The following is a 72089-nucleotide window of genomic DNA, read 5'->3' on the forward strand; positions in this document are numbered from 1 at the left end:
CCCGGCCCACTTGGCAGCATCTATATGAGAGCAGGTTTGTAAGTACGTGTTATATGCTATAGCTCTCTCTCCAGCTCCTTGTCTTCTCCTTTCTCTGCAGAGCAGTCTGCGTTCCAAAATGGAAGGACAATGTCAGAGAGATGAAGGGCCTTCAGAGCAATTGGGTTGATCCTGTAATGGAGGAAGGATAAAGGAAGGGTAGAATGAAATGGGAAGCAATGCTATTTAGCCCACAAAAAGGGCAGACCAGAGCTGGAAGCAGAATACAGTCTGCTGAGCGTCTCTTTGGCCTGGACGTACCGACATTGTACCTGAACCTGCTTCTGCTGGTGTGAACTTCATCAGGATGATCAGGCTAACCTGAGAAACAGCAGCTGAGTGCAGCTTAGCAAAAATACTACAATAACTCAGTAGCTGTCTGCCCATGCAGGGTCCTGCTAGTAGATGGTGCTTGCTCCTTATATACCTATAAACTATCTCAGAGCCTAATTAGTCCATTTGCTAGCAATTCAGTGCATATGGGTTTGTAAAACAATGGCCTCCTATAACATGTGTTTACTTCTAAACTAAGCGAGCCTTTCCCCCAAAATATTCTTGTACGGATAACACAATTCTTCAAATGCCTTATCAGCTAGATCCTAAGTGAGAAATGCAATCTTCTTCTGGTATTTTCTACAGTGTTTCATCCAGAACTGTGAGGAAAAGCAATGATGGAGGATGAGAGGTCAACTGAAGAGCCCTTTTGGGCAATGGGGAGCTATTTGCTATTGGCTGACATGATGCTCTCTGCCTATTCTGCAGCAAGACCTGGTGGGGTTTGCAGTTCCCCAGCCCTGCTCATACTGGATTCAGTCTCAGCTGGCCTCCCCTCCTGGTCTGCAGTGTAACTCCCCCCATCACAGCCTTGGTGCAATGACTCTGGAGAAAGAAAACCATGTGAGGCACTGAATGACTGGCATGGATGAGATACGACTGCCAATTCCAAGCAAGCAATTTCAATTCACTTTTCCCAAAGGAAAGATGCTGCCAAAATCAATCTGTTTCCTCAAAAGGCTTCGATCTTCACACAACTCCGTTTTCCAATGAGAAAAAGCATTCATTTCCAGCAAATCCCTAGCACAGCTCTGCCTGGGCATTTACAGTCTCCTCTATGCTCCCACTGGAAGGGCTAATATACACCTCCTGTGTCCCTTCCAAGGATTGAATACTCTCAAATTTCTCTGAGGTGCTGCTTCTTGATTAATGTTATGGGTAGCACGAGGTAAGGGTTGATTTACATGCCAAGCTCAATAGCAGATTTAATAAAAAAGTCTGTGCTTTCTAGCTGGAGCACCCGGGGTGCGATTTTATTGGCCTGTTAGGTTGCTGTCTGCCTTTTACACACACCTTTTATACACATGTAAAATGGATTATATGTATGACTATATATACATACAAATATATGCATACACACACATTTCTCTATGTATGCATACACATATGACTCTAATACACACATTTTACTTAGGAAAAATACTTGGCATAATTATGGCTTCCTGTTTCTTTACAACTACGTGGGCAGCAAGTGTTGAAGCATGCAGTGGCCTTGCTTAAACCCACACACATAAGTAAAAATTTCAAAGCAGTAAGCTCAGGCCTGCTTCTTGATTTGGTTTGTTTTCTTAACTTCCAAAGCATGCCAGCTGGCTGAACGAAGAACAAATTGAACTGAAGCTACAGGGTGGCTTGAAAACCAAAGAGCCAAATGAAAAGGCAGGTAAGTTCAGTTCATGTGCTATCTGCAACCTGCTCAGCTCCTTGCTCTCCCACTTCTTTCTCATCACCTCCCACTCAGGGTGCAGCACTAACTGCTAACCCCCCCGCGGCATTTGCTGGAGCTGTCACAGTCTCACTGCTGCCTGGGCTGTGGCTAGGCAAGGAGGGAGGTGGAAGGGGAGCCTGGAATGACTCCTCATCCCAGTTCAGGTGCTTGGAGGGAGATGCCTATTACAAGAAACCGAGGCACCTGGGCCTGTGCTGAAATCTGCACAGGAACTTGGACCTAACCAGGCACAATCACCAGCACATGAAGCTAGATGTACATCTTGCAACTGTTGGTCCTGGCAGACAGTGCAATGGAATAGGAACTTCATAGTCCCCAGGCCTCCACCCATTGCAGCGGGAGGCTTCTCCCCTTTCACTGCTCCTTGTTCTTCTCATGAAATTTCAAGCTATGGGAATTCCTCACTTTTTGGATATATTTTCTTTTTTTTTGCGTATCTAAGATGCTGGGCTCCTTGGGCTGCTGTTTCCTTTGCTCTGCAGTGCTTAGTTCAGGCTCCCTGAACGGATGCTTGCACTCATGAAAGTAAAGAGAAGGGCTGGTCTTCATTTTTGTTCCCAGGACCCAATCCTGTGCCTTTCATTTGCCTCCTGGTTTGTATCTGGCCCTTCCTGGTATGGCAGCACTTGCGAGCAGGTGACATTATAAATAAATTTTAGAAGAACAACCAAGTGCTATGTCCTAATGTCGTTCTCTTTTTTTGCTGCTTGGGGGGAAAAAAAAGAAGTTGTAAATGTTCCCTGGCTTTCAGCGAGCAGGAAATGGACTGTCCCCAGCTGATGGGTTGTGCTGAGTGTGTCAGTTCCTGACTCATTTCAAACTCAATAGGCACCTCATAACATAAGCACTTGGGTAGTTCTTAGAGGGGAAAGAGAGGTGTTGTTCCAGGCCACTGGAAATAAGTAAAGGAGATTTTAAGAGCTTAATAACTGTGTGGTGACTCAGCAAAGAAAGGGGACTGATCAGCTCACCTTGCCCTGCTGGCCTCACAGATTTGCAAGCATCACCTTCTGATGGCAGAGAATGTTCCAGAAGGAGTTGATGGTACATGTCACTCAGATGATAGCTGCACACTGCCCCCTCTGAAGCAGAGTGGTTTGGACTCTGCCAAAGGCAGCTTTGGTGATTTATGTCTGCAGAGCTGTGAAGGACTGGGAGAAACCTTGCCAAAAAGCCCTGGCTGCTTCTACCCGGTTCTGGGCCAACTTCCAGGAGAAGACATCTCTGAGGGGAGCACAGGCTACCACTGCCCTGCAGCACTGGGGAGCACTGGTCAATGAAGGGGTCACGCAACACTTCTTCATTTCTATAGGAATTTTCTTAAATGGCTTCCTTAAGCAGTTCTTTAAAGTGATTTGCTCATGCAAGTTTGGGCAATGCATTAGAAAAGCAGATCCTATCTTCTCTAGAAACTCTTGTGAGCAGAGCAAGTAAGGGTATTTAGAAGTGATGAGGAAATGCAGAGAGACATTGAGCACCTGACTCACCATTTCGCTGAAGATGCAGCCCCGGAGAGAAACAGGGTGAGAGCAAACTGCTCTTGTACATCCGAGTAGCTTGTGCTATCCACCTAAGCAAATCCCATACCCTCAGAAGTGAGTCTTCCCTAACCGCAATCTGTCAGCACCTGCCTAGAAATTCCTTCTTTCTACATCAAAACTCTCCCTATTAAAAAAAAAACCCAACACCAAAAGCCACAACCTTCCCCCTCACAATCTTCCATGCACTCGGATATTTTGCTGCACAATCTACTGAGGAGTTTCAGCGCAGAGCACTGCTCCTAACGCTGCGGTGGAGCGTGGCAGCACCTATCTTACCCACGGAGACCAGGCGCATCTCTCTGTTCGGGAAACAGCACACCTTCCAGCTCTAATGGTTTGTTTTGCTGCTTGTCATGTTGTATTAGCATGGGTTTTCTCTCAGCCTTCTCTGCATTTTACTCTGCAGGTCCCAAAGGTTGCTCCTCTGTAGAAGGATATTTGCCAAAGTCTGAGCAACTGGAACTGCAGGATGAAAGCTACCAATAATCTAATTTAATTCCTCTGAAGGCAAATGTTCAAAGAGTTAGGATCCACAGGTCCTAAGTAACTAGTAAAACAAAGTGATGAAAAGTCCAAGGGGAGGATACTTGGCCAAGTTCTAGTATTGGTTATACAGTATAAATCCAAAATAAGTCCACAGACTTTGTTCTCCATGTCATTAAATCCACATACCTGAAACTATTTAGGCACTTTTTTTTTTTTAAGCTTTTTTCTGGATGGACAAAATGACTTGCAGTCATTTGGACCTGATTCTGCTTTTACAGAGCTTGGTGTGTATGATGAGCAAAAGCATGCAGTTGTGCTAGAGACAAGCTCTCTGTGTTAAAAAATCCAGAATTAGATCAATTTTTTTTTACAGATATGATGCTTTCAGAGCAGTTTCACAGATATATCTGATTCAGGAGACAGGTAAGATAAAAGATAAGATTTTTCTCAGTTTGGAATAAAGTGACATTAAAAACTATTTCTTCACCTTTGGTTGTGGTGAAATTTTGTGCCAGAGATGGGGAAAAATAAAACCACCTACCAGGGACTAGCATGCCCATCTTGCACAGTACTTGCTTCTTTGGTGCTCTAGGTCCTGCCTTTGCAGACCGAGAAGGACTAGAGGTCATGGATGTACGTTGCACATCTGAACATGGGGTCCTTCCCCAGACCCACAGAAACCCAGAAATCGTCTCTGTTATTTTTTTGCCCCTAGATGTTCTTCCTTATTTCTAACATGGGCAAGACTTGGAATCTGAGATTTTGCCTTCTTCCTCTGATTAACATCTCTCCAGTCCTTCAGTTCACCCACCACTGAGACCCCAAATATTGTGCTGGTAGGAGAACATGGCACCTTTCCCTTGCACCCCTGACTCTCCTACCTTTTTTTCCGATGCTGTCGAGGCAGTGCTCTGCACACTGCACAGCTGCTAAAATGAAAAAAAAAAAAAAAACAAGAAAGAATCAAGCTGCAGAAGTTTAATACAAAACAGGCAGCATGACCAAAAATACCACATTTATAGATTCCTATCTTGAGCCTAGTTCAAATCCATCGCAGAACAGCCCCTGAAGGGAAATGTACATAAAAGACTCATCGAGGTTGACTGCTGCACATATTGCTTTCCGCGTTTTTCAGGCACTGATGTTGCCCCAGCATCGTTGTTGGGCACCCTTATACCTTCACCTTCTAACCACTAAGGCTCCCTGCTGCTAGGGACAGGTCCCAGCAGCACTGCAGGGACTCACCCCCAGTGCTTCCGTAAGGCTGGACGGAAAAATTGGTCTTCTGTTCCTCTTAAGTTCGTCTCTCCCAAACTAGTCTTGTGAGGCTGTTAGAACTGGTCAAAAAAAGAAATCTCTTTTTCGTGAGAACTGCTGACGTTTTACCATTTGTTTCCATTACTAATTGGCTCAGGGGAAGTCAGAATATCGTAACTTCTTGCAGGAAGACTATTTCCACAAGAAATATTTGATTTGGGAATATATTTAATTTCAAAAAGATAAAAAACATCTACTTTTGATGTTGCTCTGCTGTGTTATATTATTAGATCATATTTGAAATAGTGAAGTCAAAACAAATCATTTTACCTTATCAGAACTACAGGTTTCAATATTATGAAAATGAAACAATTGAGCACTATTGAGAGAGACTGAAAAAGTCACCTCAGAGCATTTGGACTTTCCCACTGAAGTTTAACCATGTTCCCACTGAATGTTTGGATTCCAAGAAAATCAGCCTGACAAAAAAAAATTTATCCAGATCTGTTTGCTAGGGAGCAGGCAAGAATAATCCTCCTTCTCTTCTTTCTGCTACCTGCCCTCACACGGGATGGTGGGATTGCTGCTTGGGATGAGGCTGTGCAGACCCCCAGAATAAGCACATGCAGGTGCCGCGGGGCAGAGGTGGAGGTGTGGGACGGGCCCCAGGAGTGATTTCTTCATGTGAAGTGTGCACTTCACATGAAGGTTGGGAAGCCCTCCAAGGGGAAGGAGGCTCTTGAGAGCAACAGAGGAAGAAATAATGCTGGCAGGACTTCAGACTGTTTATCTGCTGATCAATATCTGAGAATGATTTCCCAGCGAAGTCATCAAGCTGAAGAATGGCAAATAAAATAACAAATAGCAGCTAAGTGATAACTTGCCAGAAAATTTAGAGGTGATTGAAAAATTTCTGCCAGAGTATTTATGCAATTAAAAATAGTTTTCATTAAATTGAAGTTTTTGAGGGGAAGTTTGCAGAAATTTTTGTACTATCTGCTGCAGGTAAAAATCATAATGGAAAGATTTTAGATTAAATCAACCTGCTGTCAATTTAACCAATGAGCCTGTCCAAGCTCCCAGATTCTTCTTCATGCTCTCACTATCTTTCATGAGTTAGGTGCTGTGGAGAAACTATAATCCCCGTGAAGCTCCTTTGGCTGACACGTTCTAACAAATAATAGATGGGCCACAAGAGCAATGCAGCATAGGAGATGTAGTCCAGCCTGGGAAACCCAGGATGGGGTGGACTGCTGGAACTACAACTCCTATGAGTCACTATGACACGTAGGCAGATCCAACTCTCTCTCAATTTGAGCAGAACAAATGATTTTGTCATTTCCTGACTGAATCCTTTCCAAACCATCCATTCCATTAGAAAACATGATATTCAGACTTTTCCTGGTCCTTCTTTGGAATAAAAACAAATGTCAGAGTATTGGGAATCTCTCCCTCTTTCTCCTGGTTGAAAGTCTAATTTTCAAGCAGCTCTGTGTGCTGGGCAGAGGAATGTCTGTGTGCAGCATGTGAGCCACACACTTCCAGCCTGATGCCCTGCTCCGTACGCCTGTCTCTGGCAGTCCTTGTCATGGAGCAATGATCCCTTTGTGGGTTTCAAAGAGAGGCAGAAATGGAGTGGAAACGTTGTGCCATTTGCTTCTGTGCTCTGTGAGGATTTTCTGAAGAGTGTCCAGATTGCACATTGCAATCAACTCCCCTTTATTCATTGACGTTAAGGGAAAACAGACATTTGAGATATTCATGTCACGAGCATCGTGTGGCTTTTATGCCTTCCCTTCCAAGGCAGCTAGATTGCTGAAGGCCAGATGGCACTGTGAGATACAGTGCTGTAAATCACGAGCATTTCAGCAGTCCCACAGTGCAGAGAGAACAGAATCAGGCCCTCCCACCCAAGACATAGTATTGCTGGGGACGTAGTGGGGGACTTCCATTTGTTTGCAATTATGTGCTGGCACTGGGAAAGCCCTGAAGTCACCATGGTCTCTGGGCAACAGATAAAGCTTTTGTTTTTGCACAGACAAAAGGCAGAGCAGGCCAAACCAACACAGAGTGTGTGAGCACTGGGAAGCCTAATGAAAGGCAATAAAGAATGTCCAAAGTCAGCAACAAATAATACAGCAGTAGGAAAGAGAAATCTTAAAGTAGCTAAAAGTGAGGAAGGAGGGAGGGGAAGGGGAGGGAGAGGAGGAGCCAGGATGGCTGGGTGCCCAAAACAGTGATACACGGGGTGAGCATAGTTAAGACTCACATGGGAGCAAGCCACGTGGGAACTGTGCGGAGCAAGCTGCACAGCTCAGACCTACTCATCTCCTGCCCACAGAGCATCCTTCTCTAGGCTTTATCTCTTGTAATTGAATGACTGGGAAGCCTTGCTTCTCCTTGACACTTCTCCATTATCTTTTTACATTACTCCACCCCTCCAAGGAACTGAAATACTTTCTGTTAACCAAATCTTGCATATGGTGAAAGAGGTGAATGTGAAATTAGATGATCTGTACTTCTTTACTTGCTTGGCAAGCCGTCTTGCGTCTGGTGTGATGCTTCTCCAACACCCAACGAAGAGATAGAGACTTGCATTCCTTGCAACATGTATGTTCGATTAAGAGCCCAGCAAAGCAGATCTTCGACCTCGAAATCTATCAGGTAGGGACTGTCTTTATCATTCTGTGTTTGTGCGACTCCTGCACAGTGGGGCCTTGTCCCAATTATAATAATAATGGACAGAGAGAAACTCAGACTGGGAGATGGGATGCAAGAGTAGAGAAGTGCAGGTTCTTACAATAGGTACATTCTGGAAATGCTCCTGGAATCTCCCCACTTTCTTGGCAAGACTAGATGTTTGCTCTGGGGATCCCAAGGGGCAGGGTGCGGTACCAGCCCCTCAGTAATAGGGCTGGGGTATATTGCTTAGCAGGCAATAATGCAGGTAAGAGAAACACTGGGACAACCAGGCTGAGGAAAGCACTGAAAGTTACTATGAGGACCTTAATTTTGAATGTGGACACTTAGCATGATGGTAGTCATCCAGCTGCTTTTGTGGCTGTAGATCTGGCACACAGGGTTTGATCCTGTTTATGTTCATAGTATTTACATTTTGAAAGAAAAAAGTATTTCCTCTCTTTTTCCTCCTTCTTTTTCACATATTTTGTGCAGAACTGTTTTACTAGTGCTCTGCCCTGTGGGAAGGCTCTAATTTAGAAAACATGGGCCAGGCTATGGAATGGGGCTTGGCGTTTGCTCATGTAAGTAGTCTTCCCTTTGCCTAGGAATTGTGCAGTGTAGTCTGAAGTATTTTAAGTGTCTATCTGGCAGAGGCAGAGGCAAACAGATAGCGTGTGCTAGATATTAAACTTATATTGGTTTTATGTATTGCCGTGGTACTGTGTATGGAAGGACTTGGCGATTTGCATTTAGTTACACACTCTGAACCACATCCAGAGACTCCTTTCTTCAGATTCACTGGTTTTACAGGCAATGTACAAACATGTTTCACCAGAGCCAAAATCTTCTTCCAGCCACTGCAATAAATCATGTGGCATGCTAGGCAGCTGGAAATGATTGCAGATCTTTGGGGTGGAAGAATCACACACGTTTTAGAGGTTTCAGTCAGCTAAAGCAGCACTTTAAACCTCTGCCCTTCTGTTCTTAGGTTGTGTTCTTCCACCTCAACAACTGACTGTTGTAGACTTCACCCTCTGTTCAAGCCACAGTGGTCTGGCTTGGGTTTGCTGAAAGCCTAAAACACCCTCTTGGTTCTACCAGCTCACAAAGCCAGTGCATCAGGGTTCAGCTCTCTCTTTGCTGGCAGTGGGAAGGAAGTAGTAACAGGTCACCGTTTTTCCTTGGCAGCTACCGTGAGGAACGGCTGGCTGTAGAGGGACGCGCTGGAAGGCATGCGAGCTGAGGACTTGCTGATGTGCCAAAGGGTGGTGCTGTGTCAGGCCAGGGGAGACAGATCAGTCTTCAGGGATGGGAGTGAGCCCAAGAGCATAAGCCAAACAGCTCGGCAGCAGTGTTCAGGCGGCTGGTCTCCAAAAGGGCCCTGGATCCTGCTCTGATACAGTGGCTGCAAAGGACAGGAAGGAAATGTCCTACCACCTCTTTCAGAAACTGGGCACGGACCGCTGGCCCTAGCCAGAGAGCACTGGCAAGGATGAGGAAGCAGGAAGATGCTGATGACTGGCAGAGAGTGACAGACGGCTTTAAATCACCAAGACTTGTCACTTGAGCTGTGGCAACTGGGGTTGAAAGGAAAGATGAGGTCCTCAAAGAGCCAGAGGACAGAATGAAGGACAAATAAGGGTCAGGGGGAAAAAGGGACAAAGGAAGAAACCCAGGGGGTTCCCACAAGAAAAGATCACCAGTGTGAGCACTTCTGCTGGGAGGACCGATGTGAGCAGAACCCCCCTCCCAGAGTTGAAGGGGTGCATGGATCAGGGACAGTGTGTGACAGGGCTGCAGCCTTCTCTCACTGCCATGCCTCCACTCCTCCAGTTGGAGGGCAACCTTCATGACCAAAAATAGAGGCCTTTTACCCCAAATCTGTCTCCTGTGTAACAGCAGGAGCCATCCTCAGCCTCGATCCAAGCAGAGCTGGGATGGCTGATGATGTACTGGTGTTATTAATCACAGACAGGCTGAGGAATGCTCCCTTGGAACCAGGGCTTTCTGCATATGGATTTCTGAGGCCAGAGGGATCGTTAGCTCATCTCGTCTGACCCTATCGGTAACAGAGGCAAGAGAACTTCACCCCGTGTCCCCTGAGAGCCCAGCGAGCTGTACGTGGCTAACACCACAATGGCGTTCAGCCCCACTCTGAAGACATAGGAGGGATTGGGTCTTCCCCTCCTCTCTTGGGGAATGTTCCAAAGGCTAATCAGTTCCACACTTAGAAATCTGTTTTCAGTTTTAATTTCTCTGGCTTCAGCTTCTAGACTTTGTTTTTTTGGTTTTTGTTTTTTCATTTTGCCTTTGCTAGTCTCAAAGCTAGGTATTTGTTTTGTCTGAGGGACTCTCGGGATGACTAGAGAGCAAGTAGCTTTATAAAACATGGAGATGCTCACCAGAAGCTAGGACTGACCCTCGTCATGTAGCACAACAGCAGCTGTTAGGTAGCATCCTCAGTGGTAACATCCTCAGTGGTAACATCCCTAGCTGGTCCCGAGAAGCAGGGGCATTTCCCATGCTGTCTTCTGACCTATACCATGCCAGGGCCTAATAAATCCAGCCCACAATCAGTGTCAGGACGGCTGAGGCCACGAATGCAGCTGATTTCCTTCAGCTTGCTCATATTGGAAAGCTGCCTATGAAGAGAGCCAGATGTGCTAATAAGGCGGGTTCACCTCTAATTCCTAGGCAGTTCACGGATACATTGCCATGATACTTTGCTGAGGAAGTAAGAACCAAAACTTTCACATTTCAGAGAAAAGACCTGATGAAAGGCACAGCAAAGTACTCCACAGAACATAGAGCCTTTCCTTAATATGACTGTGTAATTTTGTAGCTAATTACTCCCAATGCATTTCCCAGTGGCCTGGGAATCTCTCACTGGCCTAGCTGCACTCACAATTACCTGCTCAGCTTTTCATAATCTCTTACTAAATCATTGCTGGATTTGCAAAGGGATCATCAGTCATCTGAGTTTCCTTTTTCCGTTTTTTGCATGTCTTTTGCCTTGCATCAATTTGGCCAAGAAATATTTATTGAATAAGAAGCTTAGTAAGGCTCAAGCACTGTTTCACTGTTATGAGACATTAAATTATACCTAATCTTTGCTTCAGCCAGAGCTGTACATGGGGCTGGGATTCACCTGTGTTGTTGCAGTGGATGAATGGAGGAGGACTGGCATGTTGCAGCAGGGCAGCTGTGGAGGGAGCAGGGTGACCTGAAGAAACACTTTCCCCCTGCCATGGGGACTCAACGAGATGGTGGAAGACACTGACGAAAGCCAGTTTTCAACTCATGATTTTGAAACTCACAGCAAATTCCCTACAGCATCATCTAGGTTAGGATTATACCTGCAGGATCTCAGGCCAGTCCTACAAGCCTCTAAAACTATTTCCCACCTCCAAACTGAAGGTTGACCCTGCTGTGCCGTGGGAAAACCAGCCTCATGGAGGGTGTTGTTTGCATCTGCTCTTTTGACAAATGCATCGCCTGACACCCCTCAGGCTCTTCAGAGAAACCCTCATCCCTTCCTCAGAACAGGTGACGATAGCATCCCTATTGCTGGAGCAAAAACAGCTCACAGTTTTCAGTTCCACCAAAGTCAACCTGCCGCAGTAGACAAGTTGAGGGGGGGAAAAAAGTTTGGGCTTCTCTTTAGGGAGCAAATGGTTAAGTGTGCTGGTTTTGACTGGGATAGAGTTAGTTTTCTTCATAGTAGCTATTATGGGGTTAAGTGTTGGATTTGCGCTGAAAACAGTGTTGATAATACAGAGATGTTTTCGTTATAGCTGAGTAGTGCTTACACAGCGTCAAGGCTTTTTCTGCTCCTCACCCCACCCCACCAGTGAGTAGGCTGGGGGTGCACAAGAAGTTGGGAGGGGACACAGCTGGGACAGCTGACCCCAACTGACCAAAGGGATATTCCACACCATACGACGTCATGCTCAGCATATAAAGCTGGGGGAGGAAGAAGGAAGGGGAAGGACATTCGGAGTGATGGCTCCATTATGCGTGATGGAGCCCTGCTTTCCTGGAGATGGCTGAACACCTGCCTGCCGATGGGAAGTGTTGAATGAATTCCTTGCTTTGCATTGCTTGTGCACGCGGCTTTTGCTTTGCCTATTAAACCATCTTTATCTCAACCCATGATTTTCTTCTTTTTGCCCTTCCAATTCTCTCCCCCTTCCCACTGTGGGGGGAGTGAGCGAGCAGCTGTGTGGTGCTTAGCTGCCGGCTGGGGCTAAACCACAACATTAAGCCTTTCCTTTTGAAGACTGCACATTTCAATCTGCTAGGCTGCCGCTCCCTGCCAAACCCCATGGGCACTTTGCCTCAGGTTCCCTGCAGAGGGGCTGAGCCCATGGGGCTACATGGAAGTATCCTTGAAACTGGACACTTAAACTACATCTGAATGGTTTTTCTGATGTGAAGCTTTTAGCTGTTTGTATGTGAGGAAAAAAAATTGGAAGCAAGTAATAATTTCATTTAGATAGACATTTTTATTAAGAAAATTTTAAGTGCATACACATTTATGGGAGAAATTACAACAATATAAAAGTGTTTATTTTCAAAATATTCTATGAAAGGAGTAATTTCAAAAGCATAATATAACTCCTCCATAAAAGCTGCCTTACAGGAACACAAATACAAAACACTTTTCACATTATTTGGGAAGATATTTCTTTTTACTTAATAAAAATATAAAGTACAGTATTTACCACATTCTGACAACAGTGAGTTCTTAAGGAGCGGAAGATGGGAGGTTCATGCAGCCCTTTCATCATGATATATGTTTTCTTCTCTGGCCACAAGAGTTTCATGTTTGCAGACAAGGCTTGTCTTGGTGGGATGTTGGGAAAGAAAAAAATTCAGATTTTAGGTGATGAGTTCTCAGAAACAAGTTGCCAGAGAAAAGGAGCCTCTAGATGCTAACAAAGGGAAAATAGCAACAGAAACTTCTATAGGAACTGCACTTTCAACGAAATGTGTATATTTCACTTTGAATATAGTCTTCATTGCAAAATGAACAGTCACCTCTGCTCAAACACCTTAGTTAAAAACACATCAAAAAGTCACCCTTCATCCTTCCTCGGGCAGAATTCAGATAAGATATTCATACATACAAGTGTAAAGCTAGTATAAATAAAAAATTGGCACAGCAATAAATAGTATCTACTCTTTAAAAAAAAATAAATCCAACCTTAGGATTCCACAGCTGCACTTTGAAAACACCACACGTGACAATTTCACATTTGTGGAAGCTGCTTTTTCAGCACCAGTTCGGTGTTGTCTCTTTTCCTTCCTTCACTTCACGTGTGGTCCCTTCATCACTCCCATCTCCCCATGTTTCCTTTCCCTGATTCAGTCTTTGGTCAACAGTTAAAGGCAGAAAGGAAAATCTAGTGCTCTCCCAGAGCGGGTTTCTGCTAGTGCTGCTTCTCAGCCTGCTAAGACTGTGGTGTGCACAGGAGGAACAGCGTGCGATGCACAGGATAGCGCAGGGAGCTTGGGGCAGCCGAGTGATTGATTTCTCTAGTGTGGAGGGCCCGGCTACTCTTCCCGATGCATCATGTAAATAACGTCAGGCAAAAAGCAAAGCTTCTTGCTCAAGGTTGAATTTTGGTCTAAAGCGAGAGAAAGCTTTTATCAGGTTCTCACTTAAGTCTTCAGTTATTCCTGGCCAGGTCTGTGTCACCCCTGCATTCATGCTGGGCTCAACCTTGATCAGGTGAGGGACAGACATGGTGCTGGTCCCCCAAAAGCAGCCCCATGCCCTGAGTGGTCTTAGCTACATGAGTAATGACAGCGGTGTGAGGGCCCTGGTCACAGTGCGAGTCTCAAGAAGTGCCAGAGGCAGGCAGCCCACACGGCACCCAGACAACCACCATCTGGCTGTAAGTGTTCCCTGGCCTTGCAGGGAGTCCCTTTCCTTCCTGCTGCTACTCATGCATTTCTCCCAGGAGCAAATGCCGTTCCTTTAGCACAGCCTACCCCTGCAACGCCCACTAGATTGCCCCTAAAAGAAAGGGCTGACCCCACTTCCTGCAGTACCTCCACTACCTGGCTACACTGTCCAGAGCTGGGACACTGGGGTTTGGCTGGGGTGCTCCAGCACTGTCCGTCTCAATGTTACTGTCAAAGTACTCTGTTTGCCCAGGCTGTAATGTGGGGCTGGCATGTGCCCAGAGACCTTTCCCTGCTGGTGCTGACCCCAGATGCACTCCCTGTTAATGAGGACTGCAGCAGAGCACTGGCAAGGCTGTACAGTCACATCTACGCCCCCCCCCCCTTTTCACTGGAAAGCCAGTGTTTCTCCTAGAAACAAAATCTTCATGGCCCCTATCATCATTAGCAAGGTATGCTGTTGAATCAAAGACAAAAGATTATTTAATTATCCATTTACTCCAATGGGAACAGATCAGACCTAAAGCTGTCCTTGGATGGGAAGCATGTGTGAAGAATACACCTTTCTGGGCGAGAAGGACAAGCTCCATGTTTGTGTCAGAACCAAGATAACCAAGATTCTTCCACACTTTCCCCAAAGTCATTCTTGGCTTTGACACCCAACATGTCTGCCCTGGCAAACCACTAACAATCACAGATGCATGTGTGGGGACAGGAGATGGATCCTAGGATATAAAGTACTGTCCAGGGAAGATACAAGAAACTCTAGTTTTCTCATAAAAGTTCTTTCTGTCTTTACCCTTACAACAGAGGATCTGATCCTACTCCCATTGAAATCAACACTCCAATTCTCATCAAGTACAGTGGTACCAGACCTTTCAAAACAGACACAAAAAATACTTAAAGCACCAGGTTTGTAATGATAACAATAGAAGGAATGTCAAAATCACACACACATACATTTTAGGCACAGCAGTTGATTTCTACTTTAAAGCAAATGAGGTGATGTGGTCCCAGCTGAAGCACTCTGTAATACCGCTGTTTTGCAGGAAGGAAAATACTTACAAGATTTTTACCTGAATCCACATGGAAATAAGGTAATCCCTGGCTAGCCAAAGTGCCTCTTTGGCAACAAAAGATGCCTGCCACAAAAAGGAGTGCTTAGTGAAACACCCCTCTTGGTGTTCCCAACACAGGCTGCAGGGAAGAGGGAAGATTCCTTTTGAAGCAACCCGCTCGAAAAAAAATACAATCTTACAACATTTTTTGTTTACAATACCCACACAGATACATACAAACATAAGCACTATGCTGCACAAATGTGCTTCGCCCCAGATCCCAGTGCGCAGCATAGCATGATTATCGCAGTACTGCAGATGTCTTTCCATAGACTATATAGCAAAGATATTGCATACACAGGTAGGAATCGGGAGAAAGAAATTTCTGGTTGAGAGAGGGGATTGGTGCAAGAAGTGGTACCTGTCTCCGGGTGTACTTTGCAAAGGAAATTGCAGAGGCTATCCTGTTCATCAGCAAACAGGGCCATGACCACTGGTGAACTGTGACTGTTGGCCTTCGTTTCCACACCCAAGAAACAGCACTCCTTCCACAAACTGGGCAGACCTTCTCTTGCCCCAGGCATCTCTTTTCTCCAAAGATATGGACAGACATCCTCTTTTAGGTATCTCTGGAGCAATCAAAGATGTTACTGCCCTCAGGTATGCGTGACTGTTCAGTAACTGACGTTGGTGAAGGGTCACATGAATGCATCTCCACCTACTTCAGTGTAAAGCCAACCAGGCAAGCTGAAGCCACCTCCTGTGGATGGGTGGGAAGACACACCTGGTACGTGGCAGTGGCAGCGTATCTGACTCCTCCAGCAACTTGCAATATGATCGTGTGCTTAGACCTTTAATAACCCATTCCTTTTTGTGCTAAAATCTGTCATCAGAAACACAGGAACATAGGAAAAGCCAGGTGACATCAGATCAGTGTTGTGGCTCCTAACACACACACAACTACCACAAACCAAGTACTAGCACCGTGCAATATCAGATGTGCATTGACCCAGTTGCTCATACCTGTCACCAAGGTCTCTGATCTTCAGACAAGGGCTTTAACCCTGTAGCCCTGAGTTTAATACCTATAAATGTCACCCATGATAATGCTGTCCACTTTCATCAATGTCTGATGCTTTTTAGCCTTCCTATGTTCTTGGCTTCAATGACTTCTGGAGGCAAGGAATTCATCCACTACTTACACAACATCATTGCACTGTACAGTTCATGTCCTTCTAGGTTTACAACTCCAGGAGACTTGCATGAACCAAAAGAAAGTTAAATAAAGCAGAACCTCTACATAGCAAAGGAAATAAAATATTATATAATAACATAGGGTTAAATTCATATCTGCCCTCAGTGCTAGTTAATAAACCAACCTGTATAAAAACATATTTTTCTCAAATAGTTACATCTTACTATAGAAAAATAGCACTGTGAAAGCAAGCCAATTTGTGCAAAAAAAAAAAAATCCAAACCACAAAACCCCCTTTGAAAATGCATGAAGCGTTGCTTTTGTGCTGCATGATAACAGTGAAATGTATTCATTCCCTAATACTGGTTATCTGCTCTCTGGGTCCTACAGTAAGAAATCCTGTAGACGGCTTACAATGCTTGCCTCTTACATCTTGAACCTCCTGTTGATGAAGAACAAAGTGAAACACTATTAAGGTTTATTTCAGTTGCAAAAGCTTTGATATCAGGCCTAGTCAAACAGCAAATTTGTGTCTGGACTAACCCAAAGGCATTTCTTTTGCAGCCCCTCCAACCAGTATTTGCCAAACATTTTGTGGGAAGTTCTCCACAAGGAGCTACTGGGACCCAGCAGGGCAAACCCAGCAATCGGAGTTATTTTGGGCAGGTTGTGCTCATCAGTTAGTAAGGTGTTCAGAGCTAACATAGGAAGGCTGGCTAGGAAGCTTATTCTGGACTTGAAAGCCAGAGCAGAGAATTATCGGTGGGCAAAGAGACTCGGCAAAAAAACCAGCAGGGAAAGGAGGGATTAATTATATGTGAGCAGCCCCAGTAGTGGAGCAAGTGGCACTGGGAATGCCTCCTCTCCCTGCCCCTACCCCATGACCCTGCTCGAGATCATGGATGGCAGCTCCACAGGGTGCCAGGTCTCTGTGATGATGGAGGGAACACAGAGGACATCCCATGCTCTGCGCTTGTTGGTGTTCAGCTCCCACCATGGGGTGGCTGGAGAGCAGAGGCCCCCAAGTGTGCTACCCAGCCAGGAACCATCCCCATGGCCTCCCTGCTCTGGGACCTCACCTGCTGTGAGCAGCTGGGCAGCACGTCACAGCTCGTGGTGACCAGCTGCCCGGTGAAGGTGGGGTGACAGGGAGGGTGAGCAGCCACGTGCTGCACAGTAAATGTGTGAGGCGTTAAGTGCAGAGGTAGGGAGCTGAGGGCAGGAGGCAGACAAATCAAGTCTCCCATGCTCAGTGTGAGCATGGTACCCAGGAGGAGTGGTGGGTTAGGCATCACAGCAAAGTGCAAGGGTACTGTGTGCAGGGTTCACTCAGACAAGGAGCCAGTCTGTGCTGGTGGCCTCCAGGTTTTGTATGAAGTGACCCCTGCTCCTGCTCCAGGCTGATCAGCCTTTTGCAATCTAGGTGAGGTCACTAAGGCTGAGTTACAAGTGTCAGAGGGTAAACACCAGGTATTCAAAAACCCTCATGTCCCAGCATGTCTTGTCTAGCCTACAGGATCAGAACAAACATCCCTTTCAATGCCTGATGGACAACTAAGACTGTGTGACCACAGCCAGCAACAGTTGTGGCTACTCTCAGTGAAGGTAGCTTTGGAAAATTCATCCAGGCATAAAGAGCATGACTAAGCCATGAGCAAAATTCTCCTCTTTGAAGATATTTTTTCCAATATCCCACACCAGTAACCCTACTTCTTTTGGTGCAGAAAGGCAGGACACAACACTCTAATGGGAAAAAAACAACTGGGACATCCAGAGCATTGGCATATATTCTCTGGGACTTGCCTAGCATCTCACATAGGAGAGATGTCAACCAGTCACCAATGCACAAAATCATGTTGTCACCAGCCAGTGCTGCATTTGTCATTAAAAAACACTAGTCACAAATTCACAGCTGTTATTTATAGTTTAACACTGTCAGTTTGGTATTGGAGGAATACGGCCAGCTAAAAGACACAGGGCTTCCAAACCTTTACCCTGCTTTTGACTTCGGCTTTGCTTCAGGGTTATTTTGGCCTCTTTGGGTGTCCATTTTCCCATCTGTAAAATGGGAAAATTTTCCCACCTCTGTTGTGGCTGAACTTTCCCCCTGTTTTAAGAGTTTTATCTATATAATACCCCTTTGCAGGGAGGATACAGATGTTATGCTCAACAAATATGGGGAAAACTGGAGGTGTATATAGGCTAATGTATTTGCCCAAGGTCACATAGGATGGTCAGTGGAAGAGCAGGGACTTAAAACTGAGGTATCCCAGCTCAGAAACTAATGCCTCCTACCATTCTTTCTCCCTGGAGACTTTAGTGGTGTTGCACGGGAAGGGCAGAGTGGGCCCCGTTTCTTCTGTTGCTTTTTTTTATGAGTGCGATGACGTGGTCTAAATTAAAAGAAAAATACAAAAAGACTGCCATAAATTATCCATATACAAAGGCCTTTTTCACATTCATCCTATGGCCCCTTCACATCTTGCTGGCAGGGTGCAAATGAAGATAACATCCCCTTTCACATCCCCTCTGCCTCCGAGGAAAGGTAGGCAAATGAAAGTGCCCTGGTGACAGGACATTTGCAAATTATGAGGCCAGAACAACTCTTTTCCCCAAAACACCGAAGCCTCCCCAAACGCCTGCTAGAACTTGTCAGCCAGGAGCCTCACCATCCACACGGTACCCCCTGAGGTACTATGAAAGCAGAGGGGAGCTGGATTTCTGGCTTCCCACCCAGTATTCCCACTGACATCATCAACAAGAACCAGTGGCTATTCTATGGGATTTGTGGGCAGTCAGTTCCTTCAAATGAGGCTGTGAAGATGTTCACCTACATTGCCCCCCACTGTGTGGGGCATTCACCCAGCACACACTTGGTGGTAGTTGTTTTGGCGTCTTGTACTTCAGCCCTTATTTATAAATGAGGTCAGAAATTAGGAAGAGCTGCCACACCAGGGTTCGCAAGCACTATGGAGAAAGGCAGCAGGACGGCTTGGCTCCCATCACAGCCAGCCCCTAGAAGTTGGGAGTTTCCTTTCCTTTCTCCCAATGGGCTCAGGGGAAAGGGTTTTCCTATTTGACTTTGTTATCTTCTCCAGACCCATAAGCTCTCTTATCTGTGCCTGCAGTAGCAGCTGAGCTTAATGGACTCCAACATGTCGGGCTGAGGGGAAGTTCTGAGGTGGGACTGTATTAATGTGACAATGGACAAGCAAGGATCATTCTCTGTTTACTCTGCAAGGGGCTGATTTTACATATCCTTGCATGAAGGGAGAAGGGAAGGACAGTCAAGGCTGGACTGTAAATGATGACTGGGATTGCCTGGAAGTGATAAAGGATTTGTTAGCTATTTCAAGAGAGGACCGATTTGCCCCTTGTCTATAAAATGAATGAATGTTGAATGATGTTGGCCACAGCAGCTGCACAATGATTTTTAAAGCCAGTTAAGGAATTTGGTTTCCTGACAGCCTGAATGTATTTTACTGATGTCTCATAAGTGGGTACATTACATGGAGATGTGATGAATATAAAGCAATAATAAAGGCTAAGCAGAATTAGTGAGCAAAACAATTCCCTACTAAAAATCGTCCCTGTTTTCACAATCAAACATATTGGACTACTATATTCTATGAACTTTTCCTCGCTCTTAGCTGCAAGTTATAACACGAAAGATACTCTTATATTGAAGCACCGGTATAGATTAAGATGTCTTGACACTTTGGATTTTACTTAAGCAATTACAAGAGCCCTTTCTACAAAATGTATTGATTTTATTCCAGAAAAATAAATTCCCATGTACAATTGGGTTTTCATAACATGAAACAATTAGCCATTTTATTGCTAGTGCATATAGGGTAATGTCACATTTCATACAATTTCAGTACAAGTGAAAAAATATAATATATGGCTGATTGAAATTGATAGCTACATTAACATTTATAGATCTATATAGATTTATTTTACAAGCTGTTAGTAGTTTAGAGGGATATCGGTGTTTTAAACTACCAACATTCATATGGCTCCAATTCAAATATATGAATTGTTTGATGCGCTATAAATATATTCCAAAGTACATTTCATTGAAGAAGTCAAAGCTGTGCACTAAAATATATCAAAACCATGCCTTGTGAAAATGCTACAGACAGAGCCCTGACTGTCTGTGGAGCATGAAAATGCCACTGGTGCTAGCATTACTAGTTGGAAAATGGAAATAATGCCATGATTACAGGATTAGGTGATGGAGATATATGCTTTCTGTCATCTTATTTCATAGAGCTGGGACCAAATTCTCTTCTGTTACTCAATGTAAACCAGGATGAAATCCACCGAATTAGCAGAATTGCTTCTGGATTAGCGTTAGGTAAACAAAACCCAGAATCTGGCTGGAGATCAGGCACGGGCTCACTGGTTTCAGTACAGCTGGCCCCAGATCTTCACCAGTGGAAGTGAGAGCAGAACGTGTTCCAGCTGAGCTGTTCCCCTAAGTCAGGCAGGCAGGATCTGAGCACATAATCGCATTTGCCCAACCCTACAAATTTCTTAAGTGCCTCCTAAGTTTCAGGTCTTATTATGAACAGCACCAAGGGCTTCATTGGGGATGACAGCAAACGGAAACTTAGGCAGGGGCTTGAGGATTTTCCCAAGTTGGAAAACAAAGTAGCTCAAGCCCCTAGGATAGTCAGCATGGACCACATCCTGCTCTTAGGTTCAGTTGCGCCTAAATCCAAAGCCATCCTGGCACCATTAACCTGGATGACCTCTGCAGAGAATTTGCCCAAAGGACAAGAGGGCTGAGTGCTGGCAGCAAAGAAGGCACTGAGCATCGGATGAGATGGGAAGAGCTGTCAGGGCTGGAATCACAGTCAGTTTGTTAGCTGGCTTCCTTCCCTCCTCCTTCTCACTCTTGGCCCCAGAGTGGTCCCAAAAGGGCCGCATGGAGGAATCTCTCCACTTCCGGTAGCATTTTTCCCCTTGCTTATTGTAAAAACACAGGGGAACAAAGCCTTTTTTTTAACTCTACCCCTTGTTTGGCAGATGCACTTACAAAGCAAACAGAGGAGGGCATTCAGCTACCTGTACTGCCTCACATCTGCCCTGGGGCCATACCCTTCCCCACATTTCTCCAAGAATGCATTGCTTTTGCAAATGACTGGATTCCAGCCCTGCCTTTACCCGACAGATGTACGGAGGACAAGGTTCAGCATGGTTACAGCGCGGTTACTGAGGGGTGGGAATATGGTGGCAAGGGTGGGAGGAACACTGAGTGCACAGGTAGGCTTGCTGGCCAAAATGCCGCTGCTGGATCAGCAGCAGCCCAGGGCTCTGGGCAAGCAAGGAAATGCTTTGTACCATCACTTGTCTTATCTTCCATCCCAGGAAGGCTAGAGCCCTCCCCTGCAACTCAGCACAGAAATGTTGTCTGTGCTGCTCTTGCTCACCGTAAAATTGAACTGAGATAGGCTGGGTCCACCTCAGAGTAGCCATGATCACCCTCTTTCAAGAGGAATAAAAATAGATTTTAAAAGTCTGAATTTGCCAAGTATGGCTGGTTTTCCCCTGGCCTTGTGGGAGAGCCTTATCCACGGCAGCATAACTTGTCTTGGCCAATATTAATAGCACTCCACACTGGCCAGCAGAGAAACAGTTTTTAGCGCCAAGACCCCCTAGGCCTCAGCTGCCTGTGCAAACAGACCCCCAGTGTAACATGGAGAAGGGGCTCCAAAGAAACTGGAATAATATAGATTCTGAAGTAATTGTAGTTTAGTTTGGGGAAGAGGGGGCATAAAGGAAGCATCTTCCTTGGGAGAACGGCTTCTTTTAAAAGAGGATGAGTTGAGGACCCCAGAACAGATTCATTAGGACAGATTTTGCCTCAAACCCTGGCAAAACTCTTAGTTTAACATTTAGGATATACTAGAAGCTGTTGTTTTAATACAGACTAGGTCAACTCCAAACCCATCTTCAAAACAATATCGATTCCACGAGTACTTTGTCCACATGGTAAAAGCCAGCCCTTAATGTTCTACCCTTTAATAACTCAGGATGTTAGCTGTTAAGTCCATTTGTCTCTTGCCTTACTTGTTTAAAGCTTTCTCCAGATATTCCTGGATCCACTTTAACTTGGGATCAATGCACACTTGCTTGCTGTTGCTCTTGAGCCTTGCACTGCCAAAGGAGAAAAGTCAGAGTGAGTCTAGTGTGACACGCTCCTCAGCCCACACCCACCACCCACCCCTGGATGCCTTATTTTCCTTGGGTGTCAGCGCTGCTCTCAGTTAACCCATGAAGAGGATGAATTATCCCTGCCATCCTCGAGTCACCTATTATAAATATCCCTGGTTTCGAAGCACTGTTGCCACCTGTCTCCTCTGATGCTGATTCTTGTGGTCTGTACTGAGATGCATGTGGGAGTGGGACAGCTACAGAGTTTGAATCTAAGTTTTCTAACTCATACCTGGGCTGTTACGAGTTCAGTGCTAACAGCTAAATTTCATTTGGAAATACTGATATGGTAAATATAGGTCATTTTTGCAAGGAATTAATTAAGAACAGCTTTCAGATTCAATTCAAAATTGAAGCTTCACATGTTTTGAGGACAGACACCAAACCATACCTCTCAGATGTTCTGAAAGGGTCTGGTCACTCCTTAGCTTTTTGTTTTCTACAAGACTGAACTAACAGGTTGAAGAGGGAAAGACAACTGGAAGTACCATAGTGACAGAGGCAAGTTTTCCCTCATATGTTCACTCAGCACTGGAAACAAAAGCAGAAACCTCCTTAGGGGTTTCTCCTGGATGTCCAAGCTGCACTTTCCACACCAGACTGTTCAGCTAATTTGAACTCCCTGTGAGGCCTTTGGGCTATCTGCATCTTTCATACAGAAGCAGTACAAATAGCTTTTCACCCGCATCAGCAGGTCTCACCCTCCAGGGATCTCAGGGCCTCTTGAGAGTGCTGTGATCTCCCGTGTTCCCCGAAGCACCCTGCCTCTGCCCCAGCTGCTCAGAAATTTCTCCTTAAACAGCCTGCCTGCCATGCAAAAGTGCCAAGAACAGCAATTTCATGGAAATGCCCATAGGAGTAAGTTCAGTACTTGTTTAAGCATTTTGCTGGATGGAAGCCAAAATGTTCCCTGCTTTATAAAATTAAATCTGCAGAATATAAAACTATGGCGTAAGAAATAACAGGTCAAAAAGCCTCCTTGGTCTGAAGTTATGCAACAACACAGTTGTAACATAAACACATCGAAGATCCAGTCTTGCAAGCTCTGCGCCAATAAAGAGATGAATGGGCCTAATTCATATTTCCCTTACAGCAATGCCAAGCTGGAGTATTTCCAGTTAAGTGATACCAACAGAGAGTAAGAATGGATTTGCTGATGTTAGCAATGCCTGGGAACTCTTGAGCTGGCCTCGCAGGGTACAGAACCAAAAGAACACGTAACCAGCCTCCAGCCACATGCAATGCAATTCCTCTCACCTAATATTAAGACGTTGATATTTTAGACATTTATTTCTGAGCCTGTCAGCCCCTGCTCCTTGGACAGTCATGGCAGAGACCTAGGCAATTGTATAGAGTGTTAATCTGAACTGGTTTAGGTGTCTACTTTAGGATGTAATTAATTGCATGCTAAAAATGCCTATTTCCCTGTACTGAAAAGCAGGAAATTTAGGATGGGCTTTGTAGAAGTAGACATTGACGGAGGAGATTTCTGCATTTGGGGAGATGACTTCCCTTAGAACCAAAGACAAAAGCCTGCTCTTAGGCTTTTTGTTCACATACAATTTCCCTCAACCATAAAGGGTAATGTACTTGTGCAAAAAAATACAAGATCTTTCCTTGAAATGATATGATTTCACTGAGATTCTCTATTCCTGAAAATGGTAGCTTTTAAGTTACTCACACCTTCACTGTATAATGCATATCCACTAAATTCAGAGTGTGGTTAAAACCATCAAGATGAGAAACTTATGTGTTAGTTTTGATTCCATTTCAGCTTCTGTTTTGATAAAGACCTAGTTCGAACTCATGATGTTTCAGGGGTATTTGGAGGTAAGTTTTTAAGTACCTTACCTTTTAAAGTAACAAAAAGATGGTGAACTATATGTTCATGTGTTCTGTGTGCCACTAAATCACATTGCAAACAAACACATTTGGGTCAGGAATGGCCAAGAACATGAGTTGTTTGTGATTCTGCATTTCATGCTCTTATCTATCTCTAATGACTATGATCCGACGTTAGTTAGGAGATAAATGTATACTCTATCCTGTCTTAAATGCCTGTCATTTTCTTGAAACTACTCCAGAAATTTCCAAATCCTCTACAAAGCCTTAGCTCTGGGACCCTTATGACATCCACTGACAGTCCCAGAGCACAAATCCATACACTATTGCATTTTGGATGCTTGCCTCCAAAATAGTTTATAGGTAGAGATCAGAGTTAGTCACAGCTGGTTTTGCCATTTTTGTGAAAGGAAATTATTTCTCAGCTGAGGCTTACATTTTTCTCACTGTCCTCCACCAAATCCTAAGGCAGAAGCACACATGAGAAAATGTGTATGATCTACCCAGAGTGGTTTAAAGAAGAAAAAAAATGATATGAATAAAAACTGGTTCATGAATATGAAGATACATGCTCTTCAATACATCTGTACATTCCTGAGAAATCTCATGAAACCACATCAGTTTCCCGAATGCAGAAATGTTTTGTATGACAAAGAATGGCTTTCTGCAGCATTTGAGTTGCAACTGGAAGAGCTTGACACGCATCAAAGACAGAACTAGTGATGGGAGCACTGCACAGAAACACAATCTAGTCACTGAGATCCTCTTACAGAGGTCAACGTAAGTTGATAGTAGTAAGGCTCCCTTGCAATGAAAAGATGAATGCTATTTTTTTTCTTCTGAAGATTTTTAATTTTGGGAGAGGAGGGAGGGGGTCACCCATGAGCAAATGAACCAAAAAGACCTTCCTAAAAACACACACACAGAGAAATCTACAATCCCATTTTTCCTGAAAATCAGTGTCTTTTTTTTCAGCAAAAATGAAGATGTTATTTTCCATTGGGAAGCCATCATTTCTGTCCTGCCATGATCTGTGATTTACCGGAGTCAGTCACTGCCTGGTAAGTGTGTCCCTAGATCAGGCGAGCACATGTTTAGGGTCTGTACCTCCTGTGGAGGCTACACGAAATCCAGGAATTCCTTTTGCTTATTTTGCTCCTCTCTATGGAAAAGTGGAGAATTAGAAGAGTCAGACCACTGTAAAGTCTTTTCCCCAAGGTGTGAAGCTCTACATCGAAGGCAATGCCTGTCTGACATTTCTGCTTACACACCCATGGGGGAGCAGGACATGGGATCACATAGTCACAGGGAGATAACAGAGGTAGAACACAGCTGGGAAACACCTAGCTGGGCTCCTTTGTGTGTGGTAAAGCAGGGTCCAGCTGTATCTGACACATGGGGTGAAGAGATGAATTGGAACTCGTGGCATGAGAGAGACCGAAGTGCAGTCACCAAAGCAGGAGCCAGCTCTGTGACTCTTCTTTTTGACACCTGAGATCTGCACCCAGCTGAAAAGAGTAAGAGACTTACACAATCTGAAGCGAGCAGTTGGGTGTGGAGAGGATTTTGAGGTGCTTAATGTTGGCTCTTGCCACGTTGCTCTCGTAGAATCGACAGGGGCATCGGTAAGTCAGGCTGACGGGTTTCTCTGCGGGACACAGGGAGAGAAAGGACATGTTACTCCCTCTTGCTCCCAGTCAGCAGCACCCATACACAGACCAGGGCTGACAGAAACTCCCTCCAAATATGCAGGTGAAAAAAAGCAATAGAAAAGCTGTAGCTTTGGGAGAGCATTTGCCCCCAGCTCACAGCACAATCCTTTTACCCCAGTACCCAGCCTTTCAACCCTGGTCCGTGGGATTTTGGAAGACAAAAGAAGAGGGAGAGAAAATGGAGATAAGTAAAGAAGAAGAGATTAGAATAAGGAGCTGCTCCATTGTGCAGGGATGCTCCTGGTAATTAGACAAGATAAAGGCCAAAAGAGGGGGCACTTGTCCTCAGTGTTGTTCTTGTCAAATGATTTTGACCCGAGGCCAAATTAGAAGGTAGCCAGAAGAAAGCGATGAATTCCAAAGAGTTCAGATCAAAACGGCTCGGCTCAGGTGCAGGCTTTTCACGGGGGACTTACTGGCTACAGAAAAGCCCCGAGTCTTTCAGGCTTTCCCAGGGCCCAGCGGCTGACCTTTCCCCACCGCAGCCAACCTTTACTCCTAGCCGAGGTATTCGCACAAGGAGGTGCGAGATCACAGTAGTTTCGCAGGAGAGATTCGGAGTCTTTTGAACTCCCAGCCTGTGGCAAAGTAACGGCAATCGAGGAGCCGGTTATCAAGCAGTGCACTCTCCATATACTAATCGGGGACCACCACACTGGATGGGAGTTTTGTCACTGGCATCACTGGGGACAGAATTAAATTTAGCCCCCTAGGCTAAAAACCAGCAATGAATACACATGCAGAACTGCGAAGAAAAGCAACCTGGCACTCACCACAGCCTCTGATACAGTCCTTCTGCTACCCAATTTCTCCACGGCAGAACTTAATTAATGGCAGAACTTAATTAATGGCAACAAAGTGCACATAAATAAGGTCCTCACTCTGTGTGGAAGTTTCAAAGCTCCATGCACACTAAAATACAAACACAGAAGCCTTGCCTGGAAGTCTAGAAGGAGCTGCCTAAGATTTTAAACAATTTCTCATTGGAGCAGTTTCCAGCCTCTGAGAGACCATAAGGTCTGGCTCATGCTGTAGATGGTCAGATCTGTATCTGACAGGGCTTAGCTCCCACATGGCAATCTGCTGCCCTATTTATTTAGCCACACAGGAGCACTGGCAGCATCCGAACCCAGCTCCCTTAAAGGCAGATGGAAAACTAAAGAGCAGGGAAAGGCTTGGAATCCCTAAACTGCCGTCTAGGAAGGTGAGGAAAGAGACAGCTTTAAGAAGTGCAGCTGATCTGCATAGATTGCACATTTACCAATGCCTGCCTCTAGCACATATAACCACAGACAACACGATGAAATTACCCTGTCCTCAGGAGGGAAAACACTTTTTTCCAAGTGCCTCTACCAAGAGATGAGCCAGAATCAGATCCCACAGGCAGATGGGCAAACGGGGATTCATCAGTGAGAGCAGAGTTCCTCCAGATTCACACCAGGATCTGGACTATAAGTTAACAAAATTGGAGGACTTTTTTTATCAGTTTTATGGCAGTCCAAACAGTGATATCATCTATGAGTTAATAAATGGGAGGAGAAGCTCCCATCTGCGGGGGGAGGAGGAAGGAGGGCTGCAGGCTGAGCCTCGTGAATGTGCACTAGACTGACTAGTGCTAATGCGGAAAGGAGGGAGAAAGGCACTAGGATTTCTCACTGCAAATCTGTGCCTGATAGCTACACATCAGTGAGTTTGTATGGGAAGGGGGGCTGAAAATGAATGCAGTCGTACAACAACGCTCAGCACAGCTGCCGTGGAAGTGTCTCTGCAAGCTTGTACCAACCAAGTTTAGCCCAGAACTGTTCAGATCTAGGTTTTGAGAATGCAATCCTGTCCTCTCTGAGACTGGGAGAGAGACTTTCGATCCTATCCCACTTAAAATCGGGAGCAGAGAAAGTTTAACCCCGACTAACATGTCCGTGAGTCTCAAAGCTGTTTCCTGCCCAAGAAAGGGCATCCAGCACAACAAAGAAGAGGGGAAGCCCCCGCATTTGGTCTTCTGTCTCCTCAATGCAAGGTGGAATGACAGCTCCCCTCCCAGCACAAGAACTGCTTTGGTGTTTCTGTGCCCCTTGCCTGGTGATCAGCAATGGGCACTGAGTGCCAGAGAGCAGCAGCACAGGCACTGACCGGGTCAGCTCTCAGCATCACTAACAATGAACCAGTATCTCCTGCCACTACCCCTCCAGCACTGAGAACTTGGCTGTGGCTCACTCTGCTCTCAGCAAGGCTGAAAACCAGGGAAAACTAGTGCATGTTGCAGCTCCCAACACATGAACCCCTACCATCCTAAAGTAGGAGGGGGAAGGGGCCATTTGGGGGCCATAATTTGAGAAGGGGACATTTCTGGTCTTACCCAGAGGCTGACAAATACCTTCCTTATCTCATGTCAAAATTTGAAACAAATTGTTCCATGCACAGTAGAGCTGATTAAGCCAATTATTCTACACGTTTGTATTGCAGGAGTTAATGCTCTGTGGGTTCTCTGATATCTAATAAACACTTAGCACAAGCTGAAGCCATTCTCTCGGTAGGACAAATCAGTAGAGTCTGTTAATTGTACTGTTACATGAACACACCAGTTCTGATGGTACATAAAGCTTTTGAGACCTTCATCTATTTGGCACATTTGGTTAACATGGGTGAATATAGTTAAAAGTTACAGAAGAGCCAGACGCTATTCAGACATCTCAATGTCATTCCTTCAGCCTTATTTCCTCAGACAAAAAGAAAAAGAGAACACCTCTTTTGGTCTCAACTAGAAGGGTTCTTGGGTTTGGGTGTTTTGGTTTTTTTAATTTTTAAATAAATAGATTTACTGTTTTCTAACTCAAAGCTGAGTTTTGCTGTCTCTGAACACCCATTTCTGCTGGCAAATTCTCTCTAGAGACAAAGCGCTCACAAAAATCTCCCTCACAGAGTGGCCACTTATCAAGGTTGGACAGTACCTGTTTCATCCCGTAGGGATCTGCCTTGCCTCACCAACACTGGAACTGGATGCTAAGGGAACAAGTGAGTTGCCAGTTCTGCTGCAAAGTTACCATCAGTAACTCGCTGTGTGGGCTGCGAAGCCCTGGGTACTTGAACGGAGAGGGAAGCTATGGACAGGCAAGCAGGTTGGACATGAACAGACAAAACATTTGATGGAAACATCATTTTACTCCTGTTCATCCAAAGGTGCATATGTCAATATCAGGAGAGGGCTGGCAGCTTTTTAAGACCAGAACAGTTCCATTTCCCTGGGGAATGAGGCTGTGATAGGCAGATACAGCTTTACCAGAGTGGCTTGGAAGAATTCAGAGCTCACCTGCACGCCAGGACAAGGTAGCCCTGCAAGCCTTCATCTGGATCAGGGTTGAGAGCACTACATGACACGCAAAAAACTTTTCTCTTATGACTGCAAGCTGGTGCGATCTCTCTCCTTACACAAGTTTTTCTCCAACCTTTATAAGCCGTTTCCTTACTCAGATACCCGGGTCCCGACACGCTTCCCTGCCATAAAGATACCCGCCGCCGTTTGCTGACAGCTAAGGAGCTCTGCCGGGCAGGGAGCAAAGCGAGGTGCAGCCGGGCAGCTCTGCCAACCCCCGGCCCTCTGCTAAGCGCTGCCGGCGGGAAGGCGAGGAAAGGGAGAGCCCCTGAGCCCCCGGCGGCCCCTGGTCCCCTACTCCCGCGCCTCCCGTCCGGGTTGCAGCCCCGGTGCGGGCCAGCAGCGCTCCCCCAGCTCGCTCCAGACCCACACTGGAGGGCGAGGGGACCCTGCTCTGGGTACCCGGGCACCGGCCGCCGGCCGGGCTAAGCCGCCCGGGCGTTGTGCGCTCCGCCGTGCGCAGGGCGCAGCGCTCCGCGGGGCTGGTGGCGGCGGGGGGCGAGGGCCCGGGGCCGGCCCCCCCACCTGTGGTCCCCCGGGTTTGCCTTCGCTACCTGCGCGCTCGCTTCCAGCCCGCAGCCCCAACGCGGCGGGTCCCGGCGTAAGCGGCGGGGGCCAGAGCCCACCTGGCCGGGTCTGCCCGTTGGAGTCTCTCGGGGGCTGCGCTTGCTCCGCGCGGGCTTTTTGTGTGCTCCCCCGGGACGGGGTTGCTGCTGGGACCGTACTGTGGAAAGGCATCGGCGAAATTATCGGGAGCGATTAACTCTCTCAGGCTAAACAAAGAGGGCACCGGAGGGCATCCTCCGCCGCCCTGGGTGGGGAACACCCAAGTTTCGGTTGCCAGATTGGGAGAATGAAGCGGGAGCGGAGGTTTGAAAGGGCGCTCGTTTCCCAGCCAGCAAGCTTTCGATGAGCGGACAAAAGGTGGCAAATCTCTGCCAGGCGAGAAGCCAGCCGCAGAGGGAGCGCCCGGGAGATGCCCAGAGGCTGCGGGCAGGACCCACGCCCCGCCACGCGTGGGGAGTGCGGCTGCCCCGCGCGGTCCCCGCTCCCCCGGAGCCCCGCGGCACAGGGCTCCCCGCGGGATGCGGAGCAAGAGGCGCAGGTTGCCGCGGTCTCCGGGGCCGTCCGCACACGGCGGCTCCCACGGCGGGCAGCTGGCAAGCAAGCCGGCCAGCTGCCGCGGCGGCCCGGCTCCGGGGGTGACACGCGGGACCGCGGGGCCCGGCGTGGGGCGGGCGGGCTGTGAGACGGCCCTGCAGCACGCTGCGGGAAGGGCAGCCGCGGTGTCGCTGCCTCAGCGACAAATGCCACCGCGGCAGCGCTCGCCGGCTGCCCGCCCGCTATTCCCCAGACCTCTCGTCAGTGCATCTCTCCGCGCCCCCCCGAAACCTCCCCGTGCACCCTCGCCGGGGGTGCGGTGAATTCCTGCTGAGTGACCACTTTGGCTCAGCTCTGCCCTGATCGCGGGAAGATAGATCACGAAAGAGGACAGAAAAGGAACCGCACAACCGCCTGTTTCTCATTTCTTGTAACTTTTAGAGTTGTTTTTTTAAAGAGGAAATCGATACGCATATTTTGCAACCAAACCACCTCCCTCCAGACCGAGCGCTGTTGAAAGTCTTCCCCCAGCCGACTTCAATCTGGGTTAAGTTTGGCAAAGAGGACCGCTTTGACCAGCTTTCACTTGGAAAAAGCGAAGGAGGGAGGGAGGGAGGGAGCGAGGGAGAGCCTGCCTGCTTCCAGCTCACAACAGCTATCGCTCGGGGCTCGCCAGGCGCGCACATCTGGGCCGCGGCAGGAGCCGGAGCCGGGAGAGCGGGCGAGCTGCGGAGCGAGGGGGGAAGAGCGGGGATTTCCGCGGGACCGTAACTCCCGGCCGGGCTCCCCGGCCGCCGCAGGCAGGAGCGGGGCAAGCGGCGAGCAGGCAGGGAGAGCGGCGGCCCCCCGGCTCCGGCAGCTCACTTACCCTCCGAGAGGGAGATGGTCGCCAGGGCGAAGGCGAGCAGAGCCAGGGCTCGGAGGTCCATGCTGGGGCGGCTGGCGGGGAGCGGGGCAGACGCTGGACTGCTCGTCCCGGAGGCTGCGGCGCTCTGCTGGAGTCCCCTCCTCCCCTCCCTCTATAGAGGGGCCGGGAGCGCCGGGGCTGGGGGAGGGGAGCCAGGGGGAGTAGCTAGCCTATGATTTATTGCCCGTGGCATGTTATTACATCCTTCCTCTGTTAAAAATGCTTGGAAAGGAACCAAAAGAGCGAGGGCTCCTCTCTTCGCTTCGGCAGCCCGGCAGCCCGGCAGCCTTCCCCCAGGCAAAGTCCTTGCCCCAGCAGCCCCGCGACCCGAGTCCCCCGTGGGGCGGCAGCGGCGGTGCGCTCCCCGCCGGGGGTCCCGCCCGGACGGCACAGCTCGGGGCTGCGGCGCGGCGGGGAGCCGGGAGCACGGGCCCTCCACCCAGCCCGGGCCGGGGGAAGAAAGGTTCCTCGCGAAACTACGACAGCCCCCGGCCCTTGTGGGCACCCCGGCCCCACTGCTCTTGAACCAGAGCTGCTAGAGCTGGGGCAGCTGTGGGGACGCACCCTGTAACGTCTCAGCATCCACACAGGGAAGAGGAGAAAAATCCCCCTTCGCTCCCGTGGGCGCGAACCTACATTTACACGGGCGCTCTGGGCATCAGATCCAGTGCCTCATGCAAAGCATCTTCCCAGAAGTTTATCTGGGGATTTGAGGGGAAAAAAAAGAGAGGGGGCTTTCAGTTTTTGCCTCTGCATACTTGGCTCGAAGTGCCTTTTCCCCCTATCAGCTGAACCCAGTTGTACTTTTGCTGCCACGTTTCGCCTCCTTTGTATTGCAGATGCCGCTGGGCTCCCTGGCACCTCGGCTGAAAGCCCCGGGAGCGCTGCCGAGCCCGGAGGTCTAAGGGGTGCCGCTTACCCTGAGCTACCACAGCATTGTCAAGTGTAATTGACTTAAGCATGTCCTCGCTGTCTGCAGTCCAAGCCCACGGGGCCCTGTTTGTTGCCATTCAATACTTTAAATAAACATCGAGGCTTTGATTGAATTTGGACCCCTCGGCTGCATTTAAAACAGGCACCCTCGGTAAGGTTGGGACAGAGCGTAAGGTTGGGACAGAGCAGGGGGTGAGTGCCTGGTCTGGAGGTGTTTAAAGGGCAGGTCCACGATGACACCAAAGACAACAGCACGGGCCGTTTATACCCTGGGTAACTTCAAACTCTCCCAGCCACAGCACATGAGGTTGGAAACAGGGGCCCAAATCCTGCACCTGTGCTAAGCTGTGCCGGTTTCACTTAGAGGAGCTTGGGGGAAATGCTTACGGTGACACTGGGCCATGAATTGGCTCCCTCCCTGACGCACGCTGGCAAAGCTGATTCTCACATCCAGCTCCCCTAAATCTAGTTATTTGTGTTTCTTTGTCCCTGCGTACCAATTTGTTTAGGCTTATCTTGCTCTCCCCACTTTCTTTTAGGTAAGCTAGCACAGTAGCACAGGAACTTGATGTACTGAAAGGGCTGATAGTCGTAACTAGTGCTGTGAGCCTGGCTACAACTGCTGTGACAGTTGTGACATCCTGCAGGGATGGGAGAAGTGAATCTTAATCCCACTGCAAACACTGCTCGGAGCGCTGCTGTCCCACCACTGCTCCGGCTGGCACAAGGGGACATCCACACTGCCCTTCACATAAAAGAGTAATAGTGTGTGTTTGCTGTTGCTACAGGCACAGAGAAAAACAGTCAAAGGATCTAATCAAAGAGACTGGATGGATGCAGAATGAGATCAGAGTTAAATCTGAGCAGCAGTCTCCCCCTCAGCATCCTCAGACATGCACACTGGAGGGGAAAACTGGTCGTATCCCAGGAAATGCCTGCACAGACCTTCAGAGCTGACTCGAGGGGATGTAGCACGCAGATACAAGGGCTCTCCCTACACCTCTGGCTAACTGAGTGCAGCCAGCTTCAAACAGGGCTCGCACCCTCCTCCTTATGGCAGGAGGATGCCTCGGCTCCCCGTGGGCCTCGGCTGTCCTTCCCCTCTGCCAGAGCCGCCTCTGCGTGGGAGACCCAGTCTCCCGAGGAGAAGGGAGTCGGAGTACCCGGGACACCGCAGCCGGCAGCATCCCTCTACCGCCTCCGCGACCTGCCCAGCAGCGAGCGCCGGGGCCGGCTCCGCTCCGGAGCTGCTCCAGCAGCGGCGCGGTGCGGCGGCGCGGAGCTGCCTCCCGGCCCGGGAGGGGGGAGCCCGGCGGGCCGGGGGGTGGCCCGGGACCTGCCTGGCGGCGGGGTGCCGCCGCCGCCGCCGCCGCCGCCCGGGTGCTGGGCAGAGCCCTCGGGGAGCTTCGCATCGGAGGAAAGGCACCCCCGCGGTGCTGGACCGCCCCGCTTCGACAGCTGCCGGATGAACCGCTTGTAGTTTGTGTTCTGTTTCCTTCCCCCCCAACGCGTGCACACACCTGCACACACCCATAGGTGTGTTCTCTACGATACAGAAATCAAAGCAAGCTTCGGGGTTGTTTTGCCAGGGCAATTTTACCGGAGCGGTCCAGCCTGCTCCGTGCCCAGAACTTCCCCCGACGGGTATTCTCAAGCGGACGAGTTTTGTTTCGGGTCAGAGCAAACCCGAGCCCGCAAATCCCGAGAGCGCTGAAAGGGGCTGCGGGGCGAGCGAGGGAGGGGAGACCTGACGGACATACAGCCCCGCACCGGGGGGCTGCCTTCACGACTTCACTGGTGTGTTCCTGCTACTGGGATGAAGAAGAGATCTCCATACAGTCACCGAGCTCATCTGAACTCCGAGCAATTTTTATGAGCTGCAATTTTTTTTTCCATCAAGAACAAATTGCTGCTTAAGGTACAACGATTCCGAGTTTAAGTTTTAAACAGCAACAAAACAAGAAAACAAGCTAAAACAAGGAAAAAACTCTCAACGGGGGTCTTACGGTTTGCCCCCCCAAATTTAGAATTATGAACTCAGGGAAATCTGAAGGAATTGTACATTTAAAAGGGAAGTCGAATGACTTGGCAAGTGTTAAATTCCTTGAAAAGGTCGTTTCAACTTAATGCTAACTCCCACAGAATTGACCAGTGTTTATCTGAATGCTCAAAAAAATCCAGTCTACACCCCTCGATGAGCTGGGTGGCTGAATCCCACCCCTCACACAAACCAGCTGCAGCCAGAACTCCTTAATAGCCAGTTAATTTAATCTTTTATCTGAATGCTAACAAAGAAAGGATGAATTCAGAAACCTTAAATAGATCTACTGTTGATTTCAACACAGCTTGAGACAGCCTTTTTTAATAATACAATATTCCAAATTTTTAGTGTGTTTGTATCAAATTACATTTCCTCTTAAACAGGGAGAAGGCAACATTTCTGTTGCTTAGAACTTTAGACTGGCACAACCCAGCAATGAAATCACTATTATCTGAAGTTGTTTTAAATCCCCACAGATTATGACTAAAGTAAGCCATTTCTGGCCAGTACAACACAACTCATTATTATTAAGAAACTTTTTTCGTGAGTTAAGAATTAAACTAAATGTCCTCGGGTTGGGAAAATAGTACCCCTGTTTAATCTTGTTCTCACTAATACTATTTGACTGTGATCTTCCTTAATATTTCCTGGACTACTTATCTGTAACTAAACGCATCATTTTTTGGACAGCCGTAGCGTTCACGCAGAATCTGTGTTTAAGTGGAGTTAAGATTCACAGTGCATCTCAGCAATCTGGAGTAAAATGTATTAGAAACCAAGCACGTTAATGCCAGGAAATTCAGTGATCTAGAGTTAAGGATAATTACATTTAGAAATCTGTATGTATTAGGCTGTGGCACTACACAATTAAGATACCAAATCAACCTTATGTCTGCCTTGTTGTAACATCATCCACTAGCCCACATGATAACGACTACAGCCGTTTAGTACCTCTGTCTCTAGATGCAGCTCTCTTTTTTCCAAGATATGTTTTTTAAAGCATGTTTAAACTGCTTATTTCCACATAGTAAGATGCTGTGATGGGAAGGAAATGAAAGAAGCTAAAATCTTAAAATCAACATTAATTACTGTATGATATCCTTAGGTTGCAGGCTTAAGAGTGCTTAGGGATTTTGAGTGTTCCATTATTTGTATGTATTTATGTTCCTTTTTAACTTAACTCTGAAAGTCTTTGATTTATCTTACTTTCAAAAAAATAATTAAGGTATCCATATAAAGTTCTTCTTTCTTCAGATACTGACTATATGCCCTTAGATTTAGCTCCACCTTACTGTCATTCTTGTTTTGCTTAAAAATTCTTTTTTTTCATAGTAGTCCTATTCTTGCGACATTCCTACATGAATAATTTTTTTTTTAATTTTTGCCAAGACTATTAATCAGGTGCAAGCTTGAAGGCTTTGCAGTCTTGCTGCGCATGCGAACAACAGCTAGAAGAGGACAACCCTAGAGTGGTTTGAAGATCTTCCGTGACTCCTGTCTTTGACCTTCTTCTTTAATGTGCTAAGACTATTTTCCCTCCTTATTGCCATGTCAGGGTTCCAAGCTCCTCCTTTACATGTGTAGTGAATAGGACTTTTAGTATTAAGTATTTGCAACAAAGCACTATAAACTAAGAGAAGTGATTTGTTGGATTTGTCTGCTCTGCAGAAGCAAAAAAATAACCTCCCCAAATAACCAGGTTTCAGACAGTATTGCAAGAGGTCTTTTCTCCTTGCAGTAAAATAGCCTCAAATGTTCATATACACAGAGATACCCATAATGTGTGTTGGCCCCGAAAGATTCCTTGGAGGGCCGAGGGAGAGATCAAATAGAGGTCAAGTGAGTAACTGTTTATAGATGGTTAACTAGAGTGACAGAGAACTGTGGTAGCTGCTTTTCTAACAGTGTTTAAAGGTTTAAGCTTGCTTCCCTGGGAGTTTTGCATATGATTTCAATGGATGTGAAATTGGCCCTTAAGGGCAGAATCCATCTCTCCTCTTATCCCAGCAGAGCACATCCCAAGTTGGTCTAACCTTTCATGAAGAAACTTGAAACGTGATAAATTTTGCTTCGGTTTAAGTTTTGTTATGAACATAGCTCTTGGCCTCACTGTGAGGAGTTTCCTGAAAGCTTGGGGTAAAGCAGAGCCAAGCTTGGCGTGTTCTCCCCCTGAGCACCAAGCTGATGCTGTGGAGGGGATTTTATTCCAAGAGTGTTTAAAACTGTGTGGTTTTGCTTGGGTTTCGCTTGGAGCGTTCAGGTTCATTGAGCTTGCAGGCCACTTTGAGGAACCTAGACCTCAACAATAAAGGTTCACTAGTCCCAGCAAGAAGAGGCACCTGGGAGGCTTGACCAGGGCCAAGCTCAGCTCTGGCTTTGTACTCTCGCCATGGGAAACTGATGCACAGAAGACCAGAGCATCAGAACTGAACAGTTCTTTCCTGCAGGGAAAAGATCTAGCCCGGTGGCCAGGTCAAAATGGTCAGAGGTCCTTAGAGCACCCATCTCATTTCTTTTAGGCTTTGCTTTGACTAACCAAATATGTCGCATGTCTCTTGGGATATTTTTTTATTATTTGCTTTTAACTTAAGATAGGCATGAATGAAACACCATAACCCAAATATCTATAGGCTTTGGGGATTTTCAGGCTCTGAAACAAACTTTCCAGCTGCCTTCTCCCTCAGCAAAGACTAGGGGCCTCATGGTTTTGTCTATATTAGCAACTTGCATGGTGCAATAAGATCTATAGAGCAAAGCAGTCATTCCGCCCCATTTCAAGGGTTTTTCTTTAGACTACCTGTAGTCTTGTCCTAAGGACTGAATTGCTATTTAGCAACTGGAGTACATGCCCTTCTGGAGTTCATTTTATGGCTTTGTTTCATCCCAAAGCAATCTAATTCACGCATCCAGAGACAGCAAAGTAAATAGGGATATGGCTTCAGGAAGCCCACTCCAAAAGCACATTCCTGATCCCAATTAAAGCCCTAATGTAGGTGCAACCTGAGAACCACAAAAGCCAGGCCCGTACCCCCCGCGGCCCGGGGTACCAGCCTTCAGCGCCCCGGGGTACCGGCCCGCAGCTCCCCGGGGTACCGCCCCGCAGCGCCCCGGGGTACCTGCCCGCAGCGCCCCGGGGTACCGCCCCGCAGCGCCCCGGGCTGCGGGCGGAGGCAGCCGGTTTCGGTGTACTGGGGTGCCCTCTAGTGCCCGGAGGCGGGGCACTGCCTGACAGCCAGGCGCCAGGAAAAGCCGTTCCTCAAGCTCAAACTTTCTTCGTATTTCATTTCGCTTTCGGTTTTGAAAAGTCTTTTTTTTTTTTTTTTTTAAGCCCCCCTCTCTGTGAATATACAGGAAATTTCTGAAAACTGGCTTTTTTTTTAAATGTGTTTTTATAATTTAAGAAGGCCATTATTTTAGTGTTGCTTTGAAAATGTCCTATTGTCAATTAAAACCATGAATATAGCCATTTTAGGAAAGAGTAACCAGAATTGCATCACCTAAAAGCCCAGAGGAATAGGCAAGATAAAAACAAGCAAGAAAGAAAAGAATCGGGTGGGAGGGAAAGGATAGCATGCTGTGTGCCCAGAGCCAGGCATTAGTGCCTGGGCAACATGTACACTGAATACACAGAGGGCTGACGAGGCAGATAATGTAAACTAAATCTAATTTGTATTTAGAGATTTGTTCTCTGGGCTACGGGCGGCTGTATTAATCTCACATTGAAGCGAGATCCAGCAAACAGCTTGTTTATGGTGATGGAAACATTTCATTTGCTGGAACTGTTCTGACATTCGTCATCTAAAGTTGCCAGATGGTAAAAATGTTTAGTTTGCAATAAACAATCATTAGCATCACTTAACACACATGTCACTCACACGACAAGGACATGTGTCTTACAGGACCGGACCTAACTGGGATGTGGGAGATTGGGATGTGCCAGATCGTATCATTTGCTTACTTGCTGGAGTTGTATTTTACTCAGAGCCTTACTGGATCTTACAACTAATAGCTGATTGCATAAACCAAGGTTTTCAAAGCCAGCTCCTAAAACTTCGCTCATTTAGAGGGAAATACTCGGCCAGAAGTAAGTCCCTGAAGTACACACCCGTGACCTACGACTCCCCCAGTATGTTAGCAGAAACATCAGCTCCTTGTTTCTCCTCCTTTGAGTAGGTCTGGTCTTGCGGCTGTAGCTACTCTTCTTAACTTCTGCTTCAGAATTTGGGCCTGAATATATGTTTCAGGAGATTATCACCATACATACTGAAACACAGAGGGAATGAGACCAGTTGGTACTCCCACAGTATCTTTCAACCTAATGGATCCCCAGCTGCTTATAAAATTTCAACCATCCACAAAGAGCGTCACTCGGTTACAAGACCTGGAGAAGTACAGTAAAGCCATCTAGCCCTTTTTTCTCACAGTGTGGGGTTGTTTCTGATTGAAGATTTATTGCCACTGTGTTCAATCTGTGCTTAAAAGTTTTTAGAGATTCAGCTTCTATTTCTTCCCTCAGGAGGCCTTTCTATAGTCCAGTATGTCTTACCATCAGAAATCTTTTTTTCCCAATGTCTCTGTTTTTAACTCCCCCCTTCTGGGGTGTAAAAATTCTACTTATACTCATTTACTACTTTACAATATTCCTCTCTGAAGATGGTTTCTTTTTCCTCTTTGACCCACACAACCAAATGATAAATGCCCATGTTATTTCATTGCTCTCTAACATGAGCCCCAAAAATGTTGCTCTTCTTGTATCACAGATCAGGACTGACATTTGCTGGTGTGCAGGTGGGTTTATATTTTTCAGCATTTGTGGCTTTGTTAGCTCACCCAAGACAGTTTGGCATGCTATTTTCAACCTGGCAAAGAGCATACAGGTAAAGGACTCATCCAGATTGAATTTCATGTCAAGAATCATGTCAGCCATGATTTTAATTAACCAGACTGGAACACAGTTGTGCAAATGGTAAACATTTGACAAGAACATGTGAGAAGACCTTGTAACCTCAATTTTAGGGGTTGCAATCAATTCAAAACTACTGACCTTAGAAAAATCAATATATTCATGACCATATGACTGCAGGAATTGGTTCCTCAAGACTTGTTTAATTCAGTAAAAAACACTGAGATCTAAACAACAAGGTGATATAGAAGAAAATTTGTCAGACAGTTTTGCATTTCTCCTCATTTACAGTGATTGCTCACATTTTCAGCAAAGAGACCTAGCTCAAAATGCTTGTATGTATGTAAAGCCCTGCACCTTCTCTCTCATGAGAAATGTGAGAATTGTCTTGCTTCGTGACATATACATTAAGCTAAGCTCTAAGAACATCAACCTCCCACAAGGGAATAAAGTAGGTGTTTAAATTTGGCATTGTCACCCGCTTCACAGATGTATATAATCAATTAACCAACATCTGTAGCACAGTTGACTTACAGCTTTTTTTGTGTGTTAATTTAGCATGTACACGAAGCTCTGACAGCATATTCCAGGCGGAGGGCCTGATCCTTGGCCCCGCTCCCACTCTGTAGAGCAAACACAGCACAGAGGCATCGACATTTGTTAGAACTTCGCAGTTGGAAATTCCCCACATGCAATGAAGTGCCCAACACAAGTCCACCCGGTGCATTAGCTCTCATCCTGTCCTAGTGCAGCTCTCTCAGTGGTGTTTGGGGACAGGACTGGTGTTGGACACAAGTTTGGAGTGTTACAGAGGCGGGGGGACATCACTGACAGAGCACAACTAACATGCTAACATGCATTGTGACATTTATAGACGCAAAGAATCCAAAGGAAGATGCATGAGAGCAGTACAAAGGCCATACTATTTCAGATCAAAAGTCTACATAGCCCAGAATCCTCTCTCCAGCCATGGTCAAGAGCAGATGCTCAAGGGTGGAGGGCAAGCATGGCTGAAACTTCCTGCAGCATGTCCTCTCGGCACGTGGCCAAGAGTCTAGGCTCAGCTCCAACAAGGATGTGGAGCTCCTAACTTCCCACTGATTTCAGCAGTTCCAAGCAGATCTCACATCATTTGATTTTAGCAGGGAATCAGAAACTTCAGTAGAAATAAAAAACTGTAGGATATAGACTCTACTTTTTAAAATTTTGCACCACTCTCCCTGAAGAACAAAACACAACTTCATTCCCCACCCCACCCCTGATTATAAAGAGCTTTTCCCAGCTCCTGCAATATCTGAAAAACTGCAGACGGAATTTATGGAATAGTAAATGCCTGCCCTGAAGATAAAGTCAGAAACACCTGGAAATAAGAGTAATATTGAACCTTCCTCTTCCAGCAGGAGCTGACTGCAGTATCCCTGTGCAATAAAATACCTATCAATAACCTCATGGGAAAAGCTAAAACGGTAATGTTGCCAGAACAGCATGCACCAGAAAGCCAGGGAATTTAGAGCAAAGAGAGGCTTTAGGCTTGCAGGATTGGTCCTAGAATGCTAAATCCAGGAGGTTATAATGGAGTTTCTTCCTATGTCTGGCTGTCAGATTATAGCTAACTAGTTTTTCTTGTGAAGAACAAAATGAATTTCAGTAGTGTACCCATCTAAGGACATAAACGTTTTTTCTTGCAATCGCCTTTCCCAGAACAACACAGCAGACATCCCCTGTCCCTGTAACTGGGGGAAGGAGGAGAAGGAATGCGCCTGGACGAAGTCACCCTGCACAAGAGGCCAGTATCTCATGTGCTGGCTTGTAAATGACACAGGAAGATTTTCTCTGGATTTACAGCCTTGTTGGTTCCACAGGGGCCATGGTTTTCCCTTTTACATTTCTTGGAGGTGTTGCATGTGCTCTCAAACAGGAGATATGATGTGGAAACAAAAGCCTTTCAGATCTCCCACAGAAGGTAGCTTTTTTTCTCCCAAGCAAACACCCCAACCAGGTGGACTGCCTGCAGCTGGGATGCAGGAGCCAGAGTAAGTTGTTTGAAGGTCGTAAAAACCCTTGGGCCTAGCTTTTGTTTGTGGAAGAAAAACCCAGATGGTAGATGCTTCTCTGAACTCCTCCTAACATGTGCCAGTAACAGTGAACCTGCCTGAGAGTTGTCTACACTACAGGTGAAGAAATCGGCTGGGTTGGCTGTATAAAATATATCTTTGTGTAGACATTGCTGTGGAGTTCTTTATGGGGATGTCTTAGCACCTCATAGACCTTAAGAAAGAGGGGTCAGCTCCCTGAATGTAGACATCTGGTCATTGTAAGTCTGTGGGGTACCTGCCTGGCCTCCAGCTGCCATCTCAGAAATAGATGGTCTATAAGCTTCTTATAATTACCTGGCAGGCATGCTGCATACCTAAGCTGTTCCAAACGGCACTAGGAGCCTATATCTAGGCACTCAAATCCCACCCAAAGGATTCTGCCCTGGCTTTTTATTCCTATTTTAAGGATGAAGGAACCAAGGTGGAGTGTTGTTCTGGACAATGGCTGCAAGAACATCCTCTTGTTCTTAGTGAAGCAGTGTCTGGGAGGCCAAACCTTGCTTGCTGAAGATGCTGAGTGCTGCCAGCTCCAGCTGACTTCAGTGCCTGATGTGAGTGTTCTGGCCTTTGGAAAACAGCTGCTGAAGGAGCGCTATGGCACTGAGAGCTATGTATGGAATTCGGGATTACACAGAACTTCTGTATTAAAGACAAGGCTAAGCCTGGGCTCTCAAGCGATGCAGTTTACTGCCATAGCTGCAGTGATCCTCAGCTACAATGGCTCCTTGTGAAAGCTGAGAGACTTGCAAATGTTGCCAGAGATAATTAATACGCTCTGTCTTCCATTTACCTACTCCAAGTCATGGAACTGCCCCCAAGCCCGCCATGGGACACAGGACAAACATCCATACAGCACGTGCATGCTCTTGCACACTGCACTGAATTGCCCTGGACATGTCTGTGCTGCCTTTAACCCCCATGAACACATACAGACTTACACAAACAGCTCACCAAGCACCGTTTAACTGCCCTGTACCTTCAGCTCTGCCTAAACCCAACTTGATTTTAGTTCCACGCTCGGGGCAAGTGGGTAAGGGATGTTGCAATGATCTATGCAGCTTACGCCCAATGGCCCTGGGAAAGTATCTTGGGTGTCTGTGGGGAATCGTGGAGTTTCTGGCATGTACACAAACAAGGCAGCGGCAACATAACCAAAAGCAGCTGAAGCGCGTGGCATAGCATCTTCGGTCTTGACTGATACAATGACAGTTGCACTGGAGCATTGATTGAGAAAATGAGGAATGATATGGCTGATCTGTATTGCCCCTGCTTTGCCGCCTGGGGCCTCAGAAGGAAATTGCTGGGAAAAGTTCAGCACTAAAAAGCAGCAAGCACAGTTCCAGGCATGGAGAGTTCAAGGCTATCAGATCCTTGGTGGCCTGGGACTGCTGCCTCTAGAAGGGTCAATACAGAAAGGATTAACTCGCTGGCGAAGGGCCCAGTGAGTGTGGGGCTTCCTTCCAAAACCTCCCAGCCTGAAGGGCTTTATTCAGCCCTAACTCCAGATGCTACAAAACAAGAGGAACAGGAATTTCCCAAACATTTATTCTACCAGGGTTGTGAAGCTGGAAAAGAGAGGGGGAGGGTCATGCTCATCAGGGAAAACAGCCCAAAGCAGCAAGGCAGGACACTGCTGTGAAGCCTGGGCACAGACAGGTGAGCAATAGCTACCTGCTACTTGCACTGGGACCTGACTCAGAGATGTCAGCTTCCTTAATTTCCACTGCCTGCAAGGCCAGAGGTTGCTTAGGGCATGCTCAGTAGCTGGCCTTTCTGTCCAGTCTCCCCCATTTCTTACCACTCTCATCCTCTCATCCTCCTTCCTACCCCTTAGCCTGCCTCACACATTTATACTCTGTTGTTTTGTTTTGTTTTTTTCTCCTTCAGCTCTCCACTTCTCTCTGCCTTTTCCCTCCTTTTCTCTCTTCATTGTCCTGCTCTGCCTCTGTTGTGCCTTTCCTTTTTCTCATCCACGGCCTGCCCTTCCCAGGTGCTCCCCTACACTGGAAGCACCTACTAGAAGAGTGGGTCCCACATTGCCCATTAGAGATGCGTAAGCACTGGTATTGCCCTTGGGCAAGTAGAACCTGCGCCCTTACAAGATGCTGCCCAAGACATCCCATGAGGTCCTTCCTGAGCAATGGCCCTGCATTCAGGTAGGAGGGCTCAGAAATACTTGCCATATGTGTCCTCTGCTCTGTGGGTGTGTCTCTGTCCCATCAGACAGTTCTTTCAGCATCCCTGCATGGCCTTCAGACAATACTAGCTCCTCTCTCACACTCTCTTAGAAAACATTTAATTTATAAGAGCTATAAAGCTGTGGAGATTAAAAAGAACATCAAGTTTTGTGGACTCAGGTTATGCAGTACAGGGAAGGATCTTCTGGGCTAAGTCCAGACCTTGTTATCACACAAATAACCCTCTGATTCTGCACTTCTTTCATTCAGCCTGCTGGGGGACTCTTCCAAAGCCTGGCTACTTGAATAGTTAAGGACTTTCTCCTAATTGCTACCTCAATTTATTCTTCACCCATTTACCCCTAATTTGTATGATACAATCTATGGTATAAAGAATCTCTTCTCCCTCACAGACAAAGCTTTTAGCTAATCTTTTTGGGAGTTTTTGCAGATTTAGTAATGACAAACTTTTTGGTGTTTGCATGTTCAGTGCAGTTAGTACAGAATTCACAAGCAGGACTATCAGCTACAGCTCCATCATGCAGTCTTCAGTGTCATCCTTCATTTATTTCCACTTGAATGGGGTTATCTAGCTGGTGCCGTCTAACTCTGGAAGGTTACACTTCATTTAGATGTATTGAGTAAATTCTCAGCTCCACTGATACTCCATCTTCTAACGGCAGGGGTAAAAGGGCACAGGGTTGTTTATGTTGGTTTCAGGCTCAATCATAATGTAGGGTTTTGTCTGAGTGGAAGTGCAGAATTGCAGCAGCTGACAGAATTCAGGAAAACTATAGGATTCCCTTCAGATCAAAGGCAGACACTTTCTTCTTCATTCCCACAACTGATGTTAAGGAACTCTGTTGTGTGCTTCAACAAAAAAAAGTCATGGTTTCCTCCCCCATCTCTTCTCTTTTTTCATTGGATCTGATTGAAAATTTCTCATCAAAGCTTTTTCAGTGCACATTTGAGCTCTTGATGAAGAGAAAAAAGGTCTCAGTGCCCTTGGAAACATTCAATTTTACACTGAGTAAACAAACCAAATTATTTTTAGATAAGAACAGCAGAGTCAGGGGAGAAGAGCAGGAAGATATTGGGTCTCAGTGGAAAGGCAGTATGTTTTGTGTCAAAATGGATTATTTTTCAACAAGCTGTACGAGCTTATAAAATTTTCCTTAATTTCAACTTCTGAAAATCTCTAATGTCAACCCAAAACACTGTTGAAAAATAACAATTGGTGTCTGCTTGCCAGTCTGTTGACTCCATTGCTCTTAGTTGTAAGATAGGCTTCTGAGTGGGGACTTGTGTCTGCATCTGAAGTTGAGATACATGCTTTTACCTGTGTTCCAGAGTTAAAATTTTGTTTCAAGGAATCCAAATTCGATCCCACTTCTTGACATCGTACGGGGTTTGGGGAAACTGTTAGATGGCCGTTTGCTCATTACCTATCAGAGTGGGCACATGCAGTATTAAGAGAAAGCTTCCTTCTCTTCAAAAAGCTCCCAACCCAAGGAGAAACCTCCCTCTTCTCACAGATGGCCAACAGCAGAATATTGCACCCAGAAGCTGAGAGCCTGTGCGGTACATAAGCCTGCCTCTTCTTCAAGCACCTGGGAATTATCTGGTGTCTGGATATTCTGTTTTCAGAAATAAGGGGTCTTGAGCCCTTATTAACAGAGACAGAAGTGTCACTGGAGCAGAAGCAAGAGCGATCTGCAGCTGAGCAGATCCGGCAGCAAGAAGATGCTGGAACCTGCCTAAGCAACCCTGGCATCCAGCAACTGGTACTACTCATGGTTGGACTCCCAGATACTGGACATACAGATACATTCATGCTGCAGGCTGGAGGAGCACAGTTAAGAGGGCCACCAAATCCCAGTGACTTGAATAAGAACTGTAGTTCAGCTTCCCACCCTGGATTCAGTTTGGTACAGGTTGTGAAGAGAGGAATAACCTGGAGAACAAAGTCAGGTGAAGTCTGTATGGAAACATTAATACGGGTCTGGTGCCAGGGCTTTGAGGCAGACGACTGTGCAGGGAAGGGACTCTTGGAGGAGTTTCATTCTGATGTCAGGCTATTCTCCTTTGCAAGAGCCAGTGATGAATTTTGCACCGCTGAGTTATGCTGTCCTATGTGACTGTAGCTCTGTTTATTTTGAAGTCTTGGTGTGGTGGAGGGAATTTACGAGCCAGCAATATTTCTATTTTATGGCACTTCCTTCATCCACATTCCTTCGTCTGGTCATTTACATGGGCCGGGCCCACGAGGAGAGGTCAGGGGGGCATCCGAGTGGTATCTAGAGGCTCAGAATGGAAACATGTTTTCTCACGCAAAAATAAATAAGGGAGAAATGTTTCCATTGCAGAAAAGGAACAAAGGCTGCGATCGCAGCAGAAAATGACCAGGAAACAGCAGGCTGCCCAGCCAAGGCAATTAACAGCATTTAACAGCAGACACACACTGTACATAACACGTCTACTCTAGTGACACCCTCTTTGGCTTTGGCACATGTAAGTTTGGTTGCTTTAAATAGTCAGCAGCTGAAACGCAAAATACAGATGCAGTTATATCTGAATCTGAATGAAAAACCAAGGAACTACCTGAGATGCAGGCACATGCCTCCCCTAGGCTGCATTTAAATCCCTTTGGATCACAGCTGAGGATTTTGAAGAGGCAACAGACAAAAATAAGTTCTCTGTACTGATTCCCCATCCCTGCCCTTCTGAGCAGTTGAATGATCATTCCAGCTAGGAATACTGTTCATCCAGAGCTGCCTGAAATCTGTATCTCACCTGATTTTGTCATTTAAAAGTCTGCAGCAACATGAGAAGGAGATCTGTGAATTTTAATTATATTATATTTTAATTATATAAACCCCCCAGACAATCCCACCAAAAGATAAAACAACCACCCAAGCCTGAGAGGTCTACAATATCAGCATAGTCTTACTTACATACCAAGAGCACCGAAAAGAGCAATGTGACTAGCATCATAGCTGGGGTAGTTCTTCTGACTAGGCTTCAGTTTCCAGCTGGGTCAGCAAGGTGCCACACAGTGGTGTAAACCTAGGGGAAGCTCTGTCACCATGACCCCTACCCAGCAGGTATATCTGCACTCCATATCTGACCTTCAGTGCAGAGGATTTCCCTCCTCCACGTGCATGAAGAACACCACCTGCAGTGGAGGGTCTCAGCCACTTTCGTCCTTTCCACATATTTGTTACGAGTCCAGTTGATCTTGCCTCTGCCTTCCCACCCCAAGGTGGTTGTATTTCTGCTTTAGATTAAACAAGCAATTCCCACATAGGCAGTTTGTTAAATGTCCTACAACGACCGACAATACCTTAGAAAGGCACAAAGCGTTGATTTATCTGAGGTTACTGCCTACAGCACGTGATTTAAATCAGATCCTGGCCCATGACAGTGATATAAGGGAGAACCCCACTTAATGGTAGTGAAGGGAGCACATCTCCTTTCCTTAATCACACACAGATTTCCAGTTGGGTAGAGGCTGGGCTGCCTATTTGTCCTTCATTATATAAACCATGAACACACACTTGGATATGCAGAGCTCGTCCACTCTAATCATTTATCAAGATCAGATTCCTTCTCTGCAATCCAAAGACCTTCTCTATTATCACAACCTTTCTGAAAAATGTATACAAACTAACTTCTGTTTTCATCCTATTCTCATCTTTTCCCAGCTGAACTGAAAAGATCAGGTTCCCAAGGAAGCTGGTTTTGAGGCTCCATGTAGATGTTCTCATCTGGATAAGTACAGCAGTGCCACTTGCAGAGATTTTTAACATTCAGTCGGCTTGATTCTGAGCCCCAGCCAAAATGGGAAAGTTTATTTTATGCCCCTTCAAGGTCTGATGCTGGATTTGAACATAAGAACATGAGTAACACTATGCACTCAGTGGCTTTTTGACAGCAGGTGTTGAATCTGTATCCTCTTGTTCTTAAACAAAGGTCCCAACTGGCTAAGCTAAACAATCTATGTCTCAAGCAGGTCTTCTGTGATCCAGGGGGGTGATCACACTGGAGGTGACAGGCCGTTACTCTGAGAGCCCATGAGGGAGTTACCACATCATTTAGATTCATCTCATTACACACAAAATTACGCAGGAATAGTTTCTAGGAGAAACACATTTTTGGTTTAGAGTAGTAGAGCAAAATTTTCCTATCAATCACTGCAGAAAAGATGCAATGATTTAAGAAATTCTTACTCCATGGGTCTGCACTGCTGCCTCTGCCAGATGTGACATCCTCTTCTATGCTACTGCTACGACAGCCCATGTGAATGCTCTTCATCAGCTCCAGTGCAAAGCCAGCCGAATTAGTTTATGCCATCTCTGAGCAGCAGCTTGGTATTGCACTGAAAGACATGAAAAGTGCTCATCTAAATCTGTTTCACAGCTGGATAGCTGTGAGATAATCTCTTCTCACTGAAAGAGGTTCAATGATAAATGGTTGGACAACAGTGTTACCTTAAATTGCCAAGTCATTTTAACAGCTATGTCAAAATTTGAATCAGATGGGACATTTCTAGAGGCACAAAGCGGAATTAAGTGCCTGTTTCTCGGTGGCTCTCATGAGGAGTTGGACACCTCATAGATATTTGAGGCTTTGAAGAAAGAATCCAAATACTGGTCATTTGTGTCTTGCCTGAAATATCCTTGCAAAGTTTTTTTTGGCAAAGCCAATTCTACCAGAAAGATTCAGAGAAAGCTTTTAAAATTCCATTTACCATCGGATGTAACTCAGACTCGACATTTGTAATGTCATCAGAGCAGGACTGCTGACGTGAACAAGAGTGTTGGCAGTGACTTCCATGGGACCAGGATTGGGTCCAGTTTTCACATTTCCTAGGCATTCTTTGCTAAACATTATTTTACATAAAGAAGCATTTGTTTGGACTCCAGATGTTCAAGCAACCCCCTGTCACATTTTGTCTGCATCTCAGCTCTCCCATCTGTGATCTGAAGTGTTACAAGGAAAAAGTGGAAGGATTTATTTTGATCTCAGTTCCATCTGTTTTACACTCCACTGACTCCCCTCTTGATTTGTACCAGTGTTTGAGAACAGGGCTAAAGTGTACTGAGTGCAATTCTGCATTGCTCATAGCAGTGTAAATCCAGAAGACAGGGCATTCACTCTGAATAACCTCAGGCAATTATTTGCAGAGTTATTTGGGATAAACAGTTGTGATCCAGGAAATCAGCAAACCCTGTGCGGGCACTTGTTCAGGGAGGAGAACATCTGCTATGAAACACTTCAATTGTTACCAGTGCTTAACAGATGGGCACTGCTGAGGCTAATGATTGTGAAATATGGACTTTACAATGTTTCTGAGCAACTCACGGTAAAGTTACTGCAGCATGTCTAGTGCTGACATCTCTTTATTTACTCACAGAGCGCTCTGAAGGCAGCCCTGACCTGGAAGCCCTGGGGCTTTTGCATCGGTGCCAGCCTTGGTTACAAAATAGGAAACTTATGAACACTTCCCTTAATGACTGTGGTTATAATCAGACTTGTAAGTCAACCTGATTTGGGCCACAATGGCCCCTGGTCATTGATGGCAAATGCTCCTTATGAGTTTCAAAATAGTTGTGTATGCTGGGGGGATCTTCCTCCTCCAGTTCCTAAGAAATGCTCCTCTACCAGCCAAAAATTTGTGTCAGGGAGATCTGTGTGGGCACCTAAGATGGATCTAGAGTTAGGACCAGCTTCCATAGTCCAGGTATTTATTTAACGCTGCTGAGTGGATAAAGATGCTTCTGGAAGCAGTTAAATACTCCTTGTTCCAGCATTTAATTCTGCAAGTACTTTGTGTTGCAGGATCCCAGCTGGAGGCAGCAGGATCACCAGCATAGGAAACAGGGAGGCTTGAATTCCAAATGGGTAAAAGGTATCCAAAAACCATATAGAGGAAAGCAAAACAAAACAAAAAAACCCACACTGTCCAAGAAATTCAGAATGACAAAAACCTTCTGCTTCCATCTTCACTCTGGCTTGGCAGAAATAGGCAGCAGATCCAAGGCAGTGAGGGGTAGTTTTTTTATCCCTTTATGCTGCAAGAAAAAATTCTCAGAGCACTTTGTCGGAACGAAATCATTAACACAGGAAACAAGAATTAACAGAGACTGCAATAATCCTTGCTACAAATGAGATGGACCCAGTTTGCCTCCCAGCTGCATCATTGGAAATCCACCAAGGGAAGCTTTTTGGACATAAAGATTCTCAAGGGCCTGGTGCACAAACCATGTCACAAAGATTACAGGAAGTCGTCTGCAATGTAGCGTTAACATTTTTTACAGGAGACCTGAAAATTTCCATGCCTCGTCCAGAACAGAATCCCCTGATGCTCGGCTATCCTGTTCCTCCCCAGGCCTGGCTGCTGGACCAATCTTGACACAGCCAGCAGCCCAAGGTGATATCACTTGCTAAGTATGAAGTTTGGGATTGAAATGCCTTGTTCTTTCTCATTTTGCTTGCCAGCACTATCCCTCAGCTCTAGTCAGGGCCTCTTATTTGCCTGAGAACTAAATTTAACCAAAATAGTAATAAAGATACTTTGCATGCTCATCTGACACTAAGAGAGAAGAATTGGTGGACAGATTATTGGCATGTGGAATGATCTCTTTTCAGACTTTCTGTAATACTGTGGCTATTAAACTAAACGATCATTAATAATACGCCATTTAGCTTGTTTTTGAAGGGTGGAGGAAGGACTGAGAATATACGGACGAAGAGACCGAGGGGAAGAAGCTGGAACCTTTACGTGCTCCTGGCAGCAGGCAGGGAGACAAACCCCAGCTGTGCACGTAGTGCACTTTGATGTATTCATAAGGCGTTCTCTAGTACAGTAATTTCCAAATGTATTTACTCACGGTGGTTGTCCATCCAGCTGGTGTGTCTGTGTTCCAGGCTGGGAAAGATTCCTGGTCAGCAAAAGATGATCATACTGGAACTGGGGCTGTGAAGAAGCCTGGCTGTTTGTCTCTCTTATAGCTAGTGTCTCCTGGTGAAAATGTGAGGGTTTGCTTTTAAAGTTTGCTTTCATGACGACAAAAGCTGGTATGGGTTTGAGGAATGTAATATTCTGCTACTTTGTTTTCCTTGTGCTAAGAGAGGGAAGCATGAGAGCTGAGATGCTTTGGCTCACTTAAGCACAAAATGCCAATCTTCAGATTTCTCTTTTTCTCTCCTTTTGGGCTCTTTTTTATTACCACAAGAAAGATGCTCCCTCACCTCTGAACTGAAACTGCGTATCAAAGAGAAGAGGTGTATAATAATAGCAAACAGAAGACAGAGTTCAAGCTTCCTCAAGTGAGGAATTAATTCTAGGAAAGCACCTCACAAACCCTTCCAAATCTTCCAAACCTCTCTAAGTCTGCAATTTTGGACTTAGAAATGAGGTACGAATGAGGGCTGTGGAGAGCCTGTGTTCTCAACACTGTTACTGCATCGCAATCCATTTAGCTCACACCGTTTCTCTGCTGTCCAATAGTGCACGTGAGCTGAAGCAAGCCTGGCAGTGACCTTCAGCTGTCTTTAGTAACAAAGGGAAGCCTTTGATCTAACTGGAGACCCACGAAGGCACCCATGAAGTTACCACTCCATAAAGGTACTCACTTCATGGCATAGCTCTTGATTTCTCTGGCTAATTGGTTGTCTTCACTCACTTTCTTACATCATGTTTAATATTGTACCAAGGCACAGAAGGATCTTGTAAAACCATTTGACACAGTTCAGCCCTAGGACAGGTGAAGGTGCTGGTTCTCACCTGATAGATGCAACAATCACTACCACATTCACACTCTCCACATCTTCCCTCCCACTCTGGTTGAAATGTCCTGATGCAACTGAAAGCTATGTATGTATCCAAGGGAGTAGCTCTTATTCACATAGGTGATTCAAGAAGAAAAGTGTTGGCTACACCTCTTTACAGCATTGAGAAGACTGGACTTGGTCAGGATCAGCCAGGTCACACTCCTCCTGGTGCTCAGCAGCAGCCTATGTCATTGTGCCCATAACACAGTGGCCACTCCGGATTCACTCAGCAAACTCATACCCAGCTGGCAGAGACCACCAAAGGGATTTGGTAATTACCTGCTAATGCCTCAAGCTCTCAGCAGGTGCCACCTGCTATGGCAAGCCCCTCGCCATGTTCAAAAAAGGCCACTTTGCTCCCCATCAGTTTTGATGCTCTTTTTACATATCAGGGCTCTTCCCAGATATGGCAACCAGTGTCACCACAGGTTGCGGGGGGAGAGCCCTGCAGTGGGAATTGATGCCGCTTTCTTTACAAAAACATTCTATGAAAGGATCTCCCAGAAAGGAAGTTTTGCCTTTGGCTCAAGATCCCCTGTGCCTAGACAAGTCATCTCAGCAAACAGAGTGCCCTGAAATAGAAATAATGGAAACAGTGACAGTGCCTTCGTCTAGCAGGCAGGACTGACGCTGCCAGAGCGGCGGGCTCTTCCCTTGCAGCATGAGACCACGGCGCGTCTCATGGGAAACTGCAGACCTGTAACCCTGATGTGCGAGGGCCCAGCCTTTACGAATGGATTGTGACGGGCTGACACAGCTTCACAGCTTCTTTCCTGACTGCTACCCTTTCATACCTCATTATTCATGCTTATTCTGAGGTATATGTTTTGGCTGGGTGGGAGAATACATTTTTTTCTTTACAATTTTTTCTTTCTAGTAATCAGTGATCAGAGTTCCTATTTCTCCTGTAGTCCAAATTCAGAGTGATGTACAGGACAGTGTAAGATGGACTTCTTATGCTTTTCTTATCACCTATCTACAGCCCCAGACAGATATGCAAAACACTCTAATTATATACCTAGGGCAAAACCAAGCATCATTTCAATTAGAGAACTTGTCTTTGACTGGCATCTTTTTGCATGCTTCTCAACTTATTTTTTCTTTTTGCTCTTTACTTTTCTGAGCCACTCAGGTGATGAATTACATCAAGCTATGAATTATATCACTCCTACCCTTAATTTACCAGATAATTCAGGTCATATTCAGAGGTGATACAAAGGAGTCAAAGTGGAAGTAATAACGGAAGAGTCCGGAGTGACCCTCTCCCACATCACGCACTGTCAGAAGCCTGGAGGAAGGTGTGACACATACAAATCTGAACTCCCCCTATGACCTTCCTTTACCAATATATCTTTGTAAAACTTCCCAAGAGACAAAGCAAGAAAATACTTTCTCGTACAAAGGCTTTGCAATAGTTATACTCCTGCCATAAACTATTGGTGAAATTATTCAGAATGGAATAATCATTTTATTTGCTGCCTTCAGTCACATAAAGACAAAATATCCTGACAATAAGGCATTATCATATAGGAAAAAGTAGTAAGACAGCCCTCTCCTCATGACAACTAGCGTGGCGGTAGCATTGCTGATTTTGCACTGTTTGCATTGCATTCACCCCAGAGACTTCCAGAATGGACCTGGATACTACTACGCTAAGGTCTGCACCCACACACAGGGTAGGCAGTTCCTAACCCTATAGGACTTTCAAGATTAAGTCAATTTTAACTTCTGTAGCTCTTTCTCATGCCATCCAGAAGAATCCCCATTGCTGAAGGTCAGTCAAATATTGCCTTTTTTTTTTTTTTAATGGGCTGCATAAATTTGTGAGCAGTAATACTGTTTATAGCTGTGCAGGTAAGAGAGGGTTAAACAAGTTTTATGTTCAGAGCACCTAAAAGGGTCAAGGGGTCACTTCCTTCACGTGTAACCACTTGACCAGGTGCAACTGTGGAATTTTCCCTTCCTCAAAAGCCTCGAGGTATAGACTATTTCCCAGAGGTGCATAATTAGATTTAATGGCCCAATAGTCTTTGGATATGGCAAAACTTAAAAGTATTGAGCATATAGAGGCTGGAGAAGAGTGCAGAGATTTGTTTGACAAGTACCACCATCAGCCCTAGCCTCACTTTTACATGAACCATCGTTTAGGATTAGAGAGGAAACAGAAAGGGAAATGCTCTGTCTGAATCCCAGCACTGATGAGTTCAGCACTGATTTCCATGAGTTATTTCTGCGTTACCCTTTTAAAGCAGCTGCTCTTTCTCTTGGCATTTCAGTGATCTGATACCTGAGAGTATATGGTAACAGTGCACCAGCTTTCAGTGTCCTGGAACCCAACTTTTCCTAGATCCTGAGTGGTACTGAGGTAATGTGGGCAGTCAACATTTCCTAAACTCTGCTGAAAACAGATAGAGTCAAAGCTCTGATGTAAGTTAACTGTTGGTGAATGAAAGGCCTACACTCCACTTAGCCCGAGATTCAACCAGTCAAAATTTAGATGTCTAAAAATGAGGCATCCAGTAGAAGCATGTTTTCCTCAGTTGCCTGTATCTGCATGCTGGCAGCTGATAGAGACTGGCATTGCTCTAGAAAGTGATTTATTTAACTTGGCTTAGGCTGGCTCTTGGCCCTGTCTGTCTCTCTCTACATTGACTGAGGATTAAGACAACCAGATTGAGTAGGAGCTTGACTGTTACCTGCCTGGTTAGATAAAAGGTATCCCTGTTCTACTACTTTTAAAAATGTTGCCCCTTTTCCATCTTAGAATATCAAAGACATTGCAGAACTGGTGGCATTATATCAGAAGACACTGACCTTTCGACTCATGCTGAAATTAGGGTGGACTTAGGTTTTGGCATGTATTTGTATTTTGTGTTTGGTTTTGTTTGCTTTTTATTAGTAGTGGTTTAACTCAACACCTGAGAAACCCTGCATGAAAAGAAGGTCTTCATTAAAATTTCAACACCCTTGCTGCTTCAGTTTAGAGTTGGGAGAGCTCCCACTATGCATGTAATTGTTTTTCCATAGTAAAACACTCTTTACTGAAGGATAATTGATATGAGGCTTAAAATTCTAGCACCGAAATAAAAAAAAAAGTTAATAACTTCTCTAAGTATTTGTATGGGCCCCCGATTCCATCCTCTGGAGTCCCATCATGTTCTTCAGGGGTGGGCTAGTAAATTGTCTTCTTGGCTGCCTCATTGGCCAAGTTCACCCACACGCATCTCATGTTCCAAGGAGTCTGATCCCATAGGTCTGTGTAACGTAACCAGTTTCTCCCCTGCAAATATGCAATGAGAACATGATACCGTTTTCTGTCTGATGTTAGATCACAGGCACAGGCAATTGACTGGCCTCTGAACTGATGGAGAAGAGTCATCAGGCATGCAGTCTGCACTGGCAGAGATGATTAATCAATATGTAAATATGTGTCCATATACACAGACTAGACTGTGAATGTATCAGTTAAAAGCTAAAAAAAATGCAAAGGCATAAAATGTCTGCCTACCAGTGTCACCAGCTGAAACTGTCCACGAATGCAGGACTTTGCTTGTTATTAGCAGTTTCTCTCCTGATTAGTCCATTCCTCAAAACCACCAAAAAATGAGGGCACTTCTACACACCAGTTCACGAAGCAATGTCTCTATCCTGTTCACAAATTAAATGAGCTGGGCTGAGGGAACCCTGGGCACCCCTCAGCCTTCATCCTGCTGATCCCCTGCTCTTGCTTGCTAGGAAAAAGCTGGTGCAGCCCATACAACATGCTCAAATTCTCACAGCTTCCCTCATTCTACACCATATGGGCTGCATTACAGTCCCCTCAGCTATTCACAAGAATCCAGCCACTTTCTAGCCCAGAAAGTCCTACCAGACACGCAGCTCTATTATGTTCTTGCTTATACAGTCAGACTAAGCCCCAAAATTCATTGTTCCTGAAACAGAGACCTCCCAGATGAGTTTGGTGATGTTAGAAATGAGTGCTGGGCACTGATAATTCCTCAGATGTCCTTAGCCTTTTCTCCTAATCAATGAGAGCTCAATGGAATAAGGTAGAAAAGCTTATTTTGGGGGAAGAGGGGAGGTCATGTTAAATAATACCAGTTTTCACCAGGATAGTGGGGCCCATACTGATATTTTTCAGCATCTGCCCAGTCCAGGAGTAACTCCGAGTGAGATCTTGCTTCCTGTGCTAACCTCTACACAGAGGATCACAGTGGTGTGACTAGGACAACAAAACTCCCAGTGGTGCGAGCATTCCCAGGACACCTGCTGCCTCCCAGGATCTGCTGTGGAGGATTTCAGGTTGGGGATGACTGGTACATTCTGGTGTGCAAATTCTGTCTATAATGCTGAGGAGCTTCTGAGCTACATGTTAGTCCAGAAGACATGTTCAACCAGGCTGCCTTGACTTTGGCCTTGGCTGCAGCACGGTTCTCTCCAGCTCCTGGAGTAGGCTGAGGCTGGGAAGGCACAAAGGTGGTTTAAAGCCACTGTCCCGCAACTCTTCCCAGGGATGGAAGTCATGTACTGTATCATCTGGAGGCACAACTCATAACCTCACCCTATCAGCCCAGACCTAGGCGCAGGTTCCTAAAGGCATAGTTGTCTCTTTGCATGCTGTTCAAAGCTGTGGGAGCAGGGGACAGTGTATGGCCACAAACACCTCCGTACACCTGACCAATGTTTTCCTCTGAAGGGTGGACCTGGACTTCAATAAAAGCAATCAAGAAGTGGAGGAAGCAGTACATATTAACTAGTAAAGCCAGTCACCTTGTAATCCTTTAGGGATGGCTTTGGTGGAGCTGCAATGTTGATGTGTAGTAGTGTTCTGTTGGGGTTGGAGCTGCTTAACTTGACAAAGTGATCTAGGGAAGGTGTGGAGACACTGCAGTTATTTACAGATATTGAAAGCCAGTGTGCAAGTACCATGGAGGACAGACAAATTCACCAAGGTGCCAGAAGGATAGATAAGAAGGGATAGAGAAAGGAAATTAACAAAACAGCATGGTTATCAGGTGGAATTTGCTGATACTACTCAGAGGAATAATCTCCTCCCTGTTTCAAATACATAAAACTAGACTTGAAAAATTATTCAGAAAAATATACAGTGGAAAGAGCAAACTGGACTCAGCTTCCAAGGGTGGAGTGAGAGAGATGCCAGGAAGACTTTGCTGTCTATCTTCTCCAGGTTTCTCTGAAATTCAGGGTCTCCTGGAGTCCTCATTGAAATTTATGCAAAGTTGAATTAAATAACATTTGTCTACTACTGTGTATTCCACCATAAATTCAATTTAGAATAAAATTAAAAGATATTTCTGGAGACCTGTAAGATCTTGTTAAATGAACAGAACCTGGATGTCTTTGTCCTGCGATTATCCAAAGGCTCTTTCTTGACAGAGATTCCCCAGATTATTATTATCATCATCATTGTTGTTTCCTGTAATAAAAAAATTCCTCAGAAGTTAGTTTGAATGAATGCTGAATCTGTGCTTCTCCAGCCAGGGAGCCCTTCCCCAAGACCACTGGAGGCTGTTTACCACTGTTTTATGTTAGCCTGTCACTGATAGATTGACTGAATGCCCAACTGTGTCCGCCTGCCAAAGATCAATAGCTTCCTCCAGAAAGAAGTAGCCTGGGGGGAAGAGGAATGCTTGGACAAAACAGCTTCCTGGTCTCCCATGCAGTTTATGGGTCTGATACTCTTCTTCCTTATCTCAGGGCAACACCAGGGTTCATCCCCATGCAGACGGAGCAGAGATATGCAAGATAGTGATGCTATCAGTGCAGAGGTCATTGGTAGCTTAAAAATCACATAGATCTATCTTTTTTAGGTTTCCTCAACATTTTATTATCAGAACATAAGGTAAAATAAGACAAGGAAGACAACAGTCTGGCAGACTTCCTTATGCAGCAAGTGATGGGTGAACTTTACAAAATTTAGATGTCATTTGGTCTTGATCAATAGCTGAAATACAAAAGTTCACTTTTGTGCCACCCTATATAAAAGAGATACTGACAACTTGTAAAGAGTCTCAAGAAAGGCTGCTAAGACAGGCAAGAGTCTAGAGCACATGAAATATGAGGAGAGGCTGAAGGAACTGGGTTTTTCTAACTCTGGGAAGAGAAGGCTAGAGAAGGGAGGAAGTGATTGCATATTCTACTTCCTCAAAGGTCTTGTAGTGAAGATGGAACCAGACTCTTTTCTGAGGTCCACAGTGAAAGGAAAAGACACAATGGAAACAGGTTGCAACATGGATAATTCTAGCTGGATGTACTGGATGTCCCATCGCTGGGAGAGCAGTTAAGTATTGGAAGCTGACAAGAGATGACATGGAATATCCAACCCTGAGGATTTTCAGAACTTCCTTGGATGAGACCCTGAGCAACCTGATCTAATGTTGAAGTTGGGCCTTCTTTGAGCAGACAGACTATATGAGCCCAGAGGTACCTTCTGATCTAAATTTGTCTGTGATTCTATGATTGCATTTATACTGCTTGAACCTACTGACTCAGGCTGAAAATGCCACAGAAAGCCATTGTATTTTGCTAGCACAGCTTCCGGCTCTAACTGGAAGAACAGAGTTTGATTTGGATTCTAGAAAGTGGCAAGCTTTATGTATGTATTGATTTGCCCATAGCTGTGTTCAACATGTGATATGAGGTCAAGTACATTTATTGTAGCATTTTATTCTTCACTGAATTCAGAACATCTGAAGCAGCAGAAAACTATCCAAGCTCTCTGGCAAAAATGCTGTAGGAGCTCGGAAAACATTCAAATTCACTTCAGATTTTAGATCAAGGTTCAAAACGGATCTTGTTTCTTGTTAGGAATTATTTTAAAACTGGAGTAACGCCCTTTTGTTTGGCTTCTCCTCCCATACTGGCTTTAACCCAGTGGTCTTCCATTGAATCCAATGAGTTTGTTACTGATAAACATGAGAATAAGTGGGAGGAGCATTTACAGATCTCTGTAAGAACAACAAAGCGAGTTCTGGCTGCTTCTTTGTGCTGCTCTACCCTACTGACTCATCCCTGAGTTAACAGCCTTATCACTCCCACTGCGGACAGCTGTATTACTCTCTTCTTCCTCTAGAAAGAGAGGGCAGGAGATGCAAAGGAAGAAACAGTGGGAGAATGGTTCGCTTACTTTAGGACCCATTCCTAGCTCAAAGACTTTCCTATATATCTATCTGTGGTTAATTATGAAGTCACAGAAACTAGAAGAAAGAAAAAAGTCTATGAAATGTTTGTCTTCCATCACAATAGGGTAGATTGTTCCTATCACTCTTTCCTCCCAACCCCTTCTCTTACGCCCATTGACTTCTCCACTTCTTTATTCAGGGAAATCCTTTATACTCTCACTGGTGAGCTTAATATATGCAGCAGGAAGGGAAACTAACTCAGATGTAAGACTAGATACACTCCAGGACAGAAAGCAGCAATTGCCTTGAACACAGCAGTAAACTGGATCCATTGCTTTTAACTAAAACTGAAGCCCTAATCATATTTCTGTAAATCGGGTGCCAGTTTCAATTTCTTAGAGATACCGGTGTGGAAAACTGCCTTTTTGCCCCCATGAACTGCCCTGTTTTAGCTGGAGATAGGATCCTTCTTCCTCTTCTCAATTGTGCCAGGCACCAGCAAAAGGTTAGAGTGACCTTCCTGAGGGACGACTGCCCCTTCCTATCATTTAAGTGATTCCTGCTCTGCACAGAGCATTGCTCTTGTGCTGCTGGAGCCTTCAAGATGAAAAAGGAGATCACCAAAGAGCAGAAGGTCATATATAATTTGCTGGGTAAAACTGTTGGAATGAGTTTGGGCCATTATCTCTAAATACCATGTTTGCATATAACCTCTGTGAAGCTGTATCTTTGAATGGCACTGCCAGACGAGGAGCCAGGCATTTAGGCAGCACAACTCAGAACCACTTGGACTGACTTCAATGAAGCAATGCTGGATGACACTAGCTGAGGATGCGGCCTCACAATATTTGACATCTGCCCCTCTATGAAGGAAAAGGATTTCTTGGCAGATATCCTACCTTCAATATTAAAAAAATGAAAATAGCCTTTATTGCTTTTTAATTGGGATGAAGGAGGGAGTATGTTTTCTTTGGATCTTACTTCAAAGCAGATGATCAGTGTTGCTGAAAATGAAGAGCCTTGTTTAGGCCTCTTCTGATCTTACCCGCTAAGCAAAATAAACTCAGATGGAAGTGTCCCCCTCCACTTGTGCTCTCAATGCAGGTCATTTCCTTTGCAGGTTTATTTGAAAAATAAGAAACCCCAGGCTTCAGTTTGCAGTGAGCAGTTGCCCATTCTTAGCAGATACAGATATTAGCTCTCCTCTCCAACCGGTGCTTTTTTCCCCACAGTCAAACCAGAAAGACAATAGTCAAGCGCCCTTGTCTTTGAGCTGTTTGTTTCCTCACCTTCATGTGTTACAAGAAACCACCTTGAAAGGCCACCAGCTAAATACAGGACATCATATATGAAAACACTCATATGAATCCTAGCCCTCTTTTAACCCAGTGTTCCTCCTGCTTAAAGGAGAAAAGAAATTAATCGGTGAGGAGCTAAGATTATTTCAATTTCCTGGCCTTCATATCTGTGCCACCTCTGTTTAAGGTGTGTAAAATGAAGATGGGAAATAATACCATGTTGTCCACTGATGTGGAGCTTTCACATTTGTTCTTCCTCAGCTGTTTTCTTTAAATGGAAATACAGCATTCAAGCTGGGAGGACCATTTCCTGCACTTTTTCCTTCCCCTGGATATGGAAAACTGGATCCTTCAGGGTCTGCTGTGTCTCCTCCTAGTTAAACTTAGGACCGAGCGACTAACAGTCCAAAAAGTACTTCACGATCTAGACACTGAGCAAGAATAACAGGAATACATCTATGACCAGAATGTTTGTTGTATTTCTGAAGAGCCATTTAACTGCTTGCTGGGCAGAACTGGTTCCCTATAGCATATGCTTTCTTCTTTTCGATGACAAGGCAACATGCTTTGAGAGTCACCTGGATTCATTAAATAAGGACTTAAGGATAAATTTCAACCTGATAGTCTACCACAAGATCAGAATATTTGGCCCTGGATAGAGCCAGAAATGACCAGAGAGTGTATGCATATTAGCAGTTTCACAGCAAGGAAAGTTGAAAACACCTCTGTCGCCTCCTGTTGCAACGCGGCTGAGCTCTCAGTATAGGTTTCTGTGTCAATATGTGCTTCACTTTACCAGACACCAAGGACTAAGTGTATCAGGGAGTGCTAATTAACTTCTCAGTCTAGTACAGGGCATGCCATTATTTAACATATACACACAGGGTCTGGGAGTGCATTACAGCCATTTAGAAAATGTTCCTTATGGACTTTTCTTAAATGATAGAATTTCAAAACATGAAAATATTTGGCTGCAAACTGTAACAGCTCTGTCACGGAGGCCCTGCAGGACCTCCTGGGAGCTATATTTCATGTGCTTCACACTCCCATCATCCCCTGGGCACGTTCCTAGGTTGGGTTAGATCTCCTGTGATGCATGATCTTCTCTCCTCTTGTTCTCTTCTCAGGCCTTGAGGGTGAAGCAAAAAGCAATAGATGACATATATTTTGAGTTTAGTAAGGCTTATGACAGTGTCCCATGCAACATTTTCATAAACAATGAGGGAAACACAGTCTAAATGAAACTTCAAGACTCAATGCCAAAATGATCAAAAAAAAAAAAAATTTAGAGAACAGTTATCAGTTGCTTAGACTCACCCTAGAAAGATATATTGAGAAGGATTACTCAAAGGTCTATTCTGGCTCTGGCACTACTCATCATTTCTGTTAATGACTTAGGCAACAGAATAGGGATTACCCTTATACAGCCTGAATATGATACCAAAGGAGTGAGACAGAGCAGAGGGAATAAAGGCTGGACCTTGTATTTAAGTTAAAAAAAAAAAAAACAAAAAAACCCACCAACTGCCACACAAAACTTGATCAATTGAAACAATTACTAGAAAGAAAATTTTGGGATTGCCTGGTTGCAAGTCTGTTTTGGCAAAGGCCAAATACTATGCTTAGGCAGAAATAACCAGCTGCACAAAAATCAAGACATGGCGAATGACCAAGAAAACAACAGGTCTGCAGAAAGAGTTCTGGGGATTGCAGTGGATAAAAATCTGAAAGTCAGCCAATAATCCCACCCTGCTGTGAGAAAAGCCAACTTGAAACAAACAGAAGTGCCCTATGAAAGATTTTGCAATAAAGTCTTCCAATCTGTTCAGTAATGGCAAGGTCTTAACTGGAATACGGATTGCATTGAACTAAAGGTACAGATCAGTTTGGGAGATTTCTCTGAAAACGGTAATAATGATCAGAGGACTGAAAAAAAAAACAACCCCACACCACCACACAAAAAACTCAGCCCTTACATGAGGAAAAGACTTTTAAAACTAGAATTTAATCTTTCGAAGAAAAGACTGAAGGCCACAAATCTTCAAAATAATAAAAGGAAAACAAGAAAACAAAACTTTCCAATAGGCATAATTAAAAAAAACCACTGGAATATATGGCCTGGGGAAGTTTCAAGATTTCATCGTTGCAGATTTTTAGAAACAGACTGATAAATACATGTGAGGAACAGGATGGGTGCAATTAATCTTGACTTAGGGCAGTGGGATGGGCTAGATGACCCATTAAATGAAGGTATCTTCTACTATTACATCTACAAACTTCTGATTCTGCGTATCCTGAGCACAACACCTAGACCACAGAGTTGCACAGGGACATGAAGCAAGTAACTCCCATGAGACATTATAAGAGCATTTCAAAGTGTTGTTCTGTCTTTTAGCTAGGATGTTTTGGCTGAAATACTTCAGTTTTCAGGCATTCTAGGTTTTGACAAATATAATTGGAGATTTCTGCAGGAAGCTGACCATTCCCCCACCCCCCAGAAAGTTTCCTTCTATTTAAGTCCCAAATTCTACATAGAAAAGTATTTTTCAGGCAAACTTTCAAACCACCTCCTTGTATTGGGTACAGCATACTGGAAATGTGATGTAGATTGCTAACTCTATAGCCTTCACAGTTTAGATAAAAGGTGGAGCGCGGGAAAGATGCTAGCTTTCATGCTGGAGAGCGTACATATTTGTGAAAGGTGATTACTTGTTTAACAGCAATGCCAGAGGTCCAGACCTTGGGAGCAACCTAGGAAGGAACTGGGTGACACAGCAGGGAGAAACAGTATGCAGGTTTTGAGCTTCAGCATCCTCTTTCCTCTCCTGAGCATGAGGTTGGGAGCAGGACTCACCTCCCAGGAACTCCCCGAGGGCTGGGGCAGTTAAATGCCCAGCTTCTCTAGGCTTCTTAGGGAATCTCACTCTGAACTGACATAGCAAATAAAATCACATCTACTGTGATTTCTGGCACCTCTGTGGTCCTTTCACTATTGCCCTGTTGCTCTCCTGTCAAACAGGTTTAGCCCAGTGGCTCTGTTGGCACTTGGCAGTGAATCATCACAAAACTTTGCTGGTTTAGCTACCTTTTTCATCTAGTCCAATTCACAAAGAGCCTCAGCATTTGGAGTCTGATATTCAAATGGCAGAGTGGTATCCCCTTCTCCACCTCAGTGCTAATGGCAACCACTCCTCTCTCTGCCCCTTGGCCCCTCCTGCTTGCACCGGCATCCACCCTGACAATTGACAATTGGTGTCCCCCCTCCCCGTCCCTGCCCAGATGGCACTCAGGAGTGTGTGCAGTGCAAGGACCCCTCTAAGGCCGAGGCAAATTTCCAAATGGTCTTGACCTTAATTTGGCTAAAAAACCCACCACCAACAAAAAAAACACAAAAAGAAAAAAAAAACCAACCAAGAAAAAAGCTTTGGTCTCATTCTCTCCTTCTTTTCTTGCCCCTCTCTGCACTGGCACTCCAAACCCCACTGTCTCTATAGTCAGGGATGGCAGCTAAAACCAGTCAGGAACGGGTCAGGAACGTGGCAGGGGCATCGCAGCACCAAGGTGCACACACCAGCTCCCTATCCTAAAAGGGAAGGGTGGCAACCACGAAAACTCCTCAAACCCTGGAGGCTCAGTGCTGCAGCGGCTTCTCCACAAAACCAACAACTTTGGCAGGCAGTGCCATAGTGAAAACCAAAAAGATAAAGGAACAAAACCGCAAAGGTGTTTAAAATCATTGCATCTGTAGAGTGTAATGGGCAGCAAGTACCCAATAGCCAAATCGGTAAATACATTCAAGGTGTCTAACTCACAGTGAAACCCCTTGTGCTGCAGGGAATAAGTGCGGTTGAGGAGTTAAGCTTGAGGTCTTCTGTCCACAAGAAAAGGACAGCTAAGGTAGCTGCATGCTAGGTGGCCCATTTATGCCTCCACACACCCCCCCGCCCTCGAGGAGCCAATAAACCTAAGTCTCCCCTTCCATTTAACTTTCTGTAAAGACTCCTGTTTCTTTCTGTGCCATCTTCCCAAGACACACATACACACTTTCCATAAGAATAACTCTCCTTTGCAACAAGATTGACCCCACCGTACTTATTGTCAGAGCTCCTAAGGTGATAATGAACCTGAGGTGTATCTGGGGTGGGCTGAAGCTACAGGCATTTCTTGCTTAGACCATTACAGAAGGTGTTAGTCTAATTACTAGTGGAGCCCACAGGGGGTGAATAGCAGCTCCCAGCCTAGTGCAAAACTGCAGCCCCTTGATTCAGAGATCAAATTAGCAATCGGGTGTAGAGCAGAAGGGAAATAGGCTGGTGGGGGGAGGGAGGACAGCATGCTGGTGGGAAAGGAGCCCTTGCTTTTCCTGTCTGACGCTAGCACCTTGGCCTTGGCTGTGCAGCCCTGCTGGCCCCAGAAAGCTTCTCTTTACCCCATCCAGGCTTGAAGAGGCTTTGATTTTTAGAAAAATCAGTGCCACATGCAACTGTCTTAAGCAAAGGCAAAAACAACCAAAATGAAGTTGTGAGGTTTATAAGCAGTGCAAATCCAGAGTTATTCCTTCGCTAACGGGGTTTTTCTGATGTTACCAAGATCCAAGCCAGGGCCACTGGTTACAAGGAACACAATGGAATTTGAAGCCTAATTAACAAAAGAAATCTCTCCACCTGCCTTTAACCAGCACACGTGTTTCCAATTGGGCTCACAGCCACAAGTGGCTAAAATTGTGCTAAACAACTCTATTTGAGAGCACATGGCAGAAAAATAGCCTCCTGAGTCATAAGCCACATCCAGATGTTCAAGGGACCACAAAAATCAAAACAACACCATGTTCAGGGATGTGGGTGAGGGGGAATGGGAAAGATAATTTTACTAAGAGAAGACCTTAATACTGAGCAGCCCGGCTAGCTGTAAATGGCAGTCATTACCAGGCTTGTGGTAAGATGTTGGTGCCTGTGCTGGCGACCACCGCAGCATGAAGGAGTCAGGGGAACAGACTTCTCCATCACCTCTCATCTCTCTACCATCTGCAATTAGGACTCTTATACAACCTATTATATGAAACCTATGCACTCCGAAGTGGTGCAGCTGTCGCCTTGCCTCTGCACTCAGCTAGGAATTTCAAAGGAAAATGTACAGCAAATGTCCAGTAAAACTAACAATAGAGCCAAGTGACTAACATTTTGCTCCTCAAAAGGAAAAGGTGTCTCTCCCTTTTGAGGAAGATAAAAATCTGCCAGCCGTCTGCTTTTATCCTATGGTTGTGCTATGCTCAGTAGCACTGTATGTTGACTGCCCTGAGTCTAGCTCTTCAGACAGACTTGGTGACAGATCGCAACAGGCCTGCCGATAAAAGGATTCACAGGAATTACTGTTGGGCTGCAGTTGCTCCACTTCTGTAGTTGAAATGCAAATGTAAGTAGCTAATTACAAGCTCTTTTCATCCAAAACCAGAACCTTTTAAGTTCTCTCTGATAGTTATAGCAACCTGGTGCTTGCATTTTTTCTTATTTAGGAATGGTAGCATCACCCGAGACCCACAAAAGTCACAAGGAGAATTCAGATGGAAGTTTTAGGTTCTCCTGTGTAAAAAGTGCCATCCAGCTGGATCATCTGCACCCAGGCTGGCCCTGAAGTGCCCCCAGGGACTGGCTGTCTCCTGGAGACAGGAGAATCAGTGATGCCCAAGAGAAATAGTGATGCCCAGTGACACTCCCCCAGCTAGGGGCACACCAATCAAATGAGGCTTGCTTCCAAGAAATACCTTAGATTGAACCTTCTGGAGTTTTTTAAGAAGTTATTGGTGAACTGGAAATTTTTCAGCGAGCCCTGTCTCTCTGCTTTCTACCAGTGACAGAGACAGTCATGAGCCTGAGCCTCAGCCCCAGTGCTTGGGGACTTTCTGAATACTGCAGCAGCCACTTCTATTTCAGACGCAGCTGGGGCAGCTCTGGAGCTCACTCACAGCCTGCACAGACAGGTAGGAGAATAGCGGTGCTACACTGTGCGGGTGCAGAGTGCACGTTCAAAAGCTCCTATATGGCACGTGTTCAGTCCAAGAAGTGACTGCGTAGCTCTGGTACAGGATACATATGGTGTGTGCATACGTGCATGGCACCAGACTGATGGAGGTCTTTATGTCACTCCCTACCAGCCAGAGTCATTGGCACAAGAGCTCAGTGCTGCCACACATTTTCTTACAGAGAGGAAAGGGACAGCCTGGTGGGCTGTTCCCACACACCCTTTGCCTAGGACAGCTGTTTTGTGTCAGTGTCCTCTAGGTAGCTGCTGAGGACCTCTCCAGTTGTGGAGAAACTCTGGTTTGCAAGCCTCAGCATTACTGTCCTTCTGCAAAAAGAAATGTAACAGGCATCTGGGATTAAAAAGGAGAAAACTGGGATTAGGGGTCTTTGCCGCATAGGCCTCCTTAGCTGAACACTGCTGGTGTGATCAAAGCCAGCTTTGTTAAGGACCTTCTCTTCCCAATAGCACAACCTAGGAGGGCAACACCAGTCCTATGCTGAAGTTGCATACTAGAGAGGACAGAGCTGCATTGTGGCACCAGGAACAGACCTACCTCACTCATTCCATGATCACTTGAATTATCACTGGAATTTTTCTAGCTCTAATTTCTATTTGCAAATTAAAATACACTTTGCTAGCTTTAACGTTGCTGTAAGTCTACTGGATTTAAGCTTTGTGATGCATATTTCATATGAAGGCTATAGCCAAAAATCAATTTAAAAGAAGCTGCAGCTTCTGAGACCCAGTCATGGAAAGATGGAATTAGATTACTGTAGAGATACACACTCCACCCTGCTTCAAACCCTGTGAATGCATGGGTGGGGAAGCAGCCAACCCACTGAACAAACCTAGTCCAAAGCCAAGTACAGGGGAGCTGGGGGATGCAGAAAGGGTGGGTTTGGCCTGGCCAAGTGCTTGAAAGAGACACTAGCTACATGATCTGCCAATTCTGCCGGGGGCAAGTTTGGGATGCAGCCCAGCTTCTCAGTAACCTTGCACTGTGCCAAGGAATCTCACGCATGCTGAGCTGCTAATCAACCGGCATGGGTCCCGCTGGCTGTTCAGTCCCTGCCCTCACCTCAAACTGGTGACAGGAATGATGAGACTGCACCTACCAAACCTACTTCCAAAACGGATTAGCATCCCCAGCTTTCTCCCCACAAAGGCTTTCTTTGCCAAAAGGGAAATGTGCTGCACGACAGCAGGGAAGCAAGGATGTTGGTGATGTAACAACCTTTAAAGTGCTGAATGTGCTGTCTGGAGCTGTTTATTAGCACCTGCTTGGAAATCTAGGAGCAGAGTGGGATTTTCCTCTTCCACAGAGTGAAAAGGAGACATCAGGGAAAACAGGGCTCTCCTCCTGGAGTTTTTCTGGGAGAAGTAAGGTTTCTCCCTTGGAAACATCAGTAGAGTCCTTATAAAGATCAAAGTCAAGTCACAAGGTTGCCTATGTCATCAAATCCCTCCTTTCTGCTGTTGATTTCTTCTGTTGTTCCTGCTGTGGGGCAGGCAACTGAAGAAGAATACAAGGACCTCGTTAGGTCATGCAGAGAGGGAAGTAGAAAGGCAAAAGCCCAGCTAGAGCTCAATCTAGCCAAGGTTGTAAGGGATAACAAAAAATGCTTCTATAAATACATTAACAACAAAAAGAGAGCCAAGGAGAACCTCCATCCTTTACTGGATGCAGGAGGGAACATTGTCACCAAGGATGAGGAAAAGGCTGAAGTACTTAATGCCTTCTCTGCCTCAGTCTTTAATAGCCAGACCAGGTATCCTCAGGGTATTCAGCTCCCTGAGCTGGAAGACAAGGATGGAGAGCAAAATAAACTCCCCGTGATCCAGGAGGAAGCAGTTAACAACCTGCTATGCCACCTGGACACTCACAAGTCTATGGGGCCCGATGGCATCCACCCAAGGGTGCTGAGGGAGCTGGCGGAGGAGCTTGCCAAGCCACTCTCCGTCATTTATCAACAGTCCTGGTTAACGGGGGAGGTCCCGGACGACTGGAGGATTGCCAGCATGATGCCCATCTACAAGAAGGGCCAGAAGGAGGATCCGGGGAACTACAGGCCTGTCAGCCTGACCTCGGTGCCAGGGAAGATTATGGAGAGGTTCATCTTGAGGGCGCTCACAGGGCACGTGCAGGATAACCAAGGGATCAGGCACAGCCAGCACGGGTTCATGAAAGGTCCTGCTTGACCAACCTGATCTCCTTCTATGCTCAGGTGACCCGCCTGGTGGATGAGAGAAAGGCTGTGGATGTTGTCTACCTGGACTTTAGTAAAGTCTTCGACACTGTCTCCCACAGTATTCTCCTGGAGAAGCTGGCGACTCGTGGCTTAGACAGGCACACTCTTCGCTGGGTAAAAAACTGGCTGGACGGCTGAGCCCAGAGGGTCGTGGTGAATGGAGTTAAATCCAGTTGGCCGCCGGTCACAAGTGGAGTCCCCCAGGGCTCAGTTTTGGGGCCGGTCGTCTTTAATATATTTATCGATGATCTGGATGAGGGGATTGAGTGCACCCTCAGCAAGTCTGCAGACAACACCAAGTTGGGCGGGAGTGTTGATCTGCTCGAGGGTAGGAAGGCTCTGCAGAGGGATCTGGACAGGATGGATCGATGGGCTAAGGCCAACTGTGTGAGGTTCAACAAGGCCAAGTGCCGGGTCCTGCACTTGGGTCACAACAACCCCATGCAACACTATAGGCTTGGGGACGAGTGGCTGGAAAGCTCCCCCGCAGAAAAGGACCTGGGGCTGCTGGTCGACAGCCAGCTGAATATGAGCCAGCAGTGTGCCCAGGTGGCCAAGAAGGCCAACGGCATCCTGGCCTGTATCAGAAATAGTGTGGCCAGCAGGAGTAGGGAGGTGATAATGCCCCTGTACTCAGCGCTGGTGAGGCCACCCCTCGAATACTGTGTTCAGTTTTGGGCCCCTCACTACAAGAGGACATTGAGTTGCTGGAGCGTGTCCAGAGAAGGGCGACGAAGCTGGTGAGGGGTCTGGAGCACAAGTCTTATGAGGAGCGGCTGAGGGAACTGGGGTTGTTTAGCCTGGAGAAGAGGAGGCTGAGGGGAGACCTTATCGCTCTCTACAATTACCTGAAAGGGGGTTGCAGAGAGGTGGGTGTTGGTCTCTTCTCCCAAGTGACTAGTGACAGGACAAGAGGAAATGGCCTCAAGTTGTGCCAGGGGAGGTTTAGATTGGATATTAGGAAAAATGTCTTTACTGAGAGAGTGGTGAAGCATTGGAACAGGCTGCCCAGGGAAGTGGTGGCGTCACCATCATTGGAGGTGTTCAAGGAACATGTGGACGAGGCATTGTGGGACATGGTTTAATGGGCATGGTGGTGTTAGTTGATGGTTGGACTTGATGATCTTACAGGTCTTTTCCAACCTTAGTGATTCAGCCTATGACACCTGTTCTCCAACGTGGAGCGTGGCTAACAGGACAGCCTGGGAGCACAGGCAGATGGGATGACAGCAAGCCAGGGCAAAGAGCTGACAGTACTGGATTAGATAGGCATGTGAATTTGTGCATACAGGCCTGGAGCAGTTCTAGGTCCCCATTCTCTCCTGGAGTTTTTGCGACTCGTTCATAGGTGCAGATGGGACTATACCTTCCTGCTAGCAGAAGGAAGCTGGCTTGAAAAGAAAGGTTTCCTGGGAAGAAGAGAGTGATGACAGATCTCTGAGAAGGCTGAGGCTGAGACAAGAAGTCTAGGATTTAGAAAAAGGGGTTTGGATAAAAGACAACTTGGAGTAAGATGCATGAGAATAGAATAAGGTGCAGAAAGACAAAGTAAAGAACAGGCGTGAAGACAAGGACAGAATGAGGAGGGAAGACAGAGAAAAAGGACATGGGCAGCGTGGAAGGAGGAATTCAGTATGGGGAGATACATCGGCATCAAACAGGGAGGCAGGTAGTGCTTGTGGGGAGTGGATGTGGAGGAGCACACATGGAGTAGAGCAGCACTGCTGGTAATATGACAACAATACCTTGATGCCCAAATGCAGAAGCCTCTCAAAAAAACCCACAAAAACCACACATACACACACCTGGGTCAAGCTATCCACCAGTGGAAACATACCTGTGGATAAGCCATAAATAAAGGAGGATGCTTTGTTAGATTATTTTTAATGTCATAATTAATACGTGATCTTAAATGAGATGAGCTAATGTGTAAAGTCTAGGGTCTCCTGGCCAAGCATATAGCACCAGCTCTGTGGGTACAGAATGGACTTTTTTAGAATTTATGACTCTGTTCAGTTACTAGTTTCTGAACTGGAGTTCACAAAAAAAAAAAGAAAAACCCCAAAACAAAACAGAAAACCAAACAAAAACCAAACAAAAACCCTAAAGAAACCCAGTGAGTTTGTTTTGTTTTAAAAAGTGATAGACTAGCTGGATAATGTTCCTTGTTTCATATTACATCAAGAAAAAAAAACAACATGCATTTCAAACCACCATGCTATTAGCATTAATTGAAATCTTCTATGCAGCCTGCAGCATGCATGGGGGAAGATCATAAGCAAAGTATTTTATCGACTTTTGTTGTTTTGAAAGCTGCAGAGATGGAAGTGTTAGCCCAGAGTACTCAATCTAAACAGACCTGACTTTTGCTTCACATACAAATCATATTAAAGATCAAGTCCCTGTCTGGCTAGAAGGAGAAAGAAATGACACTTGGAAATGGAGAAAGGGATGGCTTGGAAAATTTTAGACTGGGATTTTCAAAGTTATGGTGAGGATTTAGATGCACCATCCCATTGATTTTAATGACTATCTAAATTCCCTAGTAGGCTTTGAATAACCTCAAAGTTAAATTCTTGTTATTTTTGGATATTTCCTTTACTTGACCCAGGTTTGTCCTTTCACAGTGAAAAGAGGTAAAAAGAGTGTTCTGTGCTTTCTGCTCAGAAAGAGCTCTGCAGAGACTTCCCTGCCTAAGTTTGTGGTGGTTGTTGTCACTGCTGCCTTCTCTCCCAAACACTCATCTCAAGCCCCCTGAATGCTATTTGTTTGCCATGTTGCTGACAGAGATTGTACAGATAGCTTGGGAGAGGACAGTAAATCATAACTATATGACAAGCTGCTTCTGACAGCAGGTCCCTCTTGTCCCATTTCTGGAACCTTTTGGACTTTTTTTTTTATGTGTTTTTGTGGTCTGAAATATTCTATAAATCTCTTTGAACCTTTCAGAGCCTCCCTTTGTATCTCACTCACACAGTTCTGCAATTACCTATTGGACTGGGAAGGTCCAGAGCTGACAACTCACTTTTAGCCTGGCTACAGTTACTATATCATTTCACTAGCCAGCTCCTCATTAGTTTTCCATATTAAAGTTTTATGAATAAAAAAATACTTGAGCAGCTATAGAAGATGCATAAAGGGCAGACACGTAAAACCTTGAGCTCAACACCTTTCCATCTGCAAAAACATGCTTATACTTCTGGCTATTTAAAAAAAAAAAGTTCTTCCTCAAAAGAAATGTGCACACATAAAAAGAGGAGAGCTCTGCGAGGCCAAGTGGTTTACCCAGCAGAGGGCAGGAACTGAGGCCTTCAGCATTTTCACTGCAATTCAGCCTCTTTGTGCCCCAGTTTTCTACTCTGTGATAATAACAGAGTTCATTTTCTTTGGTAAAAAACATCTTTTTGATGGATTTGTTTTTCCATGAAAAGTACTTTCTCTGCTCTGCAGCTGACACCCAAAGGTGTTGTGCACATTAGGGTTTAATGCTAACTCATACGTGTCACTACAAGCTCTTGGCTCTACATTTGGCATCAATCTAAGTTCACCCCATAAGCTTATTGGCATGCAAATAAAACATACACTAGAGTCCAAGGCAGCTGAAATGGCTGAAGAAGCCTACCAGGCAGTAAGAATCTCATGCTTGCAGAAATAGGGATGAACAGCAAGGAAACAAGATGGGGAGAGGGAAAACAGTGGCAAGTGCAGTAGTGGGAGGACCACGCGAAGGATCAGAGCATTGGCAAGACTAGGAATAAAGAAGGTCAGATCCAGGGTCAGCTAGTAACTAGAGAAGCCATGGAAAGGAGAGACAGCAAAGAGGTTAGAAAGAGTACAGAAGACATTTTATAGCTGGACATGACCTGATAAAGAGGTGTAGTGCTCTGTGCACGATTCCTTTGCTCCATTTCGTGCCGCTCTGGGGAGGTTCACAAGGAAGAGAGGCTGCTGAGGCCTCCACACGCTAGCGATACTGCCAAAATCTCTTTCAGATTGGAGTGGTCTATTTTCCTCCCTGATGCTCTGGAGGCAGGTCTGATTACTTATTTTGCTTTTCACACTCTGCTGAGGCTGCCCTGTGCTCCGTCACCTGCTGCCTGCTGCTTCCCCTCTGGGTCAGCAGCATGCTCACTCTCCAGGTGCTTTCCTGAGCACAGTGAGCATCTCCTAATTGGATTCATATATTCAGTAAGTGAAAATACTGAGCTACCAGTGAAGTGGGATAGTAAATATGCCCACACTCCCACCATCGCTCCTCCTTTACACACCCACCTGCTTTCTTTCCCAA

General features: G+C 45.8%; 1 protein-coding gene across 1 annotated transcript; it reads right to left on the reverse strand.

Moving 5' to 3' along the window:
* Positions 1-12694: 12694 nt before the first annotated feature.
* CXCL12 (C-X-C motif chemokine ligand 12) lies at positions 12695-31164 on the reverse strand. The gene is made up of 5 exons (XM_059821001.1): positions 31067-31164; positions 25546-25663; positions 22030-22116; positions 18247-18344; positions 12695-16393 (listed from the first exon to the last, which is right to left on the reverse strand). The coding sequence occupies exons 1-5, from the start codon at positions 31125-31127 to the stop codon at positions 16362-16364; spliced, it is 396 nt and encodes a 131-aa protein (XP_059676984.1). The 5' UTR covers positions 31128-31164; the 3' UTR covers positions 12695-16361.
* Positions 31165-72089: the final 40925 nt, after the last annotated feature.

Source organism: Gavia stellata, chromosome 9, assembly GCF_030936135.1.
Source record: "Gavia stellata isolate bGavSte3 chromosome 9, bGavSte3.hap2, whole genome shotgun sequence".
In the NCBI taxonomy this organism is placed as follows: domain Eukaryota; kingdom Metazoa; phylum Chordata; class Aves; order Gaviiformes; family Gaviidae; genus Gavia; species Gavia stellata.

Coding starts and splice junctions, on each gene's coding strand:
- CXCL12 (XM_059821001.1), bottom strand. CDS start 31,127: ATGGACCTCCGAGCCCTGGCTCTGCTCGCCTTCGCCCTGGCGACCATC. Junction 25,664..31,066: donor GACCATCTCCCTCTCGGAGG/GTAAGTGAGCTG, acceptor TGTGTCCCGCAG/AGAAACCCGTCAGCCTGACT. Junction 22,117..25,545: donor AACTGCTCGCTTCAGATTGT/GTAAGTCTCTTA, acceptor CTCCTTTGGCAG/TGCAAGGCTCAAGAGCAACA.